At 36.1% G+C, this 72089-nt stretch overlaps 2 protein-coding genes across 3 annotated transcripts; one reads left to right on the forward strand and one right to left on the reverse strand.

Moving 5' to 3' along the window:
* Nucleotides 1–6594: 6594 nt before the first annotated feature.
* On the reverse strand, nucleotides 6595–27118 carry LOC116259266 (NAP1-related protein 2-like). Its single transcript, XM_031636988.2, has 10 exons — nucleotides 26788–27118; nucleotides 25734–25856; nucleotides 25523–25573; nucleotides 25360–25431; nucleotides 25054–25167; nucleotides 24864–24925; nucleotides 9492–9552; nucleotides 9159–9215; nucleotides 9030–9083; nucleotides 6595–7015 (listed from the first exon to the last, which is right to left on the reverse strand). Exons 1-10 carry the CDS (start codon nucleotides 26917–26919, stop codon nucleotides 6953–6955), a joined length of 789 nt encoding a protein of 262 aa, XP_031492848.1. The 5' UTR covers nucleotides 26920–27118; the 3' UTR covers nucleotides 6595–6952.
* Nucleotides 27119–47142: 20024 nt separating this feature from the next.
* On the forward strand, nucleotides 47143–49299 carry LOC116259496 (uncharacterized). Of its 2 annotated transcripts, XR_004173948.2 has the most exons (3): nucleotides 47143–47532; nucleotides 47805–47862; nucleotides 48783–49299. XR_004173948.2 is itself a non-coding variant. In XM_050079244.1 (2 exons), the coding sequence occupies exons 1-2, from the start codon at nucleotides 47337–47339 to the stop codon at nucleotides 48983–48985; spliced, it is 399 nt and encodes a 132-aa protein (XP_049935201.1). In that variant the 5' UTR covers nucleotides 47147–47336; the 3' UTR covers nucleotides 48986–49299. The 2 variants fall into 2 exon arrangements, 1 of the variants encoding a protein (XP_049935201.1); XM_050079244.1 differs by lacking the exon at nucleotides 47805–47862 and having other exon boundaries at nucleotides 47147–47532.
* Nucleotides 49300–72089: the final 22790 nt, after the last annotated feature.

Below are 72089 nucleotides of genomic sequence, written 5' to 3' on the forward strand. Positions count from 1 at the left end.
CAGCCTTTATGAATTTTTTATCTACTCTACTTGAGCCAAAAAAAATGTTTCTAGAAAGCAAAAGATGATGCCACTGGAAGAAGAATGGTGTTTCACACAATTTCAACTGCAAACTACTGCAATTAGATGTTCAGAATGCTTTGTTGTAGTGTAACTTGAATGAAAAAATATATATGGATTAGAGGCCTATACATCCTGAAGAAGGAAACATAATAAGGTCTACAGATCTGAGAAGTTATATATGGCTTAAAGTAGTATCTTTATGCCTATAATAGTTTAGCTATTCAACAAAAATATTAAAGTAAGTAATGGCAACAACTCTTTTCTTATAGAGGCGTCAAGATGATCTTACCATGATTCTTTTGTATGTCAATTATTCTGATGACTAGAAATAGCATGAAGAACATTGTTAAAATTAATGAAAGAGTACCTTCAAAATATACTGCAACATCAATGACTTGAGTGTTTTGACTTTTGGATTATATATATATATATATATATATATATATATATATATATATATATATATAGTACACTCAAATAAGGAAATATTTCTATCTTAAAGAAAATATGAATTAGACATACTAAGAAGGCCTACAAAATTGGGAAGAAAGCATATTGAAACTATAATTGGGCCATGTCACAAGTTCAATGAATCTCAAGATGGACTTCGGAGACTTTCAACGCCTTGTGGATAACTCATCTATCTCTCTATTTCCAAACTGGATTTATCTTATTTTACTATCCAACTGACTGAAATCATGGACTCTCCTACTTGCAAACATGTATTTGTTATGGATGATATCTTGAGGCATATGAAGGCACCTTACCCTAGTTGAGGAACATTGATGACAAATAAACTAGACAGAAAGTCTTTTATAAGATGTTGCATTTTTGTTGGAAGAAATATTGTGTCTTGGAAAAATGAAAAGCAAAATATTGTCCCTAGATCCAGCAACAAAGTCAAATGTAGGACTATATCCTCTACTGCCTGCAAGGTAAATAACATATATGCAAGGTTTGCTTCATGATATGGTGTTTAAATCTGAGACTCCTATTGTTGCAAAAACCAACATCTATTTACAAGGCCAACAACGTTGTTTTTTTTATGAACGGAAAAATTTCATGGTGGTTGACTGTGATGCCAATACTAGGTACAATGTTCAAAAAAGATAAATTTATGAAGGAAATTTGGGCATAAATATAGCTCAAATACCAACTACCACATGATCCAAATTCAAATAACCAATAACTATTGCATATAAAACCTGGTAGGTCGAGAATGGTTCTCCCAATTAAGATTAATAATAAACTCAGCAAGCAACGATATAACAATACTTAAATAATAAATTTCTATTATTTATTAAAATGAAACTTACAAAAAAAGAGGACAAGAAACTTACCCAAACAAGCTCACTACATGCGCTTTTACAAAGCCCAAGCACTGGCATGCACCACTCCACACACTCGTAAACATCTATTTATAGGGATGACCATGTCATAGGTGGAGGCTTTCCATCACATTCTAATAATTTTTTGTTTAATGTTACTTTTCGTCATCAATGGTAAAGCAAAAACGAACACCAGCGTTCTTTCGACTCTTCCAAAAAGTAGGTGACGAGACACTAAAGTTTATACTCCTTACGCTCATTGTTTCAATCAATTGGATGATGCAGTTACAAAGGGAATGCAATTATTTGAAGACATCCTCAAGAGAAGAGGTTGTTAGAATATCTACAACCTTCTTAACAGAGGTAGACGAAGTGTACAGCATATCTATATTTCTTGAGCTGAATATTAATGTGTCTTTGCATTAACTTGCTAAGAATCTAGAAGACTGCTCTGCTCAAATCTGTCAAAGAGAATACCAAGGTGCTGCGATTTCTGGAGTAGTCGCAGAGATTTACCAGAAAACTGGTTCCACTTGTAAAATCAATATCTTTCTAACCAGATCTCCAAAAATCATGAAATTTGGGGGTAAAATACTAGACCCAATAAGGAATCCAACGCCACCAAATTTAGCCTCTAACTCATTTCTAGTGCTGCATTCATTTTTCTGAAAGTCACGCCTGGACAGGTTCTGTTCAGACGCTGCCTGTTGTAAATTGCGCAGGAAACTTTCCAGCGATAGGGGTCCACTCAAAAACTCATAACTTTTGATTCCTAACTCCAAAAATTCTAAAATTTTAACTGGAGATTTTCAACACATAGGCTCTTCCAACAAGTCTATGTTGGACCAATTCCCACGTCGGAGCTGACAGCGCCGGCCACCGGAATCCAATGAAAGTTCTGTTTTCACAAGATCAGAAATTCGTGGGTTGTTGATATGGAAATTTGTAATCGGAGTCGCTCAACGAACTTCTTTCTGCACCAACTTTGGACAGCACTAAGATAGGATAGTTATCTAACTATCGTCCAAAATTCAGCTCAATCTGACCTCGGGAAGCCTCTGAACCAACTCGATTTTCCTGGCGGAATGCTATCCGGACAGGTTCTGTCCGCTCAGGCCATCAGTCCGGTGTAGGGCAAATATCACAGAGATTTTGGAATAATCTCGCTAGGTGCCCTATACGACTTTTGAAGTACTAATAATTACGAAGCTCTCCACCAATTTTTGGGCTAATCCGACTCCGTTTGCCCCTAGAAATCACCGATTTACTCTTCCTGACTGTGACAGTCCAGAAACCGCAAATTGTCTTCTACTGCTACTCAGAATTCGAAAAATTGATTGCCAAAACAAGGAGTGAACCCTATTGCTCATCTAATGGTAGGGGATAATACCAGAAACAAATATGTTACCACCTTGATTGCCATTGTCTAAGTAGGGGCAAACCATATTGCTCCTTCAATGGTAGGTAGGAATAGTGAGAAAAATCCATCATCACCTCAAGTGCCATCATTAAATCATAAATTGAACAATATTTCTCCTTCAATGTGTGGGTGACCACACTAGAAATAAATCACTCAATACTTCAAATGTCGTTATCAAAGCAAGGAGTGGTCACATTTAAAATGAGTCCATCATTGCTTTGAATTCTAGTGACAGTTTTGTTTCTTTGCCAAGAGCTAGAATTTTTAACTTGATAAAAAATGCCCTAGCACAAAGGTTGGATTGAGCTTGCTTGATTATTGACCTGAACACTAGTGTAGAATAGCTAGAGCTTGCTTCTTCATTGGCACTAACATTGATCTTATACTTGTTCGTTCTTGAAACCTTCTCAGTTGAATAACAACATAGTTGCTGGCCTTGAGAATTGTTGGAGCTTCTTTAACATGAAAGTTGTTCTTGGACTAGCTGAAGATTGATTATTCAACTTGTTTAATTATCGACATTATCGATTGATTACTGAACTTGCTTGATTATCAGCATTATTGATTGAAGTTGGTCTTAACTGGTGCTCATTGGAATTTGCTTATCTTCCATCATTGATGTTGATCATGAACTTGCATAAACTTGTCTTGATATTGTTGATGAATGGATGCATGTTTTGAACTTGCTTGATTGCTAGCCTCAAGCTAGCTTGATTGGGAAAGTCACTATAATAAAAGGACTGAAGGATCAAAGACTAATGGATTGGCCTCAAACTTGCTGGACTACCAGCACAGTTTTCATCTCTAACTTGCATGAATAGTCAGTCTCCAATTTGATTAAATTTGTTTGAATGCAACTGAAGGCTTTGGAGGTTGCTTGAGTGTGAACTTTGTTGATGGACTCAGAGATTGCTTGGTAAGTTTCTAATGAATGGTTGTTTTAGTTGCTTTGAAATCTCGCTGGTACATGTACAAATCCTTAAAGATAGGACTCTTTGCGAGTGTTTGCATTAGGATTGCAAAGGATTTTGGAATCATATAATAAAGTCTATATGAAAGAAAGGGTTTAGATAGTCTTGGATACCAAGGCATGAATGAAGAAGATGCAAAATAGATAGACTAGAGGGCCCAGTTGAGCTATGAGCTGTGCCAAATGTTACTTACCTTCCTTTATGCATCTTTTCTTCTTTTTTTTTTTTTTACTCTTTAGATATTCAGAACTTCTAGACTAAAATGAAAGTGATTGCCACTTTCATGAAAATGACTACGTTTATGTTGTATCTATTATTTTCTGTTAATTTTTTTTATCGTGGCAATCGTTGTTTATCTATTGGCTCACACAAGAGTCTTCGTGGCTCTGAAAGTCACTAAATGACCAAATCATGCTCCCAAGTCATCTCGTTGAAAGAAAATAAAAGCCTCTAAACCCTTGGAATACATTAAATTCAAAAGAGGAAAATAAAACCCTAATTAAATGATGACACGGTAGCCCCAATTAGAGGCTCCTACAGAATTTGATCTCAATATATGGAGTTGCCCAAATTTAGTTAAATTCAACAAGAAGACCAACTATCAGCTTTAGTAGATGAACCTACTAAAGAAATCAATATTAAAACTGAAGAAAGCTAAGTTGTTGCATATTGGTGCTAAGTGTGAGCAACTGAAAAGAGAAACTAATTCAATTCCTCAAATAATATCAGGAGGTGTTGTATAGACTTATGAGGATATGCCCGACCTAGATCCTAAATTAGTCAAACATAAACTAACTCTTAAGTCTGATTGTAACCCTATGAAGCAAAAGCTCTGAAAGCTAGAATCCTGAATGGAGAATAAAGTTAAAGAGGGATTATAAAATTCATTAAAAGCAAAATTTAAACAGCTCATTGATTATCGTGAATGGCTCATCTATATAGTGGCAATCCCAAAGAAGAATGGCCAGATCTGCATAGGTATTGACTTTAGAGTTTTGAATAAGGCAACTCCCAAAAATGATTTATCGGCACCACAAAATTGATATTTTAGTAGACAATACCATAGAGCATGCAATGTTTGCGTTCATGGGTGCGTATTCGAGTTATAATCAAATCAAGCTAGAGAAAAAAAACCAACCCAAAACAGCAGATAATATGAGATGCATGGATGTTAGTTCCCAAAAGAACAGAACTTGTACCCTCTCCACAAAATCAAATTCCATGAACCCTGACTGATTATGAAGAGAGCTGTTGAGGACGCTAGAGAGTAGCATCACACTGACTAAATAGGGAAGATACTTCACCCTCATTGAAATTTTATGGTCTTCATGGAAGGACACAGCTACTACAATGAACACTGCAGACCTTTTTGAGGTGACAAGTCCTTCACTCAAACGTTGTAGAGTTGTTCAGCCGTAAAAGAAAATGTAATGTTTACAAATGACAATTAACAAATATAGAAGTCACGAGATCCAGCATTCTTTTAGCTTTCTGTTCTTACTGGTGTTGCCCCCATTCAAGAAAGAGAAATGAGGTTGCAACCTCCAGATTGGAAGTATTATTTAATTAGAGTTTGAGAAAAGCAAATGGGTAGCTTAACCCCAACTGGCCCATCCAGCCAAAACAGAAAATCAAGACCGAGCACTTGACAATTGTGAACCGCTTTGTTACACAAACCATTCAAGTAACTGAGGTCGTATGTACCCTCCTCTTACCTTTCCTACGGTGCTTTTGTTGATACCACTCAGTGAAAGACAAGGGGCCACGACAAATCGTGATAAGTTTTGAAAGCAACGTGAACGAAAATATCTAAAAAAACAATGAATTAATCAGTAAAACGGAAACCTCTTTCAAATCGAGCGAACGTAGGCAGTGGGCGAAAAGCGCTTATGGAGTTCAGCATTTTCTAACTAGGTTCTGAAGTGGATTTTTATTTTTGTTACAATTATTTCTATAAAGCAAGAAAGCCCCAAATTGAGCCAAATAAGTCAAAAAAAACTTTTCCAACACAAGCCAGCAACATTTTTCCACGCTATCAACATGTCAATCCAACCGCATACTTGCAATACCGTGCTCCTCGCCTGTCAGTATAACACCCCATCCCTATTACTTCACTTATACGGAATGAAAGAATACCCTAGATACTGAACACTGAAATGGGTCTTTAAATTACAGATAACCGGTAAATGAGGATACTTTCTGATGCATTTAATGTGCGTAAGTAAATGAGAACATCACATTACCATCGTTGATGTAACTTAGGGAGGCACTTCACACAGGAAATGAATTGAAAGCAGGAGGGTCAGGTTCTTTGGATCTTCAATAAGTCCCGCTTATGTGAGTAAGTTCAGAGGACATACTCTTGACTAACCATTTCACGAACATAAATAACTTGAATACAGGTGACATAGCCTGTCTATTTCACAAGCTATGTAAACATCTTGATGAATAAAAGTATCACATCCTACCGCCTAAGGATAGCCAAAGCGCCTACCCAACTCCACAACATCCCCTATGGTATAGGGTCTGCTTTTAGTACCATGGAATGTCCTCCACCATACTTCAACTTGCATGTTGACCCCCTTTTTCAGCATAAAGGGTTCACATCATGAAAATTCAAAACAGAAACTGGTTGCCTGCCCACTTCTGTAATTCAAAACAGAAACGGGCTGCCTACCCACTTCTGTTCCGTTGCACCAACCCCCTTGGGGATGAACCATGTAAATTTCAATGAGGGGCAGCAAAACAAGCACACCTGTCATGAGCTGGAAATAAGCTTGCACCTAACCCTACCTCAGCTTCAAGCACTTAATTACCTAAAAAGTGACTGAAAATATCCATATTAATGGCCAACAAAAAGACTGCGGTCAGTTAGTCAATGCACATTGATAACCCAAAATATGACAGGATATGAACATCGCAATTCACAAGCAGCCTCAAATCCACAAGAAAAATGAAGCCTTTCATATGACGCCCCATATACTATGCTAAAATTGACCTATAATTAAACATAAACATATTAGAAAAGCTAAAGTAGTAAATAATTGCCCTACAAATGCCCATTTGGGCACGCCTACAAATTCTGCGCCCCTCCGCAGTACACAGACTGGATCTACAAAGCCACGACCACCCAATGCCATTAAGAGTAACACAAAATGATGTCTATAGTCTCAACTGTCATCCTCATCCTCATCTTGTCCTTCCCCATCATCATGGCCATCAGTGCTTTTACCCTGAGAATGCAAAAGATGATCATGTGCGTATGATATTCTTTATAAGAAACAAGAAGACATGAACAGCCAAAATCCAGTCAAGGATTAACAATTGAACACCAGGTGCTTCTAATGGACATTTCGGTTGATCGAATATGTTAAACAGATATATATTAGTAGCCATCAGAAAAACAAAATCACAAGCCAAAAGCAAACATCTGCTGAGATAATTTTGTGATGTCCATGTTATAGCCCATTTGCAAAGACAAAAAGACATTGGATTACAATTGCATTATGATATCCACATAACATATTGAACTCATGTATTGAATTAAATGTAGTATATGCACGTCAAGAAAGCAGGTGAGTAAAATGAATCCTGCTTGCATTGATTTTCCCTTGTCAGCAAATTTATTTCATGAACCTCTTGGCTGGACAAGTTACTGTTACAAGACAATAAACACACAATGTAAAGAATTCACTTGTTCCTACTTCATACACATAGACTTGGACTGGAGAGGATGAAAATCAATTAACTTGTTATAAAAGAAATGCTCCAAGAAATTCTGGCTATGTCATGGACAAAATCTGAAGTTTTTTTGTCAGAAAGGTTTCGCAAGTTGACAGCCATCCCTGTTGGCACTCTGGTTATCAAATGCTCACCCTTGCTCACCCTTGACCAGAATCATTTACACATCTTTAGAGCAGACACCATCAACAACTGAAAACTGTCTCGGTCTTTTATCTCAATTGTAGCAAGGCATACATATTCCATGAGATTGATCGGCAAGGAAATTTGAAGACCCTATCTAGAGAAGCGCTAATTAACTTTAACTACTCATCCAAGATACTGATTTCCAGTAAAGAATCAAGGAATCTTGAGGATGATTGCATCAAAACTTAAGTCACACTGGTATGGGCACCGGTTCAAGTACAACAATTTTAGAAAATCTGGATACGAGGATATGGCTACATACACACACACAAAGCCAACAAAAATTTACACATTTTGTAAAAAGAATGGAGTCTATTTTATATATATATATATATATAATCCCTCAAAAGATTCATGCATTGTGTCAAAAAGCAAAAGGATTTAAAGCATTTTGGATAGAATCTGACCCACGCCCAATCCAAAAAAAATGTCCCGATGTGTCCAAGTACTAGTGTCGCCGTGTCGGCATGTCAACACGGATACAAGAACCAATTTTTCATGTCCATAAAATTTAGCATTGAAATAACCTTTTAATCAATTTGTTTATAAATTCAAACAGATCGCTAAAACATAGAAAACATCAAACCTCCTTTATGAGCAAGAGGCTTAGGACCTATGTGACACAGATACTCTTACTGGAGTGATGTACTAGTACCAGTGTCTGGTATTAGTACTGCCTCGGACACTGATACTGGTACTGCCTTGGACACACCTCACACCCAAGTTTTTGGAAAGTACTCTACACCGTACATATACTAGCACCCATAACCATACCTATGTAATATGCTTACTCATCTATGATAACTAGGTTAATATGCAAGTATAATATAAATGATATAATATTGACTGTTATGAATTGTTGTTATATGATGACTATAACATTATTAGTCATATTATATAACTTAATATATATAATAGTTATCTTCCACACTTTTTAACATATATATTAAGTTATATATGACTATGATATATTATATAATAGAAATTAATATAATATTTGATTGTATGTGATTCATAAGGTCATAATTAGTTAAATGGTTACTTAAGTGAGCCTAGTCATGCCCAAGCGTGCCTAAGCTTTAGGTGCAGCCGGTAACCTAGGCTGCCCCTAGCAACTTTGATAACATAGATTGCACGTGCCAAGTACAAAACAGAAATACAATATCCAAAGGAATGGTGCTGAGAAAAATCATAGGCCAATAGCAAATGCAGCATGTGAATGGGCACATGCAATAGTTAAAAATGAAGAACTGAACTAAGTCATGATAGAGGAAAATTAAAGGATGTATAATTGATGTGTTCATTGTAGAAGTATCTTACAAGTTCATCATCATCTGCTTCTTCATCAGAGTCAAATTCCTCTTCATCAGCCTCCTGCATCAGCAAGAAGTGTAACTTAAGATCACTTGTAGAAATAAAGAAACATGACAACATATAGCTGTTACTTACATTGTTGAAGTACTTCAGAGGATTGGGCCACAAATCCTCCTTAATTATCTCTGCCACCTGAAAAACCAAGGGTTTATAGGAAAGACTGTAGACAACACAACCACATAAGTACATTGACAGTTGAGCACTAAAAAGAACTTGGTGCTTTCTTGTTCAGCAACCATGATATAGAGCAGTTGAAAGCTGTCACTAATTGTCAGATAGGGTTAAAAAATAAGGTAAGCTGGCACAATAGCCAGAGACTGTTGTTAGATGGCATTATCAGCATCATGCTAGAGAATAACAGAGATATAGCTTAGATCATCCAGAATCTAACACTCAGGATTAACTAACCTCATCATGAATTCCCTCTGTGATCTCATCCTTTTGAGTTTCACTGAACCATGTAAAGAAGCTGCATCCACAATACAAAATGATGAACTGGTGCTTTAGCAAGTTTTTTGAAGTTTTTCAATGTAATCGCAGAAATCAGAAAATCTTCATGAGAGATAAAATGTAAAATATGGCAATAATGTCATTTACATGACACTTACAATAATGGAAAATTACCTGGAATTAATGGCTCTAAGGAAACTAAAAAAAAAAAAGCAAAAAAACAAACAAGAGCTCAAAAAAACAAACAAGAGCTAATTACAAAATTTATTATAATCAGATCATTTTTGAGGAACCCTACCACTGGAGCAAATAACAAACTGGGTACCTTTCACTATGAATTCATGATTCAAGTAGAACTACCTAAAGGGGAGTGAACCACTTGACACCTTTTCAGTTCCACACCTCCCTGTCTTTTCCTTTATTTCTCTAAGGAGGCATTTAGTTTACCCTCAAATGTTTCTAAAAATAGCAAAAGTTTTGGGTTGCAAAAGCTTTTACAGGTTTAACTTAATAATGACAAAAGTAAAAGATTTTTCCTTAATGAGCCTTGATAGGTGAACATATCCTGAAGGCAAAAGGCTGACCATTGATTGGCATGGGCAAACACTTAGTCTCCTAGAAGAGGTACAAGCTTTTGCCAGGTTTATCCTAAAAGCAAAAGCTTTCGCATTGCTAAATTATAGACAAAACAAGTAGACCACAATTTTAGACAAAAATTTGCTAAAAGCAGTAGTCGTTAGTGCAGTCAAATGTAAGAAAGCACTGTATTTCACAATAATCAAGTTAAAAACTGTACTTGAGGATTTCTTCTAGCTTCTTCGCTAATTTCACATACAGATGCAACTGAATCAACTCACAAAATCAGAAAGCACAAGTGTCTTATGGTTCAAATATAAAAAAATGAATCTTTATTGTTTAGTTGTATGCTTAGCAAAAGCACAGGTTAACAAAAGGAACTAATCCTTCCTTACAAACAACAAAGAGGAGCTGAATATGGCTATTTAGCCAGCAGTCTCAACTCGAATAGTCAACAACTTTGACCAGACAAATACAAAAGCCTAAAAAGGAAAATGAGAAGTACAGAGAAAAGGTCAACTGAGAAAATTACATGAACCAGACAAATACAAAAGCCTAAAAAGGAAAATGAGAAGTACAGAGAAAAGGTCAACTGAGAAAATTACATGAATACCCTTACATAATTACCTACGTACAGTATATACAAACTATATAGTGTATACACACACACACACACACCACACACCCTATGTCACATGAATGCAGGGTGTGGGTATGGCACATCTCAAAAACATTGGGTGCAGGGGTGCGGTGAGGGTGGGTGGGTGTGTGTGTGTGTGTGTGTGTGTGTGTGTGTGTGTATTCACAGTAGATATATAATTATATGGTTGTCTCTTCGCTTCATCGGTCCTTTTTTACTTTTATTACTGTAAATAAAGAAAGACAGGAAAAACAAAAAGGAAAAAAAAAAGAAAAAAAAAATTTAAAGGGAATAGAATAGGGTGCGGCCAGAGTGCGAGTCCGAGCCACACCTGCATCGAGTCGTGTCGACACAGGTGCTACCCCTTATTTGAAGAGTCTGTGTGACATAAATGCACACACACACTAACATGCATATATGCATAAAAGTGTATATGTGCATATTAAATCTATATACACATGCATAAGTACAATACACAATATTTATATATAAAAATCCAACACCCTTCCTCAACTTACACTGTCATCACAAATGTTTGTTTTACATAAATTAAACCTTGGTGAGGTTTTTCCTGATTTTACAGATTTTTTCTAAATTTTTCTCTATTTTTTAAAATTTTTTATGAATTAAAAATTTAGTATATAATATGCTACCCTACGTTTACAATACATTATGATACAGTGTACAGGTCGGCCCAACCGATACACATTATGATACGCCTTCTACAACATTGCTAAAATGTGTTAGTTCCCTTTTTACCATTAAGGGGGCGTTTGGTTGGCAGGAAAAGCACTGTTCAACAGGAAAAAAAATTCAAATTTTTAAAACTTTTCCATTTCATCAAACATGGAAAAAAAATTTGGACCGTTGGAGATGATTCTGGAAAAATATTTCCGGAAAAATTTCTCCAGCCAGAGGGGTGGAGAAATTTTTCCAGAAATTTTTTTGTGACCGTTGGAGGAGGAAACTTTTTCTCCCTCCTCCCTCCTCTTCTTCCTCCTTCTTCCTCACCATTCCCATCAAACAAAGAAATTTTTTTCTAGAAAAATAATTCCTCCATAACAAACAGAAACTGGTTTTGGAAAAACGGAAAAAATTTTCCGTTTCTTCAATTCCAGAAATTTTTTTCTAGAAATTTTTTTCCAGAAACTTTTTTCTGACCATCAAACGGCCCCTAAAAGAGATAACATGTTCAATGATTCCCCTCTTAACTCTCTTTTAGCATAGATAGCCCCTTTTAAAAAAAAAAAAACACTACGTACATGACAACCAGTTTTAAACATTTTTATAATGCTGACAAAATATTTCACTTTATGAAAAAAATACATGAGAAAATCACAAAAATTCACGACAAAATGCAACCAAAATGCAAATAATTGATTTCGATATTTATTTTAAATATCAGTTCTTTTTTTCATTCCTTTTTTCATTTTTTCATTAATATTGAAATATTTTCAAAAATATCGCAACATTTGTGGCTACCTAAGTCACATGGGTACAAGTATGGAGATACGGATACATACACAATACGTTCAGAAAATGTGGGGTACAGGGAGGATATATATGTATATATGCAAAATAGTACAAAAAAATCTAAATGGAAGCAATGAATAAGTGATATAAATAAAAACATTATACATTAATGAACACCTGTTTTGTTTACACCTGTTTGACCAACCTCAACACCAAAAAATATCGCAGTTCTCAAAGATCCTTATCTTAAATCACTTGCCTAGAAACACCCTCTTTGATATTGTAGTCTGGACTCCTTGTATTAACAATGTCATCCATATAAATCAACAAGATCATGATACTTGATTGTTCGTAAATAAACAAGGTTGGTCTCAATGGGGTCTCTAAAGGCCATGGTTTTGAATTTTGAGGAGAAACTATCAAACCATGACCAAAAAACTTGCTTTAGCACAAGAAATTCACTCCCTTTAATTTGCAAGCATATACCTTGAATCTCCTTCCATGTACCCAAGTGGTTCCTCTATAGACTTCCTTCTTCAAGTGTCTATATAGAAATGCATTTCAAGTTGATTGAGAGACAATTTATGTTCAACAAGTGATAGAATATTTCGAATGGTTCATTCTTACAATTAGACTAAATGTTTCATCAAATCCTGTCCAACTTGCTTGGGTGAAACAGTTTGTAAGAAGCTGCTATTTCTACCTCTCAATGCTCCCATCGGCTTGTATTTTATACACTCAGTTGTATCCAACAACATTTATTAGGCAGTTGAGGCACAATATCCCAAGTGCCATATTCATGAAGGGCCTCTGTCTCATCATTGATGGCTTCAACCCACTTCTTGAAATGTGCAGCCTGATGGAAAGTGATATTCCTCATTGGCTAAAGATGCTAAAGCGCTTGAGTCCATGGAGAAATTATCATACCTTACCCATTGCTCAATCTGATGACAAGCCTGAATAGAATGTTGGATGTCAAATACTTGAGATGACAGAGGGAGAACAGTTGTCCCTGAGTAGAAATAAGCAATGAGGATGAATTTTCCTTCCTTCGACAGGTATAAGTATGTGCTTGGATCTTCCTGACATGGAAGGATCCTATTGAGAAAGAAGCATTTCACCATGAAGATGTTGGTGTTGGTCTTGCTATTGCAAGAAACTTGGAGGACAACTTCCATCAGAGGTGACAAAAATTTATGCACTAAGCCATGGGTAGTACACCTCAACTAGAGAAGGTGATGATGTAAACTGTCTTCAACCTATCATCCAATATTCAGTTCATCGAAGATAACATTTCAGCATATCCCACAAACCTATACTTGAGATAGCCCTTATATTGCACTTGTGTCTCAAGGTTCTGCCAACATGACATAACAAAAGCCTAATCAAGGTTGTAAGTTGTAACCAAAATGCATGATAGGGAGATTTTAACTTCAAGATTGTTATGGGCAATCTCGGTATCACATGTACTGCAACATGGAATGCCTCTATCCATAGGAAGGGAGGAAGATTAATATCATGTTTAATGTTTTCAATAATATGTCATTTTTTATGCTCACCAATTCGATTTTGTCAAATTGTATACAGGCAAGATACCCTTCAACCTATGACATTACTTTGAAGGTAAGCATATCAAATCACTTTATGGGAATCTATGTTGTTAAGGCCTCGCATAAGCCTCTCTTAGGCGTGCACTAAGCGTGAGTCCACACCCGTCGCCTAAGTCCACCACTTCGGCGATGGGATATGTGTTGGCACCTAAGCTCGCCTACGCTGGCCTAGGCTCCAACATGCCTAGTCTATGGAAAAGTGAAAAGTCACATTCCCTTTCAATTAAAATTTCTTAAATGAGTATATATTATTATGTACTTTATGTCGTATTGATGACATATTTTTATGTATTGTTATGTTGATTAGGTTGTTAAATGTATACTGTTATATGTATATAACTATATATTGTAAGTCACTTAGTCTGTTATATAGTATTGGCATAACTCATACATGTTATATTACTACTCTTCATATTTCAAATATTAGTAATAGTTAATTAAAATAACTTGACATATCAACATAACTAAAAAAAATTAAAAAAAAAAATTGGTCACCTTTTTTGCCTAGGCCTCGCCTCGCTAGGAGCTGGTTGGTGCCTAGGCAGTGCCTGGGTGCCTTGACAACATACATGGGAATTCACCTCCTCAATTATTTGTTAAGACATGGACCTAGGCGTGAGTCCACACCCATCGCCTAAGTCCATCACTTAGGCGACAGGTGTTAGAGTGGCCCCTAGGTGCGCCTAGGCTGGACCAGGCATTAGCATGCCTCGTCCATGGGAAGGTGAAAAGTCACCTTCCCTTCAAATTAAGTCCTGTAATTTTATTATACACTGTTATACTATATATACTTATATTATATGCAATGCAGCAGTGATATTATAATTTTTTAAGTACAGTTTGATGTACGTTAATTACATATTCAATATCAAGTCATCAAGTGGAAGTTCCAGCCATACGTTGAGTACATTATCTATAAAACCAACAAATTTTTGTATATATCTTATGTGCTCTAAAACATATTTTGTGGAACCTATGCCAGCCTTCTCACCCATGTTAAACCTAGGTTTATGGTAAAAAAGACCACCAGTTTCTCTTGTTTAGTGCATGTCTAGTAATCAGAGAAATATGTGCAGACCTCACTTCTGTAACCTGAACATAGATTTATTTTCTCATTTGTGAGGGTGTTTGTGTGTTATATGTCTATTATATGTTACATGTACAATCTGTTGTAAACTTGTAATGTATATTGTATGTACTGATTTGATATGATGTTGGTTTAAAATGATTCAAATGAAATAGTCTACAAGGTCTATAACTGAAATAGTCTACAAGAAATGCAAGCATTGCCCAGTATGTAAACAAGAATGACGTGTTTTCTTTTGTGTATCAAACTAAGGCATCAGCTAGAACAGAACAACACATTTTTCCAGTATGTAAACAAGCTGGAATTGTACTGTTAATCTGTCATGTAAACAAGAACACAACAGTTTTTCATGTTTTACTTTTTGGCTTTACTTACAAAGTATAATCATTCAATTAAAACAGAACTGAACAGTTTTTTCAGGTTTTACTTGGAATAGAAGCTTACAGTTCAGTCAATAAGTACATAATTTTATTACGTAATGGTTAAGTGTTAACTAAAAAACCAAAAAAAAAAAAAGGTCACCCTTTTTTGCCTAGGCGTGCCTGGTCCCGCCTACGCTCTAGGCACTACCTGGCACCTAGGCACCTTGAGAACTAAGCCTCTTCACCAAATTGGAAAAACTAAATCAATTCGAAAAATTGAGTTTTCACAAATGAACTATAATGCAACAAGAATAACTATGATCAACTATCAAATAATATGAGCCATAGAGTTAAATGAGATGGGAGCAAGCCCCACACATTTCAAAAGTCTCAGAAGCTCTTTTCGGGGCTAAATGGGAAAGAAGTACATGACTCTTAAATAAGTAACAACTACAACATTTTCACTACCCATATCATAACAAAGGCTAGCATAAGGAATGAGTTTAGCGAGAAAAAAAACTTCTTGACAATATGACTCCAACAATGGCCTAATTGACAATGCTACAAATTTAGCTTATTACATTGAGAAACAATAAAGGCACTCTTGGATAAAACAAAAAACTCAAGACAAAGTTGCAACAAGGAAGGACGATAAAGAGTTTTTTGAAACATGTATAGATTGCCCTGTTTAGTTCCTTCAGCAAAAGACTTCTTCAATCAAAGATCCTTGACCTAGATAGAGGAAAGAGTAAATTTGACTGAAGTATTACAATCATTGATTAATTTATATTAGGAACATGAAGAACATTAGTAATAGTAAGATGAGGAAGGATAGGAATAACAAATCATCCAACATATATGGCAAGATAACATGTTCCATCACTAATGACAACATGACCCCTATCAAGCTAAGGGATACGGTTGATGAGTTTACCACTTACCTACATGACTTGAAAACGTTAGTTATTGCCCCTAAATCGACGTACCATTTTCTATAATCATTTTGTTTTAAATTCAGCTCAGCAAGGGCAGACAGCAATATCTTCTTGGGTTCCTTGGTTTCTTTAATGCTTTCATTCTCCTTTCCAGAATCTGCTTGTTGGTTCTTCCCTTTGTTTTAAGGGTTAAACCAACAATTGGCTTTAATATCTCCTTGTTTGTTTCACTAAAAGCAAATAGGAGCACGACCCTGTCCCTACGTATTTGGAGGCAAAGTGGGAGTGGGCTAAGTACCTAGGCTAGGCCTACCTGTCTACCTATTTACCGACCACCTCGTCCATAGTTTCCAAGCTGACCTTGTCATCAATATCAAACACATGAAATAAGAACAGACTGAGGATCTGACTGAGATGAAGAGTTTTCAGAAAAATGTTTTAGTGTCATCTAGTATTGGAAATGCTTAAAAACACAACTTCTAATCTTCTATACGTAGGGAGGACAGGGGACATATAAAGATGTGACAATCATGGTGTACTCCCCCTAGTCCATTCAAAATTTGATGCAGGAGATCACTGTCATTGATGGTGCATCCTACAACTTGATCTATAATTGACTTCATCTTGTTTAGGTATTGTGAGATCAACATTTTATCTATTTTCATCGTTTGAAATTCTCCTTTGAGAAGACAATCCTCGCCCACAAAACCTATGATGAAGTCTGAGATAGAATTTCTCCCAAAGTTCTGTAACAAAGCAAACACCAGGGATTCAAACAAAGAACCTCCTATGACAAGGTACATGTGATCTAAACAGTGACTAAATGATCCTTCTTTTCCAAAGCAAGGTACTCTAGGTTTTCAACCTATGATGTGATTTATCACACAAAAACTCCTGAAAAAGGCAACATGGCTGAACATAGGTATAGGTAAGGGAACTACTAGTCTTAGACACAACTGACTCATTTTTTGTATATTTTTAATATATTTTGGTAATTTTTGGATACCAATTTATATTTTATGAATATAAACAATGAATATGTGTTTATTTGTTTAAAATCTTATTGTTGCCATACATATATATGTATATGGTTGTTTCTCCTCACCCAACTTTTGTGAAAATGCTTTGCACTAGTATTTCCACCTCCCGTACCTTCACCCATGTGACGTGTTGTGGAAGACACCCTTTTTCACTCCCTTCGTCACTTTAAGGAAACAGCTGTGCAGGGGGAAAGGGGCCCCCACCCTTTCATTGCCAAAAAAAATATGTACAGATACAAGAATGGAACCATAGAGCAGTAAAAGGTATACAGAAATTGAAGGACAGCCCTCAAGAGACTCAACAGATATGTACTACGCATGTTAAGCAGCAATTGAAAAACGTCAATGGCAGGTAATTTATCACTAAAATGATCACTTGAATCAAACTTTGGTGGAGGAGGAATGCTTCCATCCAAGTGATATAGGAGACCCCAACCCTTGATGAATGAGAAAATTCAAGTCATTCAATTTCTTTGAATGAGTTTCCCTAGGAAATTGAAGCAATACCAAGTGAGATGAAGAAAAATCTATGGAAAGGACAAAAGAAGGAAAAGGGTAGAGCAAGAAACTGGAAATAAAAGAGAATGAGGTAAATACTGCCCAGGCACCGTCCAATCCAAACAAGATTAGCATAGTCAAGAAAATGTCAGCCAAAGCGAAGGACACTGCAGCAACAGAAACATAAAAGTAGTCCTTTTTTTAGGGAAATAACCGACAGAGACAAAAAAAAGTGTAGCCGTGCCACGAATCGGACAAAATGGCAGAATAAATAAGAAAGGGTGATGTAAACCAGTCAATACAGACGTGAACAGAACCAATACGAAATGATACTCAGAAACTCAGATTCAAGAGTTTAAGAGAACTGATAAAAGATGTGTAGAAAGGAAAGAACAAGTAGGATGTAAGGAAAGTTCAAAGTACTTTAAACTAGCAGGAAGTTTAATAGAGGAAACATTAAGAGCAGATCAAATGGGAAAAGAACAGTGAAGTGAGTGAACGTCCAGATTTAGAACTTAAATGGACATTTGCAACATGCAGAGAAACAGAGAAGAAATAGAGAAAAGAGAATTAATATTAGAAGAAATAAAGAGGAAAGAATAACAAGATCTCCAATGTCACACCTTCAGAAGAAAACTGCACATGATATGTGGTTTGGGTACCAAGTCCAAAATAAGATCTTGATGTCCAAAGTTTTTCACCTGTAAAGAAGAAGAGAGACGAGCAAAAAGGAATTCCTTCAATAGTATAACGGCAGCCCAGACTGATCAGGCATGCGCTAATCTTTATTAATATGGGACAGATTTTACATGACTAAGTAATACACTGAAAAATAAAGACTACAAATCTGCCATTATTTACACGTCTAATAGGTTAAAACATCGTAACCCACGTGTGAGCTGGATCCAGGTCCAAGTATCCAAACCCTAATGATAAATAATTACTTCTTTTCACTTATGCCCCAGTCCATTACAATTAAACCATACATTCTTCCTTTACGGCTTTCATTTTGTGCTTTCCAAAATAAGGAGGCTTCTAAGGTTCCACTATGATCCAAGTCTAGCAGCAACTAAGGCAGACCCGTATTCCCTTTTGTGACAGTCCTTGGTAGAAGCTATAAAAACACTTTCCTTTTTCTTGTTCATATTGTGTCTAGTTGAAGTATAGAGCTTGCTTAGGGGTTTTATTCCAACAAAATGGATATATACAAGGGAAGGCCAAAACAAACCTTTACAATAACCACAAAGGATTGACCCAACCCTTCACCAAAAAAATTGATAACATAGCCTACAAGTTATGCCTACACATATTCAAGTCAGCAAAATAGTCATGAGGATCATTGGCATGATCCATGATCAAACATCCTAAGTCAACTGTAGAAGCACCCTTCTCCACAAAAATTCTCATCTGAATTTCGTCAAGACACCCACCAGCCTGCATTTGGCCTTCTTCCTTCCAGTCTCTGTCTAGTTTTCCTCACCCAATCTTTAGTAGGGGAAACGATTACATAGTCACCACCATATTCATTATGGAATCTGAGAATGCGCTCCAATACTTCCATTTCTCCTTCATGAATCCTTCCACGATCCTTGATAATCACCACACAGCCCATTTACCCATTATCCACATCACTTAATCCAGCTATTTTCGGTCCATGCCTGGTTTGAGCTCTAACAATGCTAATTAACATTTCATTTCTGTCCGAACAAATGGTGTCAACACTGTAGAGCCCAGTTTCCATCCAAATTCTCATATTGTGTCTAGTTGCTCTTCCGCTTAATCTAGGCAATATGTCTCCAAGAGGAGGCATTAAAGATGGAAGGAGATATGTTCTTGCTTGTTCAAATTCAAGTTTTAACCCATTGAGAAAGTTAAAGAGATGATCTTCAAGATGATTTGGTCACTTCTCCATAGCATCTCCTCCTCGCTGGTGATGTCGAAGACCCAAATTTACTCCAAAATGGCTGACAACTTGGTAATCTCTTGTATTTTTTCTTGTTTGCAGTGAGACACCTTTAGTTGGAGAAAGAGTTTATGAGACATCTCTATAGGTATACACAATGTTATCCATATCGTACGATACAAACGCGTATCGTACGATACGTATCGTCTGTATCAAGATGAACGATAAGGTACGACGTAAATTTGCAATACGCGTGCGTATCGCACCCGTATCGCCCGTATCGTACGATACGGGATCAAAACTAAAAAGGGGCCCGACGGCCCTTTTTTGCGTTTTTTTTTTTTAAACTGACGCTCCTCTCTCTCTCTTCTCTTCTTTCTAAACATTGCAAGAGACGTGGGAGGGAGAGTTGCATCAAGATTTGCCGGTGAAGAAGCTTTATTTCTCGTTGTGGGAAGCCTCGGGACGGTGGAAGCTTGGAGGAAGAGGGTTTTTTTGGTTTCTAACACCAAGAAGGTAAGAAATAACTCATTTTTTTCCATTGAATCGTTCATTTCTCTTATTTCCTACATTTATTTGTATGTTTTTACTTGTTTTGTGAAGATATAATGTCGGATCTTGCATGGCAGTGGTGTACAAGGGTGAATCCCAAAGATAGGTTAAGAGTTAAGTGCAATTATTGTAAGCAAATCATATCAGGAGGGATCTCTCGCTTTATAAACCATATAGCAGGTACACACAGCGATGTGGCTGCTTGCACTGGCTCCCAAGAGAACCCATTGCCAGCGTATGTAAAGCACCAGTGTATGGAGCTTCTTAATGCAGTGAAAGCAAATAGGATTGAAAAGGAAATGCAAGATGCAAAGGAAGGATATGGGGACCCACATGAAGAGGAAGAAGGTGAAGGTGAAGATGAAGGTGAGGATGTTGACCTTGAAGAAGAAGATGTTGGTGTCAGTTTGGGAACGGATAAAGGGAAAGGCATCATGCATGGAAGTGGTTCTTCTGCAACAGCAACCAGAAAAAGAAGAGGTGCAAGCGCAAGTTCAGTTTCACGAGGACGTGGCAGGAGTCATGGTCGTACTGGTGGTGATAGAGTACCTACTATGAGGTCAAGTAATATATCTGGTTCGATCAAGAATTTTTTTCCCAATTATACTGCTGCTGGTGCTCAGCCTGAGATTCGTATAGCCATGCAATCAAAAGATATTGTTGAAGCAGCAAATAAAACCATAGGAAGGTGGTTCTATGATGCATCCATTCCCTTCAACGCAGCAAACCCTTATCATTTTCAGCCTATAGCAGATGTGATTGCTAGTGTAGACCCAGGGTATAAAATTCCCTCTTTTCATAAATTGCGAGGTAAAATTCTCAACAATGTAGTTAGAGATGTCAAGACATATTGTGATGAACTAAAATTGAGCTGGAAAGCTACAGGATGCAGTGTAATGGCAGATGGGTGGACAAACATCAAGAACAGAACATTGGTAAACTTTCTTGTATATTGCCCCTTTGGTACTATGTTCTTAAAATATGTTGATTTGTCTGATACTCCTAAGACCGTTGATGTTTTGTTTGGGGTTTTTGATAAAGTTGTACAAGAAGTTGGGCCTGAAAATGTTGTGCAATTTATCACTGATAATGTAGCAAATTATAAAGCTGCAGGTGAAATGTTAGCAACACGATATGGGACATTTTATTGGAGTCCATGTGTTGTTCATTGTGTAAATCTTATGCTTCAGGATCATAGATGCCAAGAAATCAGGAAGTTTATTTATAATCATGCTTGTCTTGAATTTGATGAGGAAATTCACAAATGGGGCTGAATTGATTCGACCTGCACAAACACGGTTTGCTACAAATGTTTTGACTGTGCAGGGTATAGTCAAGCAAAGAACTCCTCTCAGACAAATGTTTTCAAGTGATGATTGGGCTGCATATCCACATGCCTATAAAATAAAGGCTACGACAGTTGTGGATACCATCTTCGATGTTGACTTTTAGGAATCATGTGTGCAGTTATTGAAGATTTGTGTACCTCTAGTGAAAGTCCTCAGATTAGTTGATAGTGAAGATAGACCTTCTGTTGGATATTTATATGAGTCTATGGACAGAGCCAAGGAGGCCATTAGAGATAATATGAAGGGAAAAAAGAAGTTGTACATGCCTATATGGAAGATTATAGATGAAAGGTGGTCTGGACAACTTCATCGCTCACTTCATGCAGCAGCCTACTACCTAAATCCTGCTATTAGATATCTTCCCACTTTTAAGAAGGACAGAGAGGTCGAGTATGGCATGTTGGATTGTATTGACGTATTAGTAAGTGATAGTAAAAAACAAGACACTATCCATATGTCGATCAACAAATATGATACGGCTTCTGGTACCATGGCGAGAGACACAGCAGTTTGATGCAGGACAACTATGCGTCCAGGTATTAGAAAAAGAGACTTTATACTTTTTGTTGCTTAGCTTCTATTCTACCTTCTCATATATTTATTCTATCTCATTTTTACTTTCCATCTGTTATTAGATTTGTGGTGGGAAAGGTTTGGGTCTGATTGCCCAGAATTAAGGAAGCTTGCAATTAGAATCCTCAACCAAACATGTAGTGCAACTGGATGTGAAAGAAATTGGAGTGTATTTCAACACATCCATAGTAAGAAGAGGAATAGGCTAGAACATAAAAGGTTGAATGACCTTGTTTATGTTCGTTATAATATGAAGTTGAGACAAAGGTAAACATTTGTATTTTGTTATACAAAATACCAAATTCTAATATATATTTTAATTTCTAACAATTTGTTAAATTTTTCTCTTGTTAGGCAACTAGAAACAACATCTACGAAGAAGCATCACACTCAATATGATCCTATCTTCATTGACCATTTTGATATATTAGATTCTTGGGTTGAAGAAGAGCCATCTGCAATACTTGATGAGGACGATCTTGATTTTTTGAACGTTGAAGGAACAGTCGAGATTATTGAAGAAGGACAGGCTGGGGGGGAGCAATGGAATGTTGGTGACATTCCATTTGCAACAGAGGGGATAGAAGAAGCACTTAATGAAGAAAATGAAGATGATGATGAAGAATGAAGATGATGATGCAGATGACGATTGACGAGGCTTTTTGTTTTGAGTTTTGAAAACTATGTCAATATGTTTTGAGTTTTGACTTCTGAACTTATGAATTGTGATGTAATTGAATACTCTTAGGCTGCTTAGTATGTTATTTTGATTTTTGAATATTTGATTTCTTATTTTGGAATGTGTTGTTCATATGCATACTTCATAGTTCATACTTCAAATACATGAATGATGAATGTTCCTTTAAATACATTTTTCTTGATTTTTTCTTATTTTTACTAGTTTTTTCGGATTTCTTTAGATTTTTTATGATTTTTTTTCTATTTTTTATAATTTTTTAATATTTTTTACAAATTAAAAAATTAATTTTACGATACGTTACAATACATTTACGATACGGCGTATAGGTCGGCCCGACCGATACACGATACGATACGATACGGCAGTGATAACATTGGGTATACATCCTTTAGAGAGAGTTTCATGTTTCACATGCTTTCTTAATTTGACAAGATTTACATCTAGTCTAGACCCTAGTGTAAAAAAATCCAGTAAAGTACCTTTGTGCTTTCATCTCCCAATGGTCATGCTTTTTCAAATATCTTCAAGAGCTTTGCCTTCTAGAACTATGATTTGACCACCTTCAGTTTTTGTACGTTTGGACTCATGGTGCACTAGCATTGCTCAAAAGGCCATGTCCCTTCATATAGGCTTGTAGTTTCCAGCCCAAACAAGATAATTTCCAGATCAATTAAAGCTTGAATCCAATAAAAAAGAAGGCTTCACGTTGCTCAGTCACAACAACTAGCAACTTTCCAAAAGAGAAAACTTCAATAAGATTGATGTAATCCTATTTCTTTGGAAAGAAGTCAAGCAACACCGACCAGCAACAGCAGAAGCATTTGGACAACTTGAGATATCAAAATCAAGCATTGTCTGATACCATGCAAGAATGCATTGTATCTTCGCAATAATCAATCAAAAACTGACTTGAAGATCTCCCAAATAGATTCGTCACATATTGCACACACACACATGCAAATGAAACAACTCATAAAGCACAGGTGTCCTATGGCACAAAGCCACAAACATTAAAAAATTAAACTTTATTGTTCAGTTCCATGCTTGGCAAAATTGTAGCTAACAAGAGGGGCTTGTGACTTGTCCCTCCTTATTTACAACAAAGAGGGGCTCAAAATAGCTGTTGGGCTGGTCCCAGCCACAATGGTGAACGTCCAATTTCGACCAAACAGCAAAGAGCGAAAAGGAAAAAGGTTAAAAATACAAATGACCTGAAAAGAACATTGCAGAAAAGAAGTACAGAGAAAAGGACCAAAATGAAAATTATAGAAGTAACCTTGCACAAGTACCTATACACAGTATGTGTCTGTGTGTGTGTGTGTGTAGTCACAAGCATATACACGTAAAAGTATACAAATGGATATTCGTTAAATATACACACATAAGTACAATGCATATGTATTTAAATATGAAAATCTAACAACCAAGTGCCTAAAGACGCATTTGCAAAAAGAAGGTCGCCAGCATTTTTCGGGTCATCACATGCAGATACCATAGAGACATTATTAAGGCATTCACATTACTTTCTGCTTACATGATTTAAGTGTAACGCAAGGGTGTAGAAGTAATTCCAACTAAATCACTTAATCTAGGACAGTCTCTTTCTTTGCCTTTGAAACAAAAGCCTTGCAGCAGGTTTTTTTGTCCCATTAATGAATCTATTGGAAACCAGTTGAAAACAAAAAATGGGCAACCAGAAATCCTACTAATTCTACATCACATGATTGCAGGGACCAGTGCACCTAATTGGGCAGTTAGTACCGGTGCACCTAATTGGCCAGTTAGTAGGGTAGCCTAATTGAAATATTTGTGACCGTGTATGTGTGTGTATGTATAGATAGACAAAGAAAGAGGTACTAACAAAAATGAAAAATTTCTAAAAAATGCACATTTAAGACCCAAAAGTCCAAAACACACCTAATCAGCCAAATGCTCATGAACCATGGCCCAGCCAAGTAGATGATCATGAGGCAGTCAATTGGTCATTAGGTTGACATAAAAGAAGTAACAAGAAATCAACTTGAAGATGTACCTGTCCTCAGCAAATGGCCGCTTATTCCCTTTCTTTTGGTTAGCTCCACCATTTGCAATATCCTTCAAAAGTTTGAAGTGGAACATACAATTCAGAAAAGCGCAAAAAAGGGTCATTAGATGCATCTCACAACAAAGGCATTGGAAGTACTAGAGAATGATAAAATGAAATCATGTTAATGCATCCTCACCATTCCATCTTTCCATCTGATGGTTGTACCAGTGATTTTGGGGACTCCTTCTTCATCAAAATAATATGTTTTGGTAAGTTTTGTATCTTCAAAGTAAGGGTTAGGAGAGAAGTTCTGCACAAATCCATCAAGTTAAGACGAAAAAAGCATCAGTTAGTTTTTACCCAGTTATCAAGGCATAGATAATAGAACTGGAATCCGGTATTCATCTTCTCAATTGTCTAGCACAACCCTAAAGGGAAACAAAAACCAAAAAATAGAAAAGCTAAAGTTTCAAAAGATAAAACAGGGAATGAGAAGTCTTACAAATGTGATGGTGTAGCCTGATTTCAGATCTTTGCAGTCATCAACATCTAATGACCTCAAGTATTTGAAAATCTACATTAATCAAGAAATTATTATTAATATATCCACTTGCAATGCAGTGTTCTGGTGCTTATGAAAACGAAGTAATGGCAAATTCACCAACCTTCTGGTCTTCTTCATTTAGCAGATCACAAAGTGCAGGGTGGCTCATAAACTGCAGGTAGTAAACCTAAGGTTATTGCTAAACAATGTACATCATCTCCACATCTAATGATGAAGATAATTGAAGTTCAACCCCAACACTGACTAGCAACATCCCCTTTCCAAAAATAAGAACTGAACAAATAAATTAGGATATAGGATCAGTCACAAACTGCAGTTAGCCAAAAGTCAGAAATAGTCTGAATTATCTCATTTCGTCTGACGTAAACTGGTCGGCGTATTTCATTATATTTTTGCTCAACTTCCAACACTTTTTCACTTGCTTCTTCATTGACCTAAAAAAGAAGGAAAAGTAGTACAAGAAAGTTATATCCTAGGGAAACTAGAAAACCATACTATTAGAAAAGATGGAAAGATGTTACACAGCTAATAATAAGAGAGAGACAAATGCATAGAAAGAAGACAACCAAAGCCATCAACAAGTGGAACTAGAACACTCAAGATATAGAAGCAAAATAGCCCCAAAAACAAACTACCAAGTATAAGCTATGCTATATACAATTTCTTGAATTTTCATGACATCAAACACCAGTACTCTACGACGGACAAGCAGAAATAGCATTACGAGCATTTGATACAAGACTCTAAAAATATATAGCTAGTGATCCAGAGAAGAAGGAAAAATTTGCTCCTTCAACAATCAGATGATGGAAATGTTATGAGCATGCACGAAACCAACAGTACACCTCCTAAAACTTCAAACGATGGACCATTAAAGCTAGGACAAGCTGAACATAATACTATCCAAGCCATGTCGGTATTCAAAAAGAGGGAAGAAATCATGAGGAAAAAAAGATACCTAAGTAATCGACCAAACAACGGGACGAAGAAACACCAATATAAGACACGAATTGCACGTGTAATTCATATCACGAATTGCACGTGTAATTCATAGTATCCAATTTGATACATTGACATACTCTAAGATGAAATACAACCAATACTCATTTTTCACGGGGAACTATCCATCGATGAATCAAAGAAACGAAGAAACTCGAGCTGAAACTTGAGAAACTTATCAAACCAAATAAGAACAGACGATTACCCAGCATTTTTCATTTCAACTAATCAACAGACACGTCAAGCACGCCCAGCTCAATGGACGATAAAACCTACCAAGAAGAAACCTCTGAAAAGTATTTTACATACGTAATAGAACGTACACACATACAACACACACACACACAGAAAGAGAGAGGGGCATGCCTTCTCCAACTCGTCTTGTATCTCCTGTAGCTTTTCAATGGACAGAACGAGATCCTTGTCGATGTGCTCGTGGCCGTCTTCCTCGGCCTCTGCTTCAGCTGCCTTATACCGCTTGCCCTTGTCCGCCGCCATCCTCCCCAAAACACGAAACAGCGTCGACCACCACCACCCTAAACCCTAATCTCACTGTATATAGCCACTATATGAAAGAGGAAAGGGAACGGCAGTGATCTCTCTCTCTCCCCCTCTCCACAAAACGGGATCCAGTACTCTATAAGTATAGGAATACTACCTGAACCTCAAATTAACTTGCCCGTGCCCGCGGCAGCAGCGGAAGCATGGAATTTGTTGTTATGGTGCATAAATAATTTTAGTTTTAAATTTTAAGAAGTATATATATATATATATATTATATATATGAGTTATTGCCGAAGCGGGCTACACCTGCCTCGGCTACTGCGCTCCTAAACATTTTTGAAAAGCGAGCGACCTTTCACTTTTGTGAATGTGTTATTGGGCCTTCAAGCGCTTCGGTATTTTAAATGAAGGATGGTTTTACACCGGGTTCATGTTTTGATTGGAAATAAAAGAGAAAAACTTTGGTTCTTAACAAGATGTTGCAAGTTTGCCATTGCATAGTCACATTAACAAGATTCTCCAATAGATGTGTTGGTATCTCACATTGGTTATAGAATGGGTAAATAACTGTGAACACACTAAAATGGTTTTTGAATAAGATTTCTAACTTTACCCTTATGTCTTATCTGGTTGAAAGGAAATAGATGGAACGAATCTTTTGTTTTTTTAAACTCTCACAATAAAATATTTACAAATAAACATTTATATGGTAAAATATTCTATGTAATAACCATATTTATTACTTACATTAGATGTCTAGAAAGTCACGGTGATAAAATATTTAAAGTCAGTTATAAATAAACAAAAATAAACTAAACAGAAAGTTAAGAGTTAAGCTACATATAGATTTTTTTTTTTAATAATTTGTTTCCTTTCCTTTTCTTTATATGCAAACAAGCTTTTATAATAATCTCTTTCATTCTCTCTTTTATCTCTCCTTTCTCTTTTCTTTCCATCAATATCATTTTCTAATAATCTCTTTCATTCTCTCTTTTATCTCTCCTTTCTCTTTTCTTTCCATCAATATCATTTTCTCTCTTTCTCTCCATCTAAACAGGTAGTTAACCACCCTTTTTTGTTTTACTCTTGTGCATCCAACCTAGAGTTGCAAGTTTCTTCATTAATCTATGTCAATCTCTTTCTAACCTCCTAAGTATCATCCAATTAAAATTCAGATGTGATTTGGCCAAATTTCAAGTTTTACTAAAAAATGAGGTTTTATTCTAATGAGAGAGAAAGGAACTCGCCTGTTGGTATGAGTATTTACTGTTCTCAGCACCTTTACTATGGGTAACCAATTCAAGGGTTATGTTTATTCTTGATGCATTTTGTCTTAGCTTAAACATAATTTTATTCTAAATACGGTGTAGTGTTTCAGAAAATGTTGAAGATATGATGTTTCAATATTTGACAAAGTTTTAAAAAATCATTTGAGAGTAAAAACATTTTGATTTGAAAAATTTTGAATGGGAAAACTTTTATAAATATCAATTGGAAACCTTTGCAGATAACTTTTTAAAGTCACTTTAGTGTTTTCTTTAAGACTTTAAGTATGGTTGAGCTTTTGCTTTAATTTTGTTACTACCTAGCTAGAGTTCAATCGCATCTTGCTTAAGTTCTTTTATAGAGGTGTTTGTGAAAATTCATGATTTTAAGTGAATGTGGATGTATGAATGTATTGAACCTACATGATTAGAAGCAAATCATTCATTCGTACTATAACATTCTTTTAAAAGTATTCATATCATCATATACATTTAAGTTTTTCATTTATATTTGTATAATTGTCGTAAATATTTTTATGAAGAAGGAAAAGTTTTTGAAAATTGAATGAGGATACAGACTATCAGACATGATTCCATTATTGACTCATTACTTGATTTTTGGCCTTGGTGAAGTCAACAAATGGAAAGTTGAAACCTTAGAACTTGGGAGAAAAATATCCAAATTGATGGAAATGATGAAATACTTTAATCCGAGGGGAATAGAGAGAAAGAGATTTTAAAGATCACCAAATAAAAGATTTAAAAAAAAGAGAAAGATACGTATCTTTATACATATTTTATATGTATATACATCCATGTATATAGGTATATATATATATGAAAGCTTGTGAAAAGAAAGAAAAAGATCTTTGAGAGAGAGAGAGAGAGATTTTAGAGGAAACGAGATATATATATATATATATATATATATATATATATATATATATATATATATATATATATATAAATTTGTAAATTTGTAAAAGAAGACATGTAACTTGAAGAGAGAAATAAAAGATTATATAAAGGAAAAATGGAATACACACATATATTCATTCATATGTATATAAAAATTCATAAAAGAATATGTTAAATCATAGAAGGAGAAAAACAAAAAAAGATATTCATGTGCACGTATACGTATAAAACATGTATATACGTACAAGTCTTCATGAGTGTTGAAATCAAGAAATAACTTGAAATATCCGACTTCGATTTTTTTTATATAGGCCGGAGATGAACTTGGGTTCATGCAAGTGCCTAGGCTAAGTCTCCAATGCCTCATTAAAGAGGGTTCTTGCTTTTGACGAGGCTATTGCGCCAAGCGCATCGGTGACCGTGCGACTAAGCGATGCTCGATCGCATCGCGCGGTTCTTCGTGACTAATTTAAAAAAAATAAAACAATATGTATAAAAAAGCATAAAACCTTTTTTTTAATGTGTATAAAAATGGTTTCTGTTACAAATGAGGGTTGACTCTGTTTTGAGTGATTCCTGACTCGTTTTAGAACTAGATTGAGTTCAATTGGTTCCCTACATGTTCTAGTGATTGATTTAAGCTCAAAAACACACCTTGGCACCAGAACGAAGCACAAAACACGTTCGGTGCTCCATAACATCAAGTTAGGTTATTTTAATCTCAGCTTTGGATTTTGAGTTTGAAATTCTTGATTTAGATCTAAACTTGGGTTTTAGATCTAATTTGGATCTGAGAGCTGGATTTTGGATTTGAATCTCACGTTTAAAGTTGGGTTTTGAATTTGAATTTTGTGTTTGGGTTCAGACAAGGGTTTAGAAATACAGTTTGGATCGAATAGTTACGAATTTATTTTGGGTCTAGGATTTGACTTAGGGTCTAAAAATTTAAATCCAAATAATTAGGAATTTCGTTAGGGTGAAAATAAAATACAGCATTTTTGCAAAAATTTGGGGCGATAAGCGAATTTCAAAGCGGGTTTTAGTACATGTAATGGTAGAACCATTTTTGTTTCGTAGACTAACTTGATTAGAGTAGCATTTGTTGGAGTTCTCATTGTAGTGCGATATGCTTACAGAGCGTTGTGCATCTTTTCGTGTCAATCTTTTCCAATTTCCATGGTCTACTCCAAGATGCATATCAGAATCGTATTGGTGGCCTCTACTTGCCCATTACCATGGGGATAATAAGGAGTTGAAAAATGATGTGCGACACGGTATTTACTGCACAACAACCTCATCTTTTCATTTTTGAAATGAGTCTCATTATCAGATACTATATCACGAGGGACTCCAAATCTACGAAGAAGATTTTTGTGAATGAAGGACACTATATGACACTCTTCTATTGTTTTGAGCATGACGACTTCTACCCATTTGGTAAAATAGTCTGTTGCAGTAAGAAAATACTTACGGCTATTAAAAGTTGTATGGGATATTGGTCCGACTATGTCAAATGCCCATATTGAAAATAACTAAGGAGATGTTATAGGGTGCAAGTGAAAGGCTGGTGCATGGATTATTGGAGTATGCAGTTGACATTCTTTACATCTTTTGACGAATTGGTAACAATCCTTTTGCATCATAGACCAATAATATCCTGTTCGAATTATTTACTTGGTGAGGGTTTGGTAACCAACATGGTCCTCATAGTCTCCTCGATGTGACTCTTCAATGACTTCTTTTGTCTCATCTTCATCAAAACACTGAGAATATTCGGTACTAAACCCATGCCTATATAACACTCCTGCAAGAATAAAGTACCTTACTGACATATGTTGAATTGTTTTTTGTTCCTTTTTGGGTATTATAATTGGAAATTATCTGCTCTCAATGTACATTTTGATGTCATGATACCAAGACGCATTCCCCTTTTGGATATGATAAACATGCTTCACCATTTCAAAAGCATGATGTTATAATTTTCCAATCTCAAAAGAATGGATTGCTTTGTTGGTTCGAAAGGAGATAAAAGATCCCAAACTCGCGAGACCATCCGTAATAAGGTTGTCTTCTCTTTTTATGTGAGCCAGTTGTATGATCAATATGATCAAAGAGGTGACATTCTCTTGATATGGCCCCAATTTTTCATCTTTGACTTGTCATTCTACATTCACTTGATTGATGATAAGTTGAAAGTCGCCGAAGACATGGACCCTTTTTACTTGAAAATTTAGTAAAGAAAGAAGTCCTTGTATGAGGGCTTCATATTCAATCATGTTATGGGTACATATAAAGTGAGTTTCAAAGAGTATGAGATTATTTCATCTTCCAGAGTGATAAGTAGAATGCTTATACAGGCTCCCATTATGTTTCTGGATCTATCAAAGTACATATTCCATATTGGAACTGTTTCCAATCTTAGTACATGTTCGTTCAGAAACTCATCATTCGTTCTGATTTCCTCATACTAGAAAAAGTTTGCTAACTGATTCGAAATTGTGTGTGCTTTGATTGACTTCTGGGACACATATTCAAGACCATATTACATCAACAAAACTTACAATTTGGCGATCCGCCCATTAAGGAAGGGCTGCTTCAAGATATATTTAAGAGGGTTTAGCTTCTGACACATCCAAACCAATGCTAAACTAGTTTTTTTTTATCGAAAAGTATTTCTTTTCATATTGAACAAAAGTTTTGCTGACATAATATATTACATGCTCGATGCGACTTCATACTTTATATTGTGCCAAAAAGCCGCTATATGCTGAATCATTTACTTTGATGTAAAATAGTAATGGTCTATCCAACCGAGGGGTTTTAGGATTGGTGGATTTAGAATGTATTTCTTGATCTTTTCAAATGATTGTTGTCACTCAAAACCCCATTCATACTTGACGTCTTTCCTTAGTAGCTAGTTGAATGGTTCGCGTCTCATGGCTCAATTGGAGATGAATCGTTTGATGGACTGGATTCACCCTTGCAAACTTTGTAGTTCCTTAATATTGGTTGGTGGTGGCATATCGATGATTACTTTTGCTTGGGTATGATCCATTTTGATCCTCCTATTCCTGACCATGAAACCCAAAATTTACCCAACCTTAAGCACACATTTTTTGGGATTCAAACGAAGCTTGTACTATAAGACGATATATGCATCGATGGTTTTGTGCATTTGGTCATGGAAGATAGCAGTCGTAGGTCTTTGATTAGTTGCTTCAGTATTTCTTAACCCAAACGGCATCACCGTATAACAGAAAGTGCTCCAGGGTGTAGTAAAAGCGGTCTTAGGTTAATCATTGACTGCTAATTTGATTTAGTTATATCATTAATATCCACCCATAAAAAAGAACATTGCGTAGCCAGTAGTACTATCTATCAATAAATCAATGTTCATAAGTGGGTAATTGTCTTTCGGTGTGACTTTGTTCAGGTCTCGAAAATCAATGCATAGCTTGACTTTGCCATTCTTCTTATGGACCACCACAATATTAGCCAACCATTCGGGGTAATCAATAGTGCGAATAAATTTTACTTTTATAAGGTCTTCTAATCCTTCTTTTATGGCCTCTTCTAGTCGACCATCAAGCTTGCACAATTTTTGTTTAACTGACTTGCAACTAGGACTTAAGGGCAAACGACGTTCAACTAGCTGGGGGTCTAAGCTCGACATATTTTCACAGGTCCATGCAAAAGCTTTTTCGTGGCTTATAAGAAAGTTCACCAATTTTTCCTTCTTGTTTACTGATAAACTGGTGCCAATTTGAAGGATCTTAGGATTCTCATTAGTTCTAATGTTAATCTCTTCAACTGAATCATTAGCTAAGGGCAATGGATGTTCTTGTTTTTGAATCTGAGCTAATTATGGTAATTTTGACTAGAGTATTGTCGTAGGTTCTACTTTACCAACTGCATGTTTGATAAATGCTTTATGGGGGGGACTTTCATGGAAAAAGAAGTAACTGAGACATGTTGAGTTTCGACTTCCTACAAAGAAAAGAATAAAGGAAAATTGAACAAAATTAAAATTAATAACAAAAGATTACTTGCATTGCATAATGAAAATTTTTACATCACAAAATTCATGGGAGCATTTGAAAACAAAGGCAAATACTATCAGCCAACAAGATCTTCAAATTTCTTCAGAGTATCCCAATCCTCTGGTGCTCATTTGAAAGGGGATATTGATCGGCTGCAAGATGTCATCTTCATTCTTTTCGATGCCAATGAATGGGTAGCCACCTTTCAAAAGTAGCTAAATTCTCTTAGGGTTCCTCATGAAATGAGCATACAAGGGATGTCTTTGATAACTTAGATGACTGCTTGAAATATTATAGGCACTTCCAGATGATTCACTTATCTCCATGCTCTGCATCCACTCTTTCAAAGGTCATTCCTTCGCCATTCTTATGTTGGGCACGTCCACCGAATCAATTGGCCTAAGGAGTATTGGTTGTACCAATCTCTTGACCGGGTCCTCAGCGCGTACTGTGATTTCTGACGAGCCAAAATTCTATTTGAGACATTGATGAAGAATGGACGAAATTCTTCATACTTCATGAATCCAAGGTTGTCCCAAGAGTAAGTTATATGACGTTGGTACATCCATCACATAGAATGTAATGCAATGACTGGTGCATTCGATGATCATATCCATGTTGAGAGTACTTTTGCTATTCATGCTTTGACTATCGTATCTGTAGATCTTGGTATCATCAGGTTGATATTTGTCTTCAGAAAATCCCAATGCTTTGGTCATGAGATCAAAACAAATATTTAAACCACTTCCTCCATGGATCAATACATATGATACAATCATCTTATTAACTTGGATGACGATGTAAAGAGCATCTTTATGATAATATCCCCATTTTGAGAGGTCATTTTTTGAAAAAGAAATTGACCGGTCCTTAGAAACCCGAATCCAGTCTTCCTTAATCATACGTTCTTCCAAGGGAATGACATCATCCAAGTAGCATGGATCTTTGTTTGATGAGTTATCTGATGGCTCATTATTGCCGCCTCGCAAGAGAAAAGTCTTTGGAATTATGCTAGTTTTTTTGGATGAATTTTTTACCTTGCTGTGCATCATACCAATAAAGTCTAGAGGTTTCTTACTTCGATTCATCATCATGACTTGGTATGAAGTGCTTTCATCACAATGTCAGATGTGCTCCTGCGGATGATACGAGAGTTGAGTGCCTATGTTGATTGTGGCTACTGTTGCCTTTCTATGATTATGAAATGAATTCCTTAATACCTCAGGGATACTATCATCATCAACCTTGAGATCCTTGTTGATGAAATTTTGGATAATGTTTTTGATGACAAAACCATCCTCAGTGTCATGACCAGGGACACAATGAAACTTACATAGTTTTTCTTTATTACCTCCCATCATTTTCAAAGGTTCTGAAATTTTTGGCACTACGACAGTTCCTTTGGCAAGGAGGTATTCTAGGATCTTCTTCTGAGGTTGACTAAGAGGAGTGAACTTTCAATCATAACTCTAGCTTAGGTGTTTGTTCCTTCATTCGTCATTTCCTTTGGATAGCTGTGTGTTTTTCATGTGGTTTGCCTCCTTGTCATGCTTATAACTATCGCCGTTGTCTTTTCAAGTGCCAGAATTTGCTATGAAATGAGTGAACAACTGTCCTCTTCCTCCTTTCTTACCATCTTCTTTATATTTGGGCACAATGATTCCATCAAAATCTCCTTCTTCAATTCTTTCTTCTATTGAATCTGCTTGTTCAATCAACTCGGTGAAGGTCTTGATTGGGGCATTGCAGATGAGACTTTTCAAGGGTTGAGCTTCTTTATCTTATTGCATTGGATTCTCCATTTTTGGATGAATTCTCGAGCCTTTTCTCATTGTTTTTGACAGAGACTGCAAAGGGTGCTAAGGGTTGGAGCCATGGAAACATTTTGCTCAAATCTCTCGACGAACATGTTCACCAACCTATCAAATTCCTTCAGTTTAACTGAGTTAACATTTTCTTTGTACCATTGTACTGGGATGCCATCAAGTCTTCTTGGAAAGTAGTAAAACAAAGCTCTGTTATTTGCTTGTATCTTATAGCAAATAATTGATGAATGTTGAAATATGAACGTATGGGCAGGTGGTTCCATCATATTTGATGAAATCTTGGGCAAACCTTCATGTCTTTGTCCCCTTCAATGCCTAAGTAGTAATCCTCGCATGAGTATGAACGTTTTCCTTTCCCCCTACTTTCAAGGTTGCTCATTCTTTTCTCCCTTTTGTAAAACTTGCGCTTAGTTGAACTTTATTCATCACTTGATTTGACTAATTCTGGCTTTGTCTTTTTCTTCTTGCCCTTGATATCTTTTACTTTCTCTTTAGAACTCTCGCTGTCGGAGCTACAACTCGGGATGTACTTCTTTGTCTTTTTGCTTTTCTTGGCATGCTTTCTCTTTCTTTTTTGGCTTCTCCTCCAAACTTTCGCTTGTGATAGGGCTAGGTGAACTGCTTCCCCAATGATTTCTTTTCCTTTCTTGCTTTTCTTTGTTGTCTTTTTCTTCTTGAGCAGAAGCAATTCAGACTTTTCCTCCTTATTAGTTGCTGAGTGAATCTAGATAATCTTCATCTCAATTCATAGGAGAGAGTTTGTTGTTTTTTTTTTGTTTCTTTTTTTGTTTAGCCAACTTTTCAGTTGCTAGTTATGGAGTAACCATTAGGGCCTTTTGTTCTTCTTGCTCTCTCATAAATCACTCTATGAACAACCAAAACATATGGGTAGACTTCTGGTTCGATTGCTAGGAAACCGAGTGTTTCTAGCATGAGATCAGATGATGAAGCCTCATTTTGAGGAGTCTGCTTAGCTTGTGCTCTAGTTTCAACCATCCTGTTGGCTTTCAAGTATTCACTTATAAGACATAAAAATGAAAAGTCATTGGAAGGAAATGGTGACAAAATGAAAGTTTATATTGCATTAAGAGACTTAAAATTATATCCAAAGAAAACATTTAACTAAAATGACAACGACTGAAGACGAGATAAAAAATACAAAGTTGACAACAAAAACTTTTTAAGGATGGATAGTGGTTGGTTGGCATCTGACTACTTGGCGTATTCATTCTTTACTACTAGGCATGTGAACCAAGTGTATGATATCTGCATCTTCTATTCTTGTCGAGCTACTGCAAATAATGTCGTCTATTGAAGAAAGCTGAGGTCAAATTCGAAAATAGCTCCAATTGGTGTATGCATAGAAATCTTCTGTCTCAGAGAGAATTGTCTCATGCATCTATCAACATAATAATAAACTATGAAATAAGGGCCCAAGAATGTGGTATGACTATGATAATGGTGAGTGTATCTAGGTGGATTCTGGTGACAATCATAATAGTTCCAAATGATTTCTTCATCATCTAACTGCTCATTCAAACAATGGAATTGTTCTAAGACTGTCAATGTTCCATCAGTGTTTCTGAATATACTGGCTTGGGGTCCCGCGTGCTTGAGGAACCACAATTGTAAAACATATGTGCATCATTTTACAAAGTTAACATTTCCAATAGTGAAGCAGGTGAGTCCTCAGTAAAGAAAATCCAAGGCTGTCATTGCCACCTATGTGTCGGGTCCCACTATGTCCCCATATTTGGAAAAGTTGGATAATAAGAACATTTAGGAGGTCAGTTCTATTAGTGAAAATAGTTACTCTTACTGTTCAAAGCAGCATATAATGTTTAACTCTTCCTATGACTTTTCGAGATAAGGTGTAAGGTTCAACATAGACTCTAAACTCTTCATATAGATTTTTTAGGTAGATGCTCTGACTCTCATAGTTTTCTACTAGGGGCCAAGTTTTTCGTCCAGTAAAGTGAGCTATAAGGTCATTTGCATTAACCTTAGTCAGGTTTATAAGGAACTATTTCTCCAATGGGTCATTTGGATCACAAATAGGTGTAGGAAGGTCTAGTATTTCGACAAATTCATCTAATAATACTGTAATTTCTCAAAACAAAAAAGAAGAGGTTCTTGGGTTCCATCATTCGCCAATTGCATGTACCAAATTCTCATCCACTGACTGCATTCCTCCGGCTGCCACTATCTCTAGCCCACATTCTTCAAAGTAAGAAGGAAACATCCGAGAGAAGGTGAGATGCCAAGATCGATACCACTCCAGAGCCAAAGGTTTAGACTCAAGAGAAATATAAGCAGACCGTTCAAGTCCTTTTCCAAAGTTCTTTCTACTGTATGAGTTAAGCTATCGTTTGGCGACCACGTCCGAATGAAACTGGCGAGGACTCTTACCCCAGGCATTGAAGTCATTTTCCTTCTCCGAAACCGACGACCGATTCTTAGCTACGGCAGCATCACTGATCTTAAGAGCATGGAAGTTCTTCATTTGGTTGGACATCGACGAGATTAGGGTCGACTTGCCGCCCTCCCTCTGATTGCATCTACTTTCAGATGGGGATCATCACGGCTTGACGTCGCCCCATCTTTTTACCTTACAAAATGAAGACCGTGAACTCAAACTTGTTTTCTTCTTGCGTGTCATCCATGCGTTTATTTTATTTCACATGTTCATCTATTATTGTTAGGACATCTATCATGTATGTCCTCCTCCCATGTTTCCATGTGTTGCAAGTATTGTTAGTTTATTATGTGTTCATCTATTTTCTTCAATACGTTTTCATCTATGGTTAATACCAAATGTTATCATAAATTCATAACCATTTTCTGAATCGAATCCAAAAAACTTATGATTCAGGAAATAAGTTGAATAGAATCGTTTAAAATTTTGCCAAAAATATAAGATTTCTACAAAAGATAAAAAATAGTTAAAAATGTAAACAGTTTATTGAAGTGGTCACAATACTAATTCAGCAACAATAATTTAATTAAAACAGGGGAAAATGTTGTGAAAGTTGAAGGCTTACTTTATTCGGACCTTCTCACTCCTCTCTCTTTCTAAATGTTTATAATTGCATCTTGAACTTATTATATTTTCTTTCAAATTTTTTAAGCGCATTAGTTCATGCTGTTTTTTTGTGCTTTATGGTAGCTATGTTCAATCATTTACCGAATCTATTGAAGAATATTTATTACATTATTTTGTTTTATATAAATAAATATAAAAACATCAAGAATTTACATTAGCACAAATTATCTTTTTTATTATATATTTTTTCGTGGATGTTTTTTTTTGGTTTTTTTGTCTTTTATTTCTAGATTAAACTTGTTCTCCTTTTGAAAGATCTTCTTAGTATTGTAGTCATTTTGATCACTTTTGTTGTTATTTTTATGAATATTATATAATTGACAAATTTGTCCGTGAAGCTTACGCTTCAATTAACGCCTCCCTTCGCCTTGCCTCATGAGAGGTTCAACTTCTCGCCTCGCTTTATCGCCTTTTACAACATTGCATTTGAGAGTGTAAAACATTTTGCTAACATTTGAAGATCACTTTTTAAAGTAACTTTATTGTTCCCTTAAGACTTTAAGTATGGTTGAGGTTTTGCTTTAATTCAGTTACTACCTAACTAGAGCTCCATCTCATCTTGCTTAAGTTCTTTTAGAGAGGTGCTTGTGATCATTTATGATTTTAATTGAATGTGGATGTATGAATGCATCGAACCTACATGATTAGAAGCAAATCAATTATTCATACAATAACATTCATCTAAAAGCATTCATACCATAACATACATCTAAGTTTTTTTATTTTTATTTGTATAATTGTCATAAATAATTTTATAAAAAGGGAAAAGTTTTTGAAAATGGAATGAGGTTGTAGACCATGGAGCATGACTCCAATATTGGGTCATTACTTGATTTTTAGGCTTGGTGAAGTCAACAAATGAAAAGTTAAAACGTTAAATCTTGGGAGAAAAATATCCAAAAGGATGGAAAAGAGAAAATACTTTAATCCGAGAGGAATAGAAAGAAAGAGAGAGAAAAGAGATTTTAAATATAACAAAAAAAAGGTTTAAAGAGAGAGGGATACATATTTTTATACGTATTATATATATATATATATATATTTGTAAAAGAAGATATTTAACTTGAAGAGAGAAACAAAAGATTCAAAAGAGGGAAAATGTAACACACGTATATATTCATTCATATGTATATGAAAATTCGTAAAAGAATATGTTGAATCCTAGAGGGAGCGAGAGAAAGAGAGATAGTCGTGTGAAAGTATAAATATATAACATGTATATACGTATAGGTCTTCATGAGATTTGAAATCAAGAAATAACTTGAAGTTATTCGACTTTGATTTTTTTATATAGGGCGGAGAGGAACTTGGGCTCATACAAGAGCCTACGCTAAGTCTCCAAGACCTCATTAAAGATGGTTCTTGCTATTGAAAATCTTTTGAAAAACATGATTCCAAATATTTTATTCATCAATATCAACCCTTATTATTTCATTGTTACAAGAGAATATATTTCTCCCACCATTGGGTAAGGAAGAAAACCAAGCAACGTAATAAAACATAATTGAGGTTCCTAATCAGATGATTAAGAAAGAAACTAAACGTAAGAATCAATGTTGTAAAAGGCGATAAAGCGAGGCGAAGCGTTGAACCTCTCATGAGGCGAGGCGAAGCGAGGCGTTAATTGAAGCGTAAGCTTCATAGACAAATTTGTGAATTATATAATATTCATAAAAATAACAACAAAAGTGAGCAAAATGACTACAATACTAAGAAGCTCTTTCAAAAGGAGAACAAGTTTAATCTAGAAATAAAGACAAAAAAACAAAAAAAAAAACATCCACAAAAAAATATATGATAAAAAAGATAATTTGTGCTACTGTAAATTTTTGATGTTTTTATATTTATTTATATAAAACAAAATAATGTAATAAATATTCTTCAATTGATTCGGTAAATGATTGAACATAGCTACCATAAAGCACAAAAAAGCAGCATAAACTAATGCACTTAAAAAATTTGAAAGAAAATATAATAAGTTAAAGATGCAATTATAAACATTTAGAAAGAAAGAGAAGGAGTGAGAAGGTCCGAATAAAGTAAGCCTTCATCTTTCACAACATTTTCCCCTGTTTTAATTAAATTATTGTTGCTGAATTAGTATTGTGACCACTTCAATAAAGTGTTTACATTTTTAACTATTTTTATCTTTTGTAGAAATCTTATATTTTCGGCAAAATTTTAAACGATTCTATTCAACTTATTTCCTGAATCATAAGCTTTTTGGATTCGATTCAGAAAATGATTATGAATTTATGATAACATTTGGTATTAACCATAGATGAAAACGTATTGAAGAAAATAGATGAACACATAATAAACTAACAATACTTGCAACACATGGCAACGTGGGAGGAGGACATACATGATACATGTCCTAACAATATAGATGAACACGTGAAATAAAATAAACGCATGGAAGACACGCGTGAAGAAAACAAGTTTGAGTTCACGGTCATCATTTTGTAAGGTAAAAAGATGGGGTGACGTCAAGCCGTGATGATCCCCACCTGAAAGTAGATGCAATCAAAGGGGAGGGCGGCAAGTCGACCCTAATCTCGTCGATGTCCAACCAAATGGAGAACTTCCATGCTCTTAAGATCGGTGATGCTGCCGTAGCTAAGAATCTGTCGTCGGTTTCGGAGAAGGAAAACGACTTCAATGCTTGGGGTAAGTGTCCTCGCCAGTTTTATTCGGACGCGGTCGCCAAACGATAGCTTAACTCATACAGCAGAAAGAAGGACAAAAGCGTGGAAAGAAATCTTCAATTCCATAGGCGTGCAATGATTTGGGATTGAGAAAAAAGAATTTAGGGTACAAACAATGTTTAATTAGGGCTACGTGTGAAGCCCCTTTATAATTTTATTTTATTTTTAATTTTTTAAATTAAAAAAAACTAAACAGACTTGAGGCATGCGCCTCAAACACGGAGCACACCCTTGATGGAGGCGTACGCCTCATTTGGTAGAGGCGCACGCTTCAGGGACGCGTGCGCCTCACACCTCTGCCTCAAAATGTTTTTTCTAAAAAACGCTTTGAGACACACTTTTTTTGTGTGAAGCGGACGCTTCTCAAGAATGTCATGAAGATATATTTTATCATGTACATATTTGTGAAGGGCTTTCTCATGTTGGACAAATCCCAACTTCAAAAATCAACATAACAACAAAAAGATCTCAACCAGAACACTCATTATTGCCGTTCATTTGGTCATTAATTAAGGAAATTAACACATCATTCTTGAGCAACATCTCAAACATAAACAATGAGTAAAACAATATACAAAGCATATTTTTTCAGAAATACATGAAGGAATGAAATTTATTTCGCCTTGCTCATACTCCTGGTGGACTCAAGAGTTGCTCCCGATTCTGGATAGAAAATCATTAGAGTCTTCTTGCACGGCCATAGGGAGTGTCAAAAGAAAATGGAAAAAAAATGAAAACAAGATGAGGACTACATACATCTAATATAAGTGATTTTAGGGATGACTCTCCCTTTTGGGATGATCCTAGGGTTGCCTTGGGTGAAGCTCCATGATGATGAAGGTATTCCTTCAAGAGTTTTTCTTGTGCTCCCTTGAAGATTTGAAACTTCGAGAATCTTGCTCCTAAGATTGGAGAAGAAGAAGAAAAGAAAAGAGAAATGAAAAAAGGAGCTAAGAAGAGATTGTGGAGGTATTTATAGAGAGTTTTGGAGAGAAAACTCAAATTTTGAATTTTTTTAAATTTAACAAGATTTTCATGACAATTTCAAGTATTTTTGAATGATTTTTAATTTTTTTAAATGGGTTTTGACCAAGTAGAATTGGCCATTAGCCTGCAAATACCCCTTTGGGGTGTGGATAGGGCCAATGCCCACCCATCAGGCCCAAAATCGACCGCCAAAGGTCGGTTTTAGCATCAAATAACACACAAGCCCTAGTTTGGGCACTGTCATGCACGCGACCACGTGTGATCGCATCGTGCGGCACTCAATCGCAACTGCGAGGCGTGCGATCACATCATGTGGTTGCACGCGACTTATTTTTTTTAAAACAAAATAAAACAAAATAATATGAATAAAAAAACATAAAACCTTTTTTAAATGTGTATAAAAATGGTTTTTGTTAAAATTGGGGGGGGGGGACTCCGTTTTGAGTGATTCCACGCTCGTTTTAGATTCAGATTGAGTTCAATTGGTTGCCGACATGATCTAGAGAGTAATTTAAGCTCAAAAACACTTGGCACAAGAACAAATCATAAAACATAGGAGGGTTCGTGAATGCACGCGTGGCGCTCGATGTAACCAAATGTTGTTGTTTTGATTTCGCCTTTGGATTTTGAGTTTGAAATTCTTGATTTAGATCTAGACTTGGGTTTTAGATCTAACTTGGATCCTAGAGTTGGATTTTGGATTTGAATCTCATGTCTAAAGTTGGGTTTTGAATTTGAATTGTGTTTAGGTTCAGACAAGAGGTGGCGGCATCACCGTCTACTGGTCGAGTCACGAGATCTCAAGTGCAAGCACTCGACGCCGTGAATCAACAAATTCGGGTGATAGACGAAGGCGTTGGTCCATCGGTGTCAATTCAACTTAAGCTGTTATTGGTCACATGTCTTTGGATCATTAAACCATGAGATTCTTTCTTTTGTTCACATCAGATCTTTCCTGGTAACTCAGGCTATGAAAAGCATATCTCGAAAATTCTTAGAGATTTATTTTGGATCGAATAGTTACAAATTTGTTTTGGGTCTAGGATTTGGCTTAGAGTCTAAAAATTTAAATCAAAATAATTGAGAATTTTTTTTGGGTGAAAATCAAATACAATCTTTTTGAAAAAATTTGGGGTGATAACATACCCTCAACAAGTCTCCAAAATCACAAGATTGCTGCTCATCTTTAGCTTTTCTTACTTCATTTCAAACAAGCATAAACTATGATCTATATACTTTCCACAGTCTTAAAACTTGTCATTAACCTATGTATTATGCACCATCATTGGAAAACTCCCATGCCCTTAATTTATCTCAAATCTACAAACCTAACATTAATTTCGTTCCATTGTATGATAAACCAGGTTTAATGAAATAAAAATGCTTTCACTTGAAAACCCAAAGCTTTTCTCCTATTGGATACTGTCCCCTGCCATTCCACTATTAGAGCGTTCTTTTACAATTGAATCTCAGTTTGGATGCAAAATCTAGCCAACATTAGAGTTTCTCAACAACATTTGCCAGCCTTTTCTAGGCTCAACATTGATAAAACTTGTTTTATTACATCCTGCATGGAAAATATATGCAAAAATGACTCTGTAATGGATTTGGATCAATTCCCATCCCCAAATCCAATCATGTCCAACTCTATGGACTTAAACTTGGACCATGTATCTTGGAGATCTGGAACCATGATCCAGAATCAAGTTCATTTAATGAGCCGACGGTTACTATTTGCTTTTTTCAAAAGTAGGGCCCACAAAAGGGGTGTCGCCGCTTTCTCTCTCTTCCATTTTTAGTTTTTTCTTTTCTTCTTTTTCCTTTTACTTGTCAATTAAGGCCGTCGCTTATGTCAAACCACCTGAGGCCCATCTGCATCATCTCCGAAGTGATGCAAATGTAACAGAGCACATCTTCCCCCGCATTGTGTTAACTTTTTCAAATATTCTTTATTGCAAAATCAGTTTTATTTCAAATTTTCAAATTTGTTCTTTTTAAACATCCTTTTCCTACTGGACAACATCATTTCCCTTTTTATCTAATTGGTTTTCCCATGCATGGATCAGTCACAATGCATCAATCTCTTCCATTTCAATTATAAATGATTACAGTCCGGGGTAGGGACAAAATTTTTTTCAGGAGTGAGCGAAACGATCGTTCGATTGGGCCAAATGGTGGTTCGACTGGGCCAAACTAAATCAGCCACGGCCTAGGCGCCCCCCCTCTTCGCGCCTGCTTACAGGGATCCCTTCTTCTCCATTTAATCTGTTGTTGTTTGCATTCCAAAATTGATTTTGGTTTTGCCAAATAAAATTTGTTTTGAAAGTGGAAACAAAGGGGAGTTTGTCTGTCAGTATGAGGTTTAGTTGTTTCTAGTGCATTTACTGGGGATAACTAAGCCAAAGGCTGCTCTCATTCTTGACACATTTTCATATTCATTTAAACATTATCCCAAAACTATAACGGTGCGGTGCCTAGTAAGGATTTTCAAAGTGTTTCAAAATTTTAAAGTTTTCATGAAACAAAGAAAAGATGAAATGACAAGATTTTAAAATGCAAAGGTGCTTCATGATCTTTCCTAGAATCTGTTTGATAAAATGATTAGAGGAATATTTTTGGATGAGATAATTATGAGTTAATAAATCATTTTGATTTGGGAAAGCTTTTCAAATATGAAGTTTAAATTCTTTGAAAATATTTGAAGATTAGGAAAATTAGATTTGATATTTAAAAAACTTTTTCCAACTATGCAATTGATTTGGTTGGCTAGTGTTTCCCTTTGAGCCTTATGTAGGTCCAAGATTTTGCTTTAATAAGTTACTATCTAGTTAGAGTTCTATTTCATCTTGCTTAAGCCCTTAGATGAGTGTTTGAGCATTTATAAATCCCATAAGTGCTTATATATGCATGAATGAATGAATTTTATATGCTTGAAAATTGATCATTCATTCCTGTCACAACATTCATTTAAAGACATTCCTGTCACAACATTCATTTAAAGACATTCACATCATCACATGCATCTACAGTTTCATTCATTTGAGAGACTCTATTTTTACTTAGAAAACATTCTTATTTTGAAACTTTTCAATGCAAAAGTTTTTGAAAGTAGAATTGGGTTGTAAGCCATCAAACGTAGCTCCAATGTTGAATATATTACTTTGGTTTGGCCTTGATGAACCTAGTAGATTTAGGTTAAGGAAAATAGAAATTTAAAATTTAGACTTTGAGAGAGAGAGATAGAAAAATACATGTAAAAAAGGAGAGAGAACCAAAGAGGGAGAGAGATTTTAGGATAGAGAATTCAAAGAGACAGATTAATAAAAGGGAAATAAGAGATGGAAATCAAATTGAGATTAATAACAGAGAGAGAGTTTTAATAGGAAGAGAACGATTAATAAAAGAGAGAAAAAGATAGATTTTAAGAGAGAAATTGAAAAGAGAGAGAGATTAGTAAAAGAGAAATAAAAATTTTGAGAAAGAAATCAAAGAAAGAGAAATTTGTAAAAGAGAGACAAATAAATATTTCGAGGGAGAGAAATAAAGATTGTAAGAGAGAAATCAAAAGGTTGAAAAAATAGTAAAAATGAGAAAAAATACAGATTTTAAGGGAAAGAAGAAGAAAGAGAGAGGGAGAGATATTAGTAAAAGAGAGATAAATTAATAAAAGAGAGATTTAGTAACAAGATATCATAAATTTTTATATAAATTATGTTGTAAGTCCAAGAGATAATTTTAGAAATTTACGAACTTGATCGTCTTTATGTAGACTGCAAAGGAACTTGGACACATAAGAGAGCCTAACCCAAGTTTCCAGAGCAGCCTCTTTAAGGGCTTATTTTAAAATACTTTTGAAATGGCAAACAAAATTCAAGAATATATGTAAAAAAATTATATGTATATACGTAAATGAAATCTCCATTAATATTGTGAGTTGCGAAGGACAATATGTCCCTCCTATTGTTGGGTATGGGAGGGAACCTAAACTGTGAAGGAGAATCATTTACTCTTGAAGAGGTTGACGAAAAAGGCTCCTATTGTGCTATTCAAGCACTCCATTCCCATCGAAGAGACGCTTCTCAAAAGAAATCACTTTTTGGGTCTCTTAATAGGATGATTAATAAGCAATTTACCAAGAGAATGAAGCTTAAATAGTAGTTGAAGATGTGGTTTAAAACTAATCATAGAGATTGCATAAAAATGTATATTAATATGTACACATTCATTAGGTTTTGCCTGGGTTGGACAAGCCCCAACCTCAAAAGTCAATATAAAAGAGAAATCTCATTCGTAAGCTCTTGCCATCATCAATCCACACATACATACCATCTATTTCGTAGGGATATATGTGGAACAAACATTCAAAGAGACCTTTGCATGGCCATGGGGAGAAAACTAAAGAGGAAGCCAAGGAAATAGAGACTACATACCTTATGATGGTGTAATGAGAGAAGAGATTTCTCCTTCACTTCCATGGGGCAATAAGACCTCCAAATAAGGACTTCAACTACTTGAAGGTCTCCAGGGGTCTTCCACGTGCTCCTCCTGTGGTCCTTGACAATGGAAGTTGAAAAGGAAGAACATCAAAGTTGAAGATAGAGAAGTGATGAAGAGAGAGTATAGAGGAAGGAAGGAGATAGGCTAGGAAGGATAAAAAATTCTAGTTTGAAGGCTCAAAGGGTTTCCCAAGAGTTAGCACATATTCAAGGTTGAAAATTTGGGAGAATTTATAGGGAAAAATGAAGCTAAAATTTAAAATTTGATTTTTTTTTTAATTTTTCAAGATTTATTAAAATTTCTCAATTTTTCTGAATTTCATTTTCATTTTTTTAAGGTTTTGACTCATGAAGATTGGCCCTTAGCCCTACCAAATCCATTTTGGCTGCAAAGAGTTACTAGGACAACTACATCAAAAGTTACTAAGTGCAAGTGAGAGATTGGCACGTGTATTACCAAGTAAATATTTCTTAATGAATTGGTAACAATATTTTACATAATAAGCTAACAATATACTGCATAAACTATTTTCTTGATGATGGTTCAGTAACCAACATGACCCCCACAATCTCCTTGATGGGCCTCCTCAATGACTTCTTAAGCTACACCTTTATTGAGACATCGAGAGTAATCAGTGCTAAAGCCTTTCTTGTATAATGCTCCTATGAGAACAAAGTATCTCATTGACATGCATTAGATTGCCTTTGGATCCTTTTTAAGCATCCCAGTTAGGAGTTCTTTGGTCTCAATGTAACTCTTGATATTATGATGCCAAGAAGTTTTCTCTCTTGGGCATGGTGAATTTGCTTTGTAGCTTTTAAAATGAGGCACTCTAGCTTTCCAATTTCAAAAGAATGGACTGCTTCATTAGCTCTAAGTGAGATAGTAAACCACATACTCACTAGACCATCAGTGATAAAAATATTTCCCTTGAGCCAACTGTATTTCTTCAAATTGGAGGATCAATGATGTAGCAATCTATTGGTACAACACCTGACTCTCTTTACTTGGAAATTTAGTAGTGTGAAGTCCAAGGAGACCATTTTGCCTTTTGAAGTGACAACAAAATGCCCATACCTACCCCCATTACATTCGTGGATCCATGGAAGAACTTTTTCCATGCCAACGCAACTTCTGACATCAACACATATTCATCGAGAGGTCGTTTGATTGTGGTGGAATGCCATAGAACTGACAAAACGGATGCTGCCGATGCCAATGCTAGCCACTGGCCAGGGCAAAGCCCTCCCAAGCTTCCCTCAGGTATGCACGCTCATCCTTTCAATCCCTTGACCAAGCACTAGCAGAGTCAGATTTTTTTTTTGGTGGGAACGCTCATTCAATACCTTATAATTTGTTTGGGGCACTTGCATGTATAACAAGCACATATATCAAAACATTACCATATATATTAAACTAATTTTGTGAGGCTGCCAGCTATGCCACTTGTCCAAGGCTATGCCTAAACCATTGCTGACACAGCTATGTCTGGTCTTTCTCTCCCTCTAACTCATTCTCTATCTCTTGATATGAAGCCATAAACTAGAAGAAAGAATCACTTGCAGCCCTAATCGGTGGTGGCTTTCATTATAGGTATTGTTACCATACTCTCTTTCTCTCTCTCTCTCTCTCTCTCTCACTCTGTGTGTGTGTGTGTGTGATCCTCTATTTCCCTGGCTCTATCTTCAGCACGAACCTGCAGCTCCCCTCTTCTGTAGCTCATATGAAGGGTATGTATTGTGACTAGCCTTCCACGTGTTTGATGAAATGTATGTGAGGCTAGCAAGTATGGATAGTATATTGTTTGCTATTGTTTGGCATCTGTAGCTATTGTGCGCAAATTGTCATTGTTTTTTTTTTTTTTTTTCAAAACATGCTTAGTTGATTTACCATTTTATGTTTTAAGTCAAGCTAAGATAGTAGCTTTAGAATCGAAGAATGAGCATTAACATCTCAAAGATCTTACATTATCGAGAAATTAAAAAGATGATAAACTCATAGATGAAAGGCAAACACATTCTAGTGAAAAAAAGGATCTGTTTCATCTTAGAAAGGATTTAGAAATCACAAACGAAGTAAAGATCATGAATAGATCAGTTATGGTATTTAAATGAATGAAGGTCAGAGTCTGAGATAAAGAAGAGGATGGCTACCTTCAAGAGAAAGCGACTGTGAGGGTGGAGGAAGCCAAACATGAGTGACCCCAGCCTCTACTATATGAGGCACCAACTTCTTCACGACATTGTACCACCCTTGGCTGTTCTTAGACGATTACTAGTTGAAGGCTTGAACCAACAACATGTATATGTTTAACATATCAGTTGATCAAAGTTCCTGTCTCTGTCAGTATATATTGGCAGGGAGAAAATTAGATAGACAGAGGAATGTATACCCCACTAGTTATTTTGTTACATCACTTTGTGTTTCAGATAACCTTGACAATATTTTTTTTGATATGTGGTTTTGTTCAATGAGATAACCTCTGGAATGCTACTAAAAAATTTGACTTGCAGAATTTAGGTCGGCAAGAGGGCATTCCCTGTTGCAGAATGAGATACATTTGATAATTTGGCATATCCGGAAGATGCTTTGTGTCTCCTTGAACAATCCTATACTGATCCACAAGTACCTGGGTGCAATGTTGAAGATATTAGCAGCATACCAAATCTGGGAATGGTCTGCCAGCCCACTGAAGATGGTTCTTTCTTGGAACTGAATGATTTTTCAGAAGAATCAGGACAAGCCGATTCCCAAGATATTGAAGCAACTGTGATGATTAAGAATCACCTTGACTACTTTAATGCCTCTCCGGCAAGCTTCCCAATTGAAGATCGCTGCCTTTTAGAGATGAATGAGCTTTCAAATCCTATGGATGCCAACTCAAATGATTTTGAAAAACTTGATGAACTCTTACACTTTTTGAATGCAACTGAGAACAATTTGTGTGAGGTTGGGTCAGGTGATGGGGTTCTAGATAAGCCAGATATTTTTGGCAACGGTTTAAATGCAAAGTTAGAGGCAATTTCCATTCTTGAAAGCACTCTTGATGCATGTACTTTCCAACTCTTAGTCCCAAAAATTTCTGCATATTTATCATCTCAATGTCCCAATGACTGATATTTGTTAGTTAGGTGAAGCCTACTGAGTAATTAAGTGATTAATCCACATTAAGATAATTTTGCTTTCTTATTACTCAAATTTATTCCAATAAAATTGGAAATTCAAATTGGTAAGAGGAAGGAAATAAAAATCTGATAACCATTCATCAACTTCGATCTACTGATCGAGTCCCTTTATAAGATGCTGAGCATAAAACTTCAAAGGCGCTGATTGATATGGCTGTCATAAGATTTAATTGAGAAAAGGAGATTTACAACCATGGAGAACTTCATCTTTAGGTTGGTCGCCTGAAAGCCTTACTTTGGTTCGGTGAATGAAGGAAATGATGGGGAGGCAAAGTAGTGCAAAGAAGTGTGAGGTGAGTTTCTCTATTTGCTCAGTGTGTTCACCTTCTGTGACGCAACACCGTGGCTGGAGTGGCTGGATGCGGGTGGCCAAACCCACGAGCACTGGACCATTTGCAAAATATTATACAACAAAAATCTAAATAACTCAGCTTCCTTTTTCTCTCTCGTTCTTTCTTATCTTATCTGATTTCATTTATTTAGTTGTCTCTCTTTTCCCCTCTGTTTGCACTAATATTGCCAAAATCAGTATTTAGATTGAATAAAATAGTCTAGTTAGAGTACTTCAGCAAATCATCTGAATTCAAATTGCAATCAATAGAATAGAGTAATTGTTTGTGAAACCGAGTAAGAAAAAAAAAAAACGTTTTTAATTCAAGAAAGCTAAAAACCAAAAAATAAAAAAAATGCAAAAGAGTGCAGAAAATTTCAAGTACTTACAAGAGATGAAGTGATGAGATAAAAATGATAAAAAAGTAGAAAACAAAAAGACGACCACAAAATATGATCTCAATCAACAAAAGCCGCTTTCTCTAAGACCAGTAAATTGTTTCTCTCATTCGTAAAACAAGAAAGATGTCTGCAAAATTTCAGTGAACGTGGCAGCAATGCCTTCAACTATCTTTGTGTTGCCTTCAATCATGCTGGGTAGCTACCATGCTCAGATTATTCATGTCCCAATCTTCTCTACAGAGTGCTGGGACAGTCATATCTTGTGGTGATCATATAAAAACTTCACAAAAACAATCTTTGTTTGCATTTAGTATTATTCATAAATTGTATGGATGGATGATCTGAACTTAACTTCACTAAAAGAGTACCCATTTTCATGTGACCAGTCATGAACCTTAACTAGTGTGTTTGTTCGTCTAATTATTTGTTTTTCTTTTTATTTTTATGACATGCAAGAACTAGATGATGTCTCATTCCACGTCATATGTGGATTGTTATGGGAGGACTAGAGGCATTTACAACACGGGAGAAGAAAGTCAACTACATCTTAGCAGTTACAATGGAATAGAAGTCCAGTTGCTAGCAATTTGTCATAATTGTTAGTGTTTATAGCAAGTCTAATATCATTGTCTTAGGTTTCTGAACCTTTGCCTTCATTTATATTTTGATGTATGTCAACATATGGCTCCTAGTAAATTGTATTTTGATTTTATATGGGTTTACTTGACAATGTATATTTGAACCTTTGAACATCTAACACTGATGATGTTTTTATTCAAGTTATGAAATTGATTTTGATATATCGGTATTCTATATATTATGTTGATTTAAGTTGATGAATGTGTTGATCTTGATTTAACAAGTTTTTGCTATGAATTTTGTAATAGTATTGGTATAACATATTCTTGTTATGTCGAACATGACGAATGATTTTTATGGCATAAACTTTGGATGAAAATCTGAGTATGTGAAAACAATAGACAAAACAAGCAAAACCAACAAATATAGTGCTTTTGTTATCAAACAGTGAACAAAATGGATAGAATAGACTGTACAATAAGCTAATATTGGAACAAACATATAGAATGGACAAAACATAAATCAAATGTCAGACAGAATGGACAAGTCAAACAAGATAGACAACAAAGAAAACAAACACCAGATAGAAGGAATGTGTTCTGTTCATAAACTATCAAATGATGGACAGAGAACACCAATAATAAGATGGACAGGACATGGGTATGGTAGATAGAATGTCCTATTCGTTCTATCAAGAAGAACAATTATCAAACGCCCTCCAAAGGACCCATCATCTACTGATGGGGAAAGTCTACTAACTAGTCTACAATTAGTTGCCCCTTTATTGACTTTTGGGACAGATACTCGAGGTCATATTGCATCAATGTACTTGCTATTTTGCAATGTGCCTGTTGAGAAAGGATTAGGTTTGGAGAGTACTTGAACATCGCAGGCTAATAAGTAGTGTCTCAATTCTTAACACATTTATACCAGCACTACACAAATTCTCTCTACGGGGGAATGTTTCTTCTCGTATTCAATAAAAGTCTTGTTGACACAATAGAATGTGTGTTCAATTTTGCTTCCCTATTCATATTGCGGCAAGAAACCACCACATGTAGATTCATTTACTGTAATATAAAACAACAAAGGTTTTCCAACACTGAAGCTTTTAGGATGAGTGGATTTAAGATGTACTTCTGTATCATCTGTTCACATTTTGGGCCCCATTTAAACTTTACACATTCCTTAACAAGTGATTGAATAGCTCATGCTTCATGGCCAGATTGGAGATGAATGTTTTAATAGCTTGAATATGCCCTTGTAGGCTCTTTAGTTCTTTGAGATTAGTGGTGGCTTCGTATCATTGGCCACTTTGGTCTCTATAAGGTCCATTTCTGTATTCTTCTTACTAACCATGAAACCCAAGAGTTTGCTATATTCAACTTTGAGCACATATTGTAGAGGATTTAGATGAAGCTTGTGCTGCAAAAGTTGCTCAAATACTTGGGCAATAGTTTTAACATGATCTTCCCTTGTACTAGATTTGATTAATATGTTATCAATGTAGGCATTTATAACCTTGTTCATTTGGTCATGAAAGATGACTGTCATGACTCTTTGGTAAGTTCCTATTGCATTCTTTAATCCAAATAGCATTATTGTACAACATAAAGTGTCCATGATAGTAAAGGAGGTTTTGGGCTGACCTTTGACGACCAGTTTGATCTAATTATATCCCGAGTATCTGTCCATGAAGGAGAATATACTGCAACTTGATGTACTATCTGCTAATACATCAATGTTCATAAGGGTATAATCACCTTCTTGTTTTAGTGTCAAAAGTCAAAACATAACATGATTTTGACTTTTGTTCTTTGGGACAATGACGATGTTAGTTAGGCATTTGGGGCAAGCAATGGTGCGAATGAAATTTAACGTTCAACAAATTTTATCGATCTCATTGAATGGTCCTTCTACCCTATGGTCTAGCTGGTGTAATTTTTTGTTTCACAGCTTGCAATCAGGACTAAGGGGAGATGGTGTTCAACTAACTTAGGATCTAGAGTCGGCAGATCTACATAGGTCCATAAAAAGGTCTCTTGATAACTTGCCAGGATAACTAACAATTTTTTCCTTTCTTCTACTAATAGACTAGTGCCAATCTAAAGGATGTTATGGTTTTCATATTTCTTGATATTAATTTCTTTGATTAGATTATTAACCAAGGTGATGGATGTTCTTGCTTTTGAATATGGGTAACCTCTAGTAATTCTGAATCAGGTATCTCCATAGACTTTGTTTTATAAACTATTTGCCTACAAGATGATTTCTAGGGGGGCTTTTGGGGGAAAAGAAGGAACTGAGACATGTTGAGTTTTGACATCATGTAAAAAGAAGATAAAAGAAAACTAGTTTTGGAAATTAAAGATAGACAAACACAAGCAAAAACTCACTTCAATTGCACATGAAAAGATTTTGTTATAAAAGGAGAGGCCTCCCACAAAACTGTAGGGAGGAAAGACAAGATCACATAATATATAAACGGATTACAAAAGAAAAATGAAAAGATGAATGTTGCCGGCCCATGGGGCCTTCTTCAAACTTTTTTTGAGAATCCCAATCCCTTGGTGTCTCTTAGAGAATGGATAGAGATTGGTTGCAAGATGCTACCCTCTTTTTTAGGGCTAGTGAATGGGCGGTTGCCACCTCTCAAAAGCAGCTAAAATCCTTTAGGATTTTTCATGAAATTATTATACAAAAGATGTTCTTGATAATTTTGACAACTACTCGAGACAATGTTGGCACTTCAAGATGATTCATCTTTCTCTAGGTTCTAAAAATACTTCTCTAAATAGGCTTCTTTTCTTGTCCTGCCACTTGGTACATCTATAGAGAGGACTGATTTATGGAACATTGATTACACCAGCCTCTCAACTAGGTCATCAAAGCGCACTATAACAATGAACAGTCCAAAGTTCCATGTAAGGCATTAATGGAGAGTGGAAGAGACTCTATGCACATGTATCCAAGAACGTCCCAAGAGCACATTTTAGGAATGGGTACATCGACTACATGGAAAGTGATATAATGGATGATGTGTTCGATGCTTACATTTATATGGAAACCCGTATGCTGTTTATGCTTTGGCCAATCATACCATAAATCTTGATGCAATCAAGGTTGCATTCCTCTTCATGAAAACTTAGGGTCATGGAATGAGCTGTGGGCAAATGTTTAGGCTGCTATCTCCATCAATCAAGACATGAGGCATAGTCATCTTGTTGAGCTTAATGATAATATAGAGTGCTTCCGCATGATTGTATCCTTACTTTGGGTGATCATTTTTCATGAAAGTGAATGATTGGTTCTCTGAAGCATAAATCTAGTCATCTTCAATGAAACATTCTTCTAAGGAGGAGATTTCGCTCGTAAAGCATAGCACTTCACTAGACAAAGATGATTCATTACTTTGCAAGTGGGAATACCTAGGTATTACTATTGGGTTGCTTGAACTAGATGAAATCTCTAATTTTCTTTTCATCATATTGATGATATCCAGGGGCTGCTTTCTCTGATTGACGACATAACTTTACATGGCTCTTCTTCATTGCAACATTAAATATACTCATGTGGGTGGTAAGGTAGCAGGGTGACCACCGTAATTTTTGCTTTTCCATGATGGGGAAAGGGATTCTAGAGGACTTTGAGAGCGTTGTCATAGTTTGTTTTGATATCCTTGTCAAAGAAGTCCTAAATAATATTATTGGAGATAAAGCAATTCTCAATGTCATGGTCAGGAACATGATAGATCTAGAAAAACTTATTGTTAATACCCCAAATTCCATTCAGTCGTCGAAGGCTATTCTAAAATTTGAAAAAGGATTTCACAAAAAATAATTGTGAAACATTTCAATTTTAAAGCGAATTTTGAACCCCAAACCCAATTTAGGTTCAATTCATGAATTTAATTTGTGGTACAAATCCCAATGTAGGATTACAATTTGATATCTAAATCCAGTATGCAATTGTCATTTCAAATTCAAATTCGGTTTTAAAATGAAAAGTGGACTTAGTTAAGATCCATTATGCCAGGTGGGACCCATGTGTGGGCCCCAACTAGTTTGCATGGGCAAGGGCCCACCCAAGGAAGAACACACCTTCCACTTTCATTAAAAATATCCTTTTGACCTACAAGATTAAAATAATTGGAGAATCTAAAAAGGAAAAAAGAGATTAAAATAATCGAGAAAAGATCTCCTTTAATAACGGAGGAGACAAGCTTTAAAGAGGCCAACATGCATTGGCCCCTCTACGCATGTCATAATAGGTGTGTCTCAAACTCACTTAATTGTAAGTGGGTTTGAACCAGACTCACCCAGATGTGGCACCCCATCTACTGGGCTCAGCCAAACATGAGCATAGTCAAAATAGGTCAGGTTTATACATGTTGTCCAATCTTGTCATAGGATGGAAATAACCCTTGACTAAAACAACAATGCTTCGGCTGATTAAGCTCAGTCGATGCTCATTTCAAAATTAAACATAGTTAAACATAATTAAGTGCCTTCTAAGTATCAAATGCTATCAAACTTGTCTCGAAGTTAAAAGCATAAATGGGATGTTGACCTTGTACAAACTATCCCGTCAATTCAATTTCAGGATAGAATTGTCCTTCTCAGTCCAATTCAATTGGTAAAATCCTAAATTAGGTTTTTTTACAGACCAATTATGTAACTGAACTCATAAATTGTACATGTGAAATATGCAAATGTAAATTCGGATTAGGGTTTTGATCAAGTCAAACCCATTTTTAATCAAATTTAGGATGAAAATGTCCTTTCAAATTTAATTTGATACAATGGATTTAAAAATCCTTGTAAATGAAACTTGATTATTGAACTTGTAGCAAATAAAATCTATAATTCAATATGATTTAAGGCTAGATCACTAGGTCAAAGTCCAGTGAGCTCAAGTCATTCGAAGTCAAAGTCAAAGGCCATTTTTGCAAAAAATGGAAGTTTAATTTGCAGCTAAGTACAAAACTAAGTTTTGAAATTAATTCTAATTTGATTTGACTTGGTCAAAGTCACGGTGGACTTGACAAGGCCAAGGCACACCTAGCTCATAATTCAAAAGGAGATTAAATAATTAATCTTCCTTCCCTAATCATCAATCCAAACTTTTGGATTTGACCAATAAGAAAGAAACAAGACTTTCTAGTATTGGTCAAGCCTTGAGGCAACATGAAGTGGCAGCCATGTCAACCATATAAAAATTTTAAATAGGTAATCTTTCCTCCTAGGAAAAATCATTGATTGGTTGGTCCATGCCACATCACTTGACTGGACCAGCCCTCACTTGCCAGCTCAAAAGAATGTCTCCCAGGGGGGGGGGATATTTTCTTTCTTTCCTTTTTCTTTCTTTTTTTTTCATCTTAAAGAGAGAAATAAATAGGGGGAGCAGCCGTTTCTCTCCTAGTTAAAGAAAATATTTTTTTAAAAGCAAGAGATAACATGTACTGCATGCAACTAGTAGAGTAAACTTCTTTTAAATTTTATTAGCTGCATGGCTTGAATAGAGGCATGCACCCAATGAATGTTGATTTTCACCTAACTCAGTCCATACATTGCTTGGCGTGCAAGCACAAAGGGGCTGAAATCTCCATATAAACCCTCTCTACACAAATTAGAGGGAAACTTTTTTGCTAAGTGATCTCTCTCTCTTTCTCTCTCTCGTTCTCCCTCTCCATCATAACCAAGAAGAAGAAGAAGAAGAAGAAGAAGAAGAAGAAGAAGAAGAAGAAGCAATAGCTGTCCTAGCAAAGAGGTCTTTCTCTCTCCCTTCCTTCTACCGATTTTGCTAAGTTAGGCCCTTCTCTTGGGCTCTTGCTTAGGATTTTTGGTTTTAGGAAAACAATTACAGCCTCAAAGACTAGAAAATTTTCTCCTGCTATTGATTTTACTAAGCTGGAATCCTCTTTGGATTCTTGATTAGGATAATTGGTTTTAGGAAGCCATCGGAGTTGTCTTGTCTTCCACTTCCAAGGATCATTCAACAAGATAGGGGTTTCTCTTTTCCTACATCTTATATTCATTTTCTTGAATGAGTGACAATATCATGGGAGGGCTTCTACTTATCATAATTTTCAGCTGGGAATGATGTCCAGCGAGGGAGCCAACATGAATTTGTATAAGATAACATGCATTACGTGCATGCATCTCCCATTTTTTCAAGGACTTTCCTATATGGAACAGTTAATTGAAAGGCACAAGGACATGCCCTTTGAACCAAATTTCTAACTCGAACCATGGGTGAAGCCCACGGTGAGTTGGATCTAAATAGAAGAGAGAGTTAATTTATATGCTCCAACGCATGCATTTCCCCCTTTCTTAAGAGCCCATTAGGGACAGCTCATCTATTACATTGGATGAGATCCACCCTTACATGGCCACAAAAATGCATATTTGCTTGAGAGGATCTATTGATTTCCTTTCATTTCAATTTACATTTTTATGATTTTCATAATTTGCTATAATTTCTCTTGATAAAAGGTTGGGTGTGTGTGTGTCATTGCATATGAGAATATCTATCTTCCTTCCGAGATTAGATTAAGTTCACATCCTTAAGCTAATTTGAAGGAGACAATTTTCCCAACATTGAACCTTGCTTGCTCAAGGCAACTAGGTTAACCAATTTGAAATTTGAAAATCAGTTGTAGGTCAGCCATATACATGTAATATGTTTGATCTGAAAACCCAAATTTTAATTTTCCAAATGATATTTGAAACTTCAAAAGTTTTAGTTCTTGAACATTTAATTTCAGCTCAAAAGAAGGTACAAATTTGTCTTTTCCTATGTAACTATGTCAAATTCCTAGTTTTGCCAAAATCGTCATTATAGAGAGTAGCTTCTAATATGGCTGATTTCATGATTTCATAATTTACATTTCAACTTGCAATTGGTCTGGTTGTCACCTTAAGACACCGCAAAAATTCATCCAAAAGATGTAACTATAATGCTCAAAACCGACAAGAATGATCTTGTCAAATTTGCTCAAAATACTATGGTTTGTTTACTTAATTTTGTCATTAAAACCAATCTTGGAGTAAATATTGCTACTAAAAGTTTATTTGAATTTCAACATATATTCCCAATGAGGAAAATAGATATATATTCAAAATATACATATTTTCTCCACCAATTTCGAAATTTAATCTATCAAGATTAAGTAAATTTCACTGATTTTACATTCTACTTTGAAGAGAAAGTTCCAAAGTAGATATCATTAATTTGTGACCATTAAAACCAGCATATGGTTTAATTTTATAGTCATTTAAACATGTGAAGGTGGATGTTTCCACAATTTCCCATTTCAAAATTGGCATGTCCATGTAATTTTAATATTTTTCTTTCATTTTCAAGAGTTTTATCTATTTTAATAGATATCTCAAGCTTATAGACAATATTCTAGTGACTATACTTGATCCAATATCAAGTGTAACCTAGAGCTCGTCCTGTATACCCAATTGCACATAAAATTTACTTCTCATTTCATGAATTTATGTATGATGGAATGAAAAATTAATGCACGTGTACGTATTCAGAGTAAATGAGTGTGAAGAATGTATGTATGCATATAGTTTATTTTCTTAACTCATGCATGCACACACTCATGCAATGTGCATCATCTTTACAAAATAAGTGAATCAATTCCAAGTTGCAAAATATGATGAAGTCATATTGCAACAAAAAATTCAGATCCTCATTTATTTTTAAAAGAAAACATGAAATTTTATCAATTTTGGTGACAATGCATTTGAAACTTGGCATTTTACTATATCTTCCAAGACAAAATCTTGGAATCCCCATTTTGCCAAAAATTAGGCTTTGCTTATGAACTTGGAATATTTACAATCTTCTCTAAAAGAGAATTTGGTACAATTTCAACTCAAGACTCCAATTGTTCGCTCTCAATCAACTGATTTTGTCAAAAGAGATTTTCAAATTAGATCATTCGATCCATTTTTAAGCTAAGTAAGAGTGAAGAATGTGTATATGTATATACTTTATTTTCTTAACTCATGCATGCACTCACGCAGTCACACACATGTGCACCATCCTTAGAAAATGAGTGAACCAATTTCAAGTTGCAAAACATGACCAAGTCAAATTGCAATAGAGAATTGAGATCCTCACTTATTTTTGAAAAGAAAACATGAAATTTTATCAAATTCAGTAACAATGTATTTGAAACTTGGCATTTTACTATATCTTCCAAGATAAAATCTTGGAATCCCTATTTTGCCAAAATAAGCTTTGCTTATGAATTTGGAAAATTTACAATCTTCTCTAAGGGGCCGTTTGATGGTCAGAAAAAAATTTCTGGAAAAAAAATTTCTAGAAAAAAATTTTTGGAATTGAAGAAACGGAAAAATTTTTCCGTTTTTCCAAAACCAGTTTGTGTTTGTTATGGAGGAATTATTTTTCTAGAAAAAAATTTCTTTGTTTGATGGGAATGGTGAGGAAGAAGGAGGAAGAAGAGAAGGAGGGAGGAGGGAGAAAAAATTTCCTCCTCCAATGGTCACAAAAAAATTTCTGGAACAATTTCTCCACCCCTCTGGCTGGAGAAATTTTTCCGAAAATATTTTTCCAGAATCATCTCCAACGGTCCAAATTTTTTTTCCATGTTTGATGAAATGGAAAAGTTTTAAAAATTTGAATTTTTTTTCCTGTTGAACAGTGCTTTTCCTGCCAACCAAACGCCCCCTTAGGGACACCAACCTTTTAATCTCAATCAACTGATTTTGTCAAAAGAGATTTTCAAATTAGATCATTCTATGAATTTTCGACCCATTCAAATCAAGTTCATTCTAGAAAATTTGCTTCCAACTAATTTTCCAACTTCAAATCCAATTTTCTATTTACTAATCAAAAATTTAAAATCCAGTTTCCAGTTCAAATCCAATTTTCAAATCAAATTTCTCAAATCTATCAATTTTTCGGATAAAATCGGTGGTCCCAGTTCAAAACAATTTGAATAACATTCAATTTCCAATTTTCAAATTTGCTGAAATTCAAAAGAATTCAGTCAAATTTCCAAAACAAATTGAATTTCTAAATAACTTGTCAAAACAAGTTAAATGTCCAAACAACTTGTCCAAAATTTATTCCAATTTATTTAAACAAGTTCAAAAAGTAGTTTGTTCAAAAGCAAGTTCAAAATGAACATCAAAATCCAATTTAAAACCTTTATGCACAAGCATATAAGGTGCATCAATTGAATGAATTGTACAATGTTTGAAAAATGGTTAGTCCTTGGCCCAATTACCCTTGTTAAAGGCATGATGAATGGTCGGACATCATACCAATGTGTGGATCCCTTTCTCTAGCAATTTTTCAAAACCAAAATTTCAATTTTGCTGCTATGTGTGGCTCCCCATTAGTGGGAGGGTTGTGAATAAATGGCAATCATGGTGGGACCCATCATCGCCTGTCTAAGAATGTGTAAATTATTTACAAGTCATTTTCCAATGAAAGATATCAAAAGCACGAAAATTATTCGTAGCCATACCTACATGCATATTTGTTTGCATTTAGAACTAATTGAGGAGAAAACATGTTTCTCTTAGTTCAAGAATTAATCATACCCCACTCAATTTCGAAGATGTATGGAACCCATGTGTGATTTCTAATTTTCAAAGTTATCTCTTAAGAATGTACGTAGTAGAACCATTTTACATATGATCATGAATTTTTAAAATTCAATCCTCTACCTATAGCAAGTCCCACCAATCTTCATGTTGCTTGGATATTTCTCAGATAGTAGTCTAAGGGATAGCCTTACAATTGGACCACCCAATTGGATTGAAAAGTTTCCTCATTAATACTAAAACAAACAATAGTCCCTGTATATCAACGGGTGCACAAGGAGAAATGGAAAACCTCAAAATTTAGAAGACCTTTGTTGAAGTCTATGCCACCTAAGGTAAAAGGGGAAAGGCGACGAGAGGGAGGAACGAAGGCACAGGGAGGGGCAACGGCCAGGGCCGGAAGTTATGGCCGGAAGGGCCGGCGGTGACCGCCGGTTCAGTCGATGGCCGGCCGTTCGCCTACCGTGAGGCATGTCCGCCTTCCTTCACGGTACAGGCAGAGGAGCGGGAGAAAGGGCTTCGCCCGATTCCGGCACCCACCTCCACATCTCCACCACCGGGGAGTTCCCTGTCACCGGACGGCACTGTGCCACCCGCCGGTGCCCACGCAAAGTCCCCGAAGGCCCGCCGGAGGCGATTTCGCTGTTCGCCTGCCGTTCGGTGCTTGGAGGGCGAACGGCGGTTTCGCTGCCTGCAAGCCGTCGGGCGGGAGGCAGTGTGTCGAACCGGGTCGGGTCTTGACAGACCCGATCCAGATCCATCAGTTTATTAAAAAAAAAAAAAACTCTTCATTTTTGCCGCCTGCCCACCCGCGCCTGTGTTAAAGCTTTTCAGACCGGGTCGGGTCCAGTCGGCCCCGACCCATATCCATACGGTGATATAGAACCGGTTCATTCAGTTTTAGAACCGGTTCATTCAGTTTAAGACCGATTCAGTTTGTTTTAAAACTGGTTCGCACCTTTCTGAACCAATTCAGACCTTTTTGAGGCTGGTTCGGACCTTTCGGTACCGATTCAAACCATTTTGGGACCGGTTCATTCAGTTTTGGAACCGATTCGGGCATTTAGAAACCGATTTAAGGCATTTTCAAACCGGTTCAGTGGGTTTCGGAGCCGATACGGTCTATTTTTGACCGGTTTGTCCAATTTTTTGACTGGTTCAGCCCTATTTAGGGGCATGTGGGTGTTTCTAGTTGCGGTTTAAGAACGATACGGGCCATTTTAAGGCCGATTCAGTGGTTCTTGACCCACTTAAGCACAATTATGGTACCGGTTCATAATATTTTGGACTCTTTTGAGCCTATTTTATTAAACCATTTGGTTTTGGGTTTAATGTAGAGAAAATTTTGTATGTAATTTGGTTTATGCATCATGTTTTGCATGTTATTAAAGTTGTGGTGTGCTTTAGATAAATGTTTGGATTATGAATTTGATCTTTGGCCATGTCTATTGTTTGAAATGAGTAAGTTTGTACTTTATGTCGCAAAAGTGACCTCTGTTGTACGAATTTGCCTGTTTTGAACATTCGATGATAGTATACTTGATCCATGCGAACAATGATCAACCCAAAGGAGGATTGTTGTTTGGTCAGGTTTAAGTATACAGGGCAATGAATATGTGATAATTTTTCAGGTTTCCATGTGAATAGTGAGTCAATCCAAAGATGGACTCGTTGTTTGACAGAGTTAATTATCTATATTCATTGTTGACCAAGAATACCACTTGCAGTTAGTATTTCAATCCAAAGATTGGATATTAACGTTGCACCGGTACTTTGTGATGGGATTTAGGCCATTGTATTTAAATTCATTTATATTTGTTATTTCATCTTTGTACATGTATTGATTTTGAGCATGTTTGGTATTTTTGTTCTTTGTACAGTGAGTTCTGCTTCCATGATACCTGTAAATTTGAGTACTATTCCTGAGTTAAATGGTTCGAATTTTAAGGACTGGAAAGAAACTGTTATGATTGTTCTGGGTTGTATGGATCTAGACCTTGCATTTAGGGAGTCATGCCCACCTCATCCAACAGATCAAAGTTCCCATGAGGATAAGCGGTGCTTTGAACGGTGGGAACGCTCAAACCGCATGTGTCTAATGATCATGAAGAGATCAATCCCAGAAAATTTTAGGGGCTCTATTACTGAAAAGGATAGTGCCAAGGCGTTCCTTGAAGAGATTGAAAAACGTTTTGCTAAAAATGAAAAGGCTCTCTTTTGAGTAAACTTGTGACGTTGAAGTATAAAAGTAAGGAGAACATACGGGAGCACATTATGGAAATGTCTCATCTTGCTTCAGAATTACAGGCGCTAGGTCTGAGGTTACTCGAAGACTTTATAGTACATATGGTTCTTTTTTCTCTTCCACGACAGTTTGGACAGTTTAAAGTTAGTTATAACTGTCATAAGGAGAAGTGGACTCTTAATGAGCTCATTTCGCACTGTGTAGAAGAAGAGGAGAGATTGAAGCATGTTATGATAGAAAGTGCTCACTTGGCTACTACGCCTAAAAGTAAGAAAAGAAAGATTATTAAAGAAGTTGCAGTTGATCACGCATATATCAAGAAACAAAAGAAGCATAAGGCAAATCAAGTTGCTTCTTTTGCAAGGATGAAGGTCATATGAAGAATGATTGTACTAAGTATCACGCATGACGTGAAAAGAAAGGTACGATTCTTACTTTGGTTTGTTCTGAGGTTAATTTAATTTCAGTACAAAGGCACTTGTGGGTAGATTCGGTTGCTACTACTCACATAAGTGTTTCTATGTAGGGCTGCCTAAATTGTCAGACGCCAATTGATGCTGAAAGATTCATCTATGTGGGCCATGACATAAAGGCGAAGATTGAAGCCATAGCAGATTTTTGGGTTATTGTTAAAGACTGGTTGTTATTTGAATTTGACAGAAACTTATGTAATACCGTCTTTTAGACGGAATTTGGTTGTTATTTCCTTACTGAACAAATTTGGTTATTATTGTTCATTTGGAGGAAGTAAATTTCAGTTGTTTCTGCACTCAAATTTGATTGCCACTGGTTCTTTGTCTAGTAGCGATAACCTTTATTTGCTTGATACGGTTGCTTCATATAATGAAACATTGCATGTTACGTTTAGTGGTACTAAAATAAAATTAGCCAAAGAGAATTCTGCTATGTTATGGCGTTGGCGCTTAAGACATATCTCTGAAAAGAGAATATAAAGGCTTATGTCAAAAGGAATTCTTGAGTCCCTTGATTTTGCAGACTTTAATGTTTGCATTGAATGCATAAAGGAAAAATGAACAAACATTATGAGGTTATAAGTTTTTATAATCCAAGTCTTTCTTTTAAACGGGAAACACCCATTTCTTTGAGGATATTGAGTTTGAGAGGTGATCAGGTTATGAACATTGCCTTTGAAGAGGGACCTGAGTCCACTCTATTCAGAAGAAGACAATGATGTCTATCTCCATACTGAAAAACAAACTCAACAACCTCAAGAAAATTAAGTAGAGGTGTCACTAAGGAAATCCATATATGGACTAAAGCAAGTTTTCTAGTCAATGGTATTACAAACTTCATCAAGTTATAGTTTCATTTGGTTTCGAAACTAATATGGTTGATGAATGTGTATACCAAAAGTTCAGTGGGGGCAAATTTATCTTTCTGGTTTTATATGTCGTTGATATATTGCTAGCAAGTAATGATGTAGGCATATTACATGAAACTAAGAATTTCTTGTCAACAAAGTTTGACATGAAGGATCTTGGTTGTGCATCTTTTGTATTAGGGATCCAAATATTTCGAGATCGTTTTCGGGGTATTCTTTGGATTATCACAAAAGGCCTACATTAATAAGGTGCTTCACCGATATGACATGAAAAGTTGTAAACCAGGAGATACTCCAGTTGCTAAAGGAAACAAGTTTAGTCTCAAACAAGTGCCCCAAAAGTAAAATCGAATCTAAGGAAATGGAAAGGATTCCCTATTCGTCTGTTGTGGGAAGCCGTATGTATGCTCAGGTTTGTACTCGTCTGGATATTGCATTTATCGTGGGAATGTGAGGCAGATACTTAAGTAATCCAGGTATGAATCATTGGAAAGCAGCCAAAAGGGTATTGAGGTACTTACAAAGAACAAAAGGTTTTGTGCTCACATACTGGAAGTCAGACCAGTAGGAGATCATTGGGTATTCAGATTCTGACTTTGCTGGGTGCCAAGACAATAGCATAGTATGTTACGAGGCATCCAATCAGGTTTTATGATTGCAGAATTTTGTCACGGGGCTGCATAATGTGAGTGATATAGAATTACCACTATGGTTGTTGTGTGACAATAATTCAGCAATCATGTACTCTAATAACAGCCGCAGTTTGTCAAAGTCGAAGCACATTGACATTAAGTTTTTGGCTGTTAAAGAAAGGATACAGAATGGTCATGTATCTTTAGAGCATATTGGGACAGACTCTATGATTGCGGATCCGCTTACCAAAGGTTTAACACCTAAGGTCTTTCACGAACGTGTTGTTCGTATGGGGGTGTTGCCTTTGGATGATGTGCTGGTTTAGTGGGAGTTTGTATTCTGTTTGCTCTTATGTATGGACACATATTCAGTTTTCTGCAGAATAAAGTTTAAAGTTCTTTGGTTTCATTCTGTGTTTATATGTTTGTGTTTTGATCTCCATAAGGTTTTAAAGTTGGACCAGTTGAGAATAGACATGTTGTAATCACATTACATGTAATTCTCATGCTATACATCCATATCAGATCTATGTCATTGATTATGTTAACATTTGTGATCATTGAAGGTTTAGCTAATTTTGATATGGTCATGAACGGGATTGGTGAAAATGACGTTTAATAAGATAGCAATTATGAGCTCCTAAGGTTTTATGTAATGTCTGAATGTATAAAGACATATTTGGCCCAAGTGGGAGATTGTAAGATCATTTGGTGGGCTGACATATGTCTATGAAGAATTTCAGACATTATGGCTGTCTTAACGTAAATATCCGCTTAAGTGATTGCATTTTGGGATATTACGTCATTTTAAATGATATGGAGTAATTTTGAAATGTATAGATACCAGTACGCAATTACAGACTTTTTGATGGGTTGAATCCGTAATTGTCCTTATTATATAATGGTAGTGGTCCCTGGGGTCGTGGATATAGTTGCTTTTGGTTTCTAGGGTTTTCTCTTCCCCATTTGAGAGAGACCTGACGTGCACTGCACGTACCCTAGAAGATCCTACCGCGATCTACTGTCCGTGCACTTCAGATGGATTCAGGTACACTTCCGCTTGAAGTTTAAGGTTTTGTTTAATTCAATGATTTAGCATGAGCATGATCCTGTTTTGTTTAGGGCATATAAGTTTGGTTTCGTGTATGCATGAGGGGAGAAATCCCAACAGTTCCGGCTACCCAATTCAGTAATCCTCAATACTAAAAAAGGTTGGAAGCTCAACCGCAATCAACGGAGAATCTTCAGAAGCCAAACGTAGCCCATGTTCCGGCGTCCCCTGATCTGCATCAGTATCGTCCCTCTCATGAGCTGTCGCTCGAATCGGGATAAAGGACGTTCACGATCGAAAACCATGACTGGAATAAGCTATGCCACATCCAATACTGCGACAATCGCCGCTCTGGATGGTCTTACGAAAACCAACAAAGGAAGCCGAAGATCTACATGGTGAAGAAGAGGATGACTGAGAAAACGGAGAAGCTTCTATAAACCTGGGTCGTTGCGTAATGGGGCTATTCATGGCCTCCATGGCAGCAAGCAGAGAAACTCAAGCGCGCGTGTGCGAAAGAGAAGGGGGCTTCAGGCGGAAGGGGAAAAACGCGAGGGCTTCGACGGAAGGGGAAACCGCAAGAAAAGGAGGATGAAATTTTGAGCCCTAATGGCTCAAAATTTTGTCCGCAGAAAAAAGTCAGAGTTCGACTCTGACTTTTTTCCGCGTTAATTTTATGCACGTCGTACGAAAAATTCACGTGAAATTTCATGCGTTTGATGCTCTCACCTCACAACAGTTGAAATTTCAACTCTTGTCGTACAGTTTTCACCCACCCCTCTAATTTTCCCCTTTGCAATCAAACACACAAACACAGCCTAAGGCTATATTTGATTGCAAGGAAGAATTTAACGTGGTAAATTTACCACAGTAAAATTTTCTGAAAAGAAATATAGGATGAAATTTAACCCTCTTCCGATTTGAGGCCCTGTTTGATTGCAAGGAAGTTTTTTGCAAGGTAAAATTAACTATGTTTGATGCACAGGGCTGTTCTCTCTTTTTCGGTGGTCACCGCCCGCCTGTCGTTGGTTGCTGGTTTGGTTTCCCTTTCCTGGTGAAAAAGAGAACAGCCGAAAGGAGAGAGAAGAGAAAGGAGGAAATGAAAAAAGAACAAACTTGAATTCTGAGAATGAAAAAATTCATTCATCCCACCCTTTTACACATATTTTAAAAATAGTCAGACATTCTTTAATAAACATTACTTATATGCCTAACTATTTCAAAACACCATTCATTTCCACTATAAAAAGAAGTAAATTTCTGAAAACTTCATTCTATTTCTACATTTCGAAGGCATCAAACTGGCCTAAGGAATTAAAATTCTAGATTCAGGTGCAATGGTTATATTTTCAATCCCTAATTTGATTAAACTGGAATGGATTTCAAACGGACAAGAAATCCATAATTAAATTGGAGTGAATTTCAAATATCTGAATTTTGTTTTCAAGCCTATGGTCATGGACGAGGGCTTACCTACTGCCTCTTGGACCTGGGTCTTTAACAAAGATAGTTGACAACTAAACTTTGAAATCAACCTCTGAAGTGATATGCTGAATCTGCTGTCAACGTGATACCCCCAGAATTTTGCAACTTCTGGATGTCGGAGTCGAGCAAGATTCTTGTACCTGTTTACGATCATAGTGCCTGGTTGCATGAAACTGGGTCCACTGAACTCTGGCTCGCCGTTATGAACAGCCTCGAGTCTTTGAAAATTTATTATCTAGAGCAAAAGGAGCTGTTTATTCGGACGGATTGCCAAGCCATCATCAGCTTCTTCAACAAATCAAACATCAATAAGCCCTCTAGAGTTAGGTGGATAGCCTTTGTGGACTTCATCACGGGGCTAGGAATCGATGTGTCCTTTGAACACATCGATGGAAAAGACAACGTCTTGGCCGATTCGTTGTCTCGTGTGATCACTCTCTTGACTGGATCACTCAGCATTCTTGAACGACAACAACAAGTAGTAACAGTCTTTGAACAATGCTTACAGGAATGGAAGGACCATCCAGGACTCCCATCCCAACAGCAGAGGCTGCACCACTTGTGCCACCAGGTGACTCAGTTACTGAGCGCTATAGAAGCATCCTCAACGAGCTTCATCCCGAGGACCACAGTTCAACTTGGCAATTGCCAAAGCAACGAAGAGATGAACTTCTGGAAGAACTCTCCAACATAGAGAATGAAATCCTCAACTGTGTCCTGTTAGATCTCGAGCGAATCCAAGTCATACAGGAACAACGGTGGACGACGACCTTTCGATCCTCCACTACGAAAACCTGTTGGCGCTACATTCAGCAACCAATCTCAAATCTCTAGGCAAGCAAATCTGCCCATAAGGGGAAGGCTGTATCCTCAATTGGGGTCAATGTAAATTACACCACTTTTTTCTACATTAAGAAAAGTGAGGCCGGGTGAACACCTTTACTCTTCATTTTTTCTTTGCTTTTTGACTCTCCTATTGACTTTTATTTTAGGCCGAGAGGAAAATGGATTTTTTTTGCTATCTTCAGCCTTTGCAAGGCTACTGGTAACTCCGACCATCAGCACAAACCACCATGGGAGCATGGGGCTGGTAATTTCTCTTCTCTCTCTTTTTTTTTTTTTAAAAAAAACATTTACTTCTTGTTTTAGGGGATTGAACGTGATTGATCATCAGAGCAAAGAAGAAGAAGCCCGAAGCAAAAAAAAAAAAAAAAACGCTAGAAGAGGGAGGGATCAACTGGTTTCGACAAGGCTTCTACCTGAAAAAATGCGGTTTTCAGTCATATCTCCTCTTTTCCTCAAGGTTTTATTATTGTTATGATTATGATTTTATTTATGTTCCTCTTTTTATTATTATAATTTTGAACATCAAGGTTCTATCAAGACCATTACTTGATGCTAATTGCTTAGTTCTCTACCTCATCTAGCATTCTAGTTTACATGTTACTAGAACTGAGACAATTTTCATGTGAAAAAATTTGTTAGATCAAGACGGCATCGAGAGATGTTAAAGTTGAAGTCACACACACAAAATATAAGAAGGAAGTGCCAAAAATTCAACATTTTTATAAGAAAGGATCCAACATTTCGAAAATACACAAAAATTTATTGTGATGATATTATGATATTGTATTAATATTTTCCTTGCCTTGGTAGTGTTTGCTGGGCAAACCCGTAACTTGTCGTCAAATGCTTAAGTTAATGATTTTCATTGCAACTATATGTAGGAGCTTGTAAACTAAAATTCATGCGATGGGACTAGAAAAGTACTCAAGTAATGCTATGAAAGAACATGCACAATTTGTTGTTTGCAAGGTACCTTTATAACTCTGAATCTTTTCAAAGAAGCTTGTCTTGACTGTCAAAGAGCACTTTTTAGGTGAATCAACAAATTTAACAGACTAGAGCTCCATGAGTTCTGATATCTGAGGAAACACCTGCATGTGGGTGAAGATACATACACATACACATAAAAAGAGGGGAGATTTTTGACTTGATGATTTTCTTGTGCTTGAAAAACAAGCCCCGAAGTTGTGTCATTTACAAGTTACTTCAAAGTTCCGTTGTGTTTTTTCCTTATCTTTTGATCAACCAATTGATTCATAGAGATGTATAACCATCTAGATAAATTTTTTTTCTACGTTGACCACAACTTGCATCTAGTTGTTCAAGTATAATAATGATCAGTTTCATTATTGTGTTTTGTTTCCTATAAGTTCACTCAAATTTCAGGAATCAAATATAATAAAAGTTAAATAATTGAAGGTACAGTTCTGCATGAACATTGTTGGAAGCTTTTGCTGTCTATCAGGTATGGCTTTAATATCCTACCTGTGGAAGAGATATTTGCTTGCTTTTGTTTAGAATCTTCTTGTAGTGTTTAATTTTCAAGATAAAGAAATTCTCTTTGATATTATAAGTCACCCTTTTTTTAAACAATGTTTGCACACCATATATTTGGTCTACTCAATACCATATGCAGTATGATAGAGCTGACATGCATCTAGATCGTTGTCTCATACTAATAAAAAGGGGTTAGTTTGTTATAGGCAACCTAGGTGCAAAGTTACATCCACCTTTTACAATGTTTGCATCCAAATTTTATCTGAGGGTGCTTTGGAAAATTTTGTTTTGAAAGAGAAAAGTGCTCGCCCAGCTCAGACTTGGCCATTCCCAATGTATTTATTGGAGGTGACCAGACCAAGGGCTATGCTCCCTTTCCATCCTAAAACCTAAATGCGTGGGTGCTTTACTTAATTAAACTTTAAATATTTATGGAAAATGTTTTGGGAAATAAGTTTTAAAATCACATGGCTCGAAGAAAAGTCTTGTGCCCTTAGAGTAGAATCATAGATTTGGAAGAAGAACAACATAATATCCCGAAGAAAGGGTAGATCTTATTACATAGCCACAAATGTCACGATATTTTCAAAAATATCACGATATTAATGAGAAAAACAAAGAGAACGATAAAATACAGGAAAATATCATGATATATTTTGAATTTATTGCAATTTAACGTGATTTATGGTGATTTTATCGCAAATTTTTTTGTGATTTTTTCGTTTATTTTTTATTTCATTTTCTGTTTTTATGTTTTTGAACTTGTGTTTCATTGTTCTATTTCCTTTTGTTTTAGCTGTTTAACTTGACCTCTTAAGTGCAATACAATACTTATAGTTTTTCATTTATGGTATTTTTACTTTACATTTTGATTTTTTTATTTTTTAAAAAACTCAGATTTTTCCAAGATTTCCCCCAAAAACGACTTTATCGATAAATACTAGAGAAAAAACTCACCGATAAAAACTCAAAACGATATTTGGTGGCCATGGTTCTACCCTTATTGGAGTTGCCTTCACATAAAGCGATGTGATATACGGGGCATGAAGTTGAGGCCACATGCCTGAATCACCTCAAGCAGATAAAGCACCAGCCGTTGTAGTATTTACTTGTTGAGATGCACAAGCAGCGTAAAAATGGCAAATGTCTTGGTTCTACTCGGAGATGCCAAACTGGGACGAGCACAGGCGCGAAGGCGTGTGAATGGCACTATAGCGAATATCTATCCAAGTTGTACGTGTATTGATACCCTTCTAATGTGTCAGTACACGATCTTATAGGCATGCATAAGTCAGTTATGGACTTGAGTCGGTTCGTGTCCTCTATGAATTGGGTCTGGACAAAAAAGAGGTTTTAAATAATATCGGGCATATGTTAATATAACATGGAGGAGAGGAATTGGAATCTTTAGGCTTTGGACCATGGATTTATGAACCCTTGATTTAGATCTAGATAGAGAAGATCTATTTTTGAAAAAATATTTGAAATAGTTTTGAAATCATTCGGGACTTTGAATTTAGATCATAGGTGTCATCATATGCCCTAAAAGAGGGGCAGTACTAGTAATGTTTGAGATATTGAAGATATAAGTCACATTTAAAAATTATTGTTGTTGGCTTTATTCGACTTAGATGAAGTGTATGTCTTCGAAGTTACTAGGTGATTAAACCTTTGCTAAGTTCAACTCAAAATTGGAACTAAGATTGGAATTAACCTCTTTAACTTATTTTAAAAAGTTGCTCATCATCCATTCATGTTCACATAGTGATAGTGTGTGCTTATACATGCAAATGCATATCTACAATCTTGAAGAAAGCAAATCATCCCTACCATAATCCTTCATATAAGTCAATTCCATCATATTCATACCTATAAATGAAGAGAAGGGAAAAAAAAAAAGAAGAGGGAAAGGGGTTTGAAAAAAATTGGTCTTGTTAGTTAACCAAGATAGACTCTTTGATATAAACCATGGGTGACATATCTTAGTTTTTGACTTTGGGAAGCACTTTGAAGTCAAAGGGATAAGGTCAACTTTTTATAGGACTAAGGTTCAAAATTAGATTGGGCTTGGTGATTAAAAATGTAGAGAGAAAGATGGATAAGACAGAGAGAGAAAGAGAAAAACGTGGAGGGAAATAATAGAGAGAGATAGGGAGAGAGAGAGAGAGGATGTTGAATAAATGATTTTAGCAGCACCTCAGCCAAGCTGGCTAAGGCATGCTTGGCCGGCATGCCTGGTGCTCAAGGGCAGGGTGCTAGGCCTAGCGCGGCAGGCCTGTTGTGCCAAACCACCCATTGGCTGGAAGTTGGGACAATGACGGCAGCCAGCTTGGCACCATGTCATCCAATGGTCCTGCCAAGAGAGGGGAGTGAGAAAATGGTGGACTTTGGCAGGGCATTTTGGTATTTTTTCCAAGTTAAGGGTATTTTTGGAAAAATAAGGCTTGGAAATTTTAGGTAGGAAGATGCACAAATTGGGTATTTTAGCTAGGGGTATTTTGGTAAAATGATTGGCACATTGGATTTTGGGCATGGGTCTCAAAGCTGGGTTCTGGATGTTGGATTGACAATAGGTTACGTTGGAAATTTGGATCAAGATAGGATATATGTACTACGGATTTGGATTTGAACAA

This window comes from Nymphaea colorata, chromosome 8 (assembly GCF_008831285.2).
Source record: "Nymphaea colorata isolate Beijing-Zhang1983 chromosome 8, ASM883128v2, whole genome shotgun sequence".
NCBI classification, from domain to species: Eukaryota; Viridiplantae; Streptophyta; class Magnoliopsida; order Nymphaeales; family Nymphaeaceae; genus Nymphaea; species Nymphaea colorata.

Coding starts and splice junctions, on each gene's coding strand:
- LOC116259266 (XM_031636988.2), bottom strand. CDS start 26,919: ATGGCGGCGGACAAGGGCAAGCGGTATAAGGCAGCTGAAGCAGAGGCC. Junction 25,857..26,787: donor TACAAGACGAGTTGGAGAAG/GCATGCCCCTCT, acceptor CTTCTTTTTTAG/GTCAATGAAGAAGCAAGTGA. Junction 9,216..9,491: donor CAGAGGGAATTCATGATGAG/GTTAGTTAATCC, acceptor TTGGTTTTTCAG/GTGGCAGAGATAATTAAGGA.
- LOC116259496 (XM_050079244.1), top strand. CDS start 47,337: ATGCCCATACCTACCCCCATTACATTCGTGGATCCATGGAAGAACTTT. Junction 47,533..48,782: donor CCCTCCCAAGCTTCCCTCAG/GTATGCACGCTC, acceptor TTTGACTTGCAG/AATTTAGGTCGGCAAGAGGG.